Genomic DNA, 53087 nt, shown 5'->3' on the forward strand with positions numbered 1-53087 from the left:
GTTGTCATATAACTACCTAGACACATATGACTACCTCGACATAAATCACTGTCACATGAGGGGACTAGCTTTTGTTCTCAGCACACTCACACTGTGACACTTGTTTCTAAAAAAAAATAGCCATAAATTCCACCATTGCCTCAGTGACGGGGTTTACCGACTTTGTTTGGCGCCACTTTTCGAATCAGAACGTTAAATTTAATGAAAGAGGTAATGAATGTAGTCGACGGAAAGAGAATTTGCATGTGGCTGTTATCCTGAAAATACATGTCCACCGATATCTTTGGTTTTGACAAATCAGTCCAAAGCTGGCAAAAGAAATGAGTAAGTGTGACGTTGTTTCTGTTCCAATCTCTTGTTTTGAGATCGCTTGTATTCTATGCTGTGTTTCATACCAATGCAGGGGAAAATACTGACTGTTCGTGTTGATTTTAAATTGATATTTTTGTCCAATGACGATGCAACTGTCATATTGTAATTTATGACACTTCCAACACACACACTATATGAAAAGTCATACTTGACCACGTCTTTCCACCTGGGTAAATCGTGGGCAGAGGATGTGTAAATGTGGTGAGTATGTATGAGACGAAGTCCCACCTTTGACTCAATTTACCTCCGGTGATCTCTCACCTGGTGGTTGTAGACAGTCAAAAGTGGTGCTGCGACTCGTACTACCCGGGACAGAGATGGTGGTTAGGTGGGTCACAGGTAGGGTAAAGGTGGGTAAATTTGAGTTTTCGTATAGTGACATTAAAAGATTAAGAGTCGAATTATTGTTAAAAGTCGTTTACTGCTCCCATAATTGTAGATTAGTTTAACCGTGTGTATCGACACGAGATATGGGTACACTGTATTTATTACATGTCAGATATTTCAAACCATGACAAGTCCGATACAGCGTAGAACGTCTCGATAGTAGACTTGATTGGTATTGTTTAGCTCTCAGCCATGCAATTTGGGATATGATCCTCCAGAATGACTTCAATAGCTGGGGCGTACGGTGGCCCCCTAGGCGACAAACTAAGACTTGGACGTTTCAAATCAAAGCTCTATTTGTCAACGTAAGTTAGTCTGGCATAATTACACTTACACTTACAGTTAATTGCATTGACCCTCCCCGGTACAATATTTTGCATAAATTTCACCAGTGGAGTCTGTCAGTAGGGTTTCAAAGATAGCTGCACTGCAGTAAATTAAAACACTTCCCTGTGCTGTACCCTAACAAAGAGTCATTGATACTGTTTCAACTTCCATGTTTATTTCCTCCACCAACTTTAACAGATGAAGAGTCTGTGTAAAAACTGTTCTGGATTTGTACATTGTACATGTTGATTTTGAAGTTCTGGTTTTGGTCTTAGTTTTAAACTGTCGGGAGTGTCTCATAATTCTTGCTGAACCATTGCTGGTTATAGCCTACGTTTTACGTATTAGTGACTGTAGTTGAACTTGAAGTGTGCCCTGCATGTACTGGGTGTCTGTTGTTGCCATTACCGAGTTCCCTCATGCATGACAGTATGCGTACTGGATTTCTGCATAAATCATTGTCAGTTGTGAACGTGTGTGCTTTTGTCAAGAGATGAACTTTATACTATATTACAATAAGTCAAGGTTCTAGTGGTTCAGCTGTGTTTTCGTTGTTACCTTTATTTCAAGTATTGAAGTTTGTTGTTTAGGATTTTGAAAATAGTACATGATTATCGGAACAGTTGTAATATCATTCAGGACAAGTTCTTACACGTAATTCTCATGTGGAATTTTGATATTAAAGATTGTTACATAATGCATGTATAAGGAGGATGTGATGTGTGTTGGTAGCCTCTGTTTGCTTTCATTATGAGTTCCTAACATGTACAATTCTCAGACGGTTTCATTGTCAAGTACGTTTACAGAAATTGTAGTAACTCAACACAGAAGGCGTACTCATATGCTTAACACACACACACACACACACACACACACACACAGATATACATACATTATTTGGTGAACAATATAACATAAATCGGACGAGATCGGCTAATTAGTGATGTGGGCATTATGCTGGAGCATTAATTAATTAATGTATGAGTTCATTAGTATTTTACACACACAATTAGTGTTATGTGATGTATAGAGATATTCCACATCAGCACACGTCTACATTCAGTAAACAGAAGCTCACTCACATTATGGGTTAATATTACTTTATTTGTCAAATTAAAAACACACATTATACTGTATATATAACAGCACCTCATCCGAACTAATTTAAATTTAGTCACGTCAATACTACTGGTAGTTGATTGGAAATGACATACGGGAAATGTTATGATAACAAGATTAATTTAACGCAAATAATATATATTTTGTAATGTACGAATTCTTTCTCATTAGAAAAAATAGGCCAATAAAGCACAATTGTAATATTTACCTTAGCTGAAATACGCAAGGCAGAAACAAGCAAACCCATGCAAAAATATCATGAAAACGTTAAAATGTAAAATCACGAATAACAATGAAGGCATTGAGACTAAGGAAGGTTGGGACATTATCGTAAATATTGTGAAATGTTTTCAAATGTTTGCAAATACATATGTTTTGATTTCACCTTCTTGAGTATATGTCATTGTTATGCTTACGTTAAATCTATATAACCAACTGCGTTAAATTCATATAACCAAATGGATTAATGTGAAGCAATTTGATGTATTGCAATTTGCTGTGTTATTTAAGAGATATCATTGTTCTTTTTAATGTGTCACGTAGCAAACCTCTGTCTTCATCCTTTGTATACAGGATAATATAATAATAAGCATGTACAAGACAGACATGTGGTGATCTAGTACAGTGTACGTAATGCCTTTAATGTTGTCTTTGCTGTGTGCATTTGCCACTTTTTGTACCTTACTTTGAATGTAATGTGTGTCGATATTTTTTTGCGAGTCTGTGTAACCAAGACAAATTTCCATTGAGTTGGACAATAAATTATTATTATTATTATTATTATTAATATAATATATCTTCTTGCTCACAGTGTAATGAATAGAATGCAGAAAAGGTTACTTTTATGTTAACTATTACAAAAACAATGTGTACAGTTTTCCAAATAAATGATAACCGAGTCTTGAGTAAAAAATATATATATATCTTTTATAAGTAAATATAACTACATGTAAATTGAGTGTCTAATCAAAAAATGATTTGTATGATGAGTTATCGGTGCATGTCTGTTTCGAGTTGATTGTTTTAATACGATCCTAAATATGAATATATTCTGAATATTATATCAAACATATCTGTTTGAATGGTACATTATAATACATCACTTAATAAGCTATAATCGATATCATGACGTGCTTGCTCATAGCCAGGCAATATCTCAGTAAACTAAAAAAATGTGACATGTTTGTCATGTTTTTCGTAGTTTTTACCACAATATATAGATGTTATTCCCCTATATTTTTCTTTGTTCAGCCAATGAAAAAACGAGTAATCTAACGGGGTTTATGGCCACTACGAGTCGCTAGACTAAATGAAGAAAGATATTGTCGAGTAACATAATTAGACTATCACCAGCAATATCAGAGAAAATTCGGTGAAAGTGGTGACAATTTTGATCTTTTTGACTGATATTTCACACGCAGGAGAACCAGTGACATGTAGACACTCGATGTCGTAACATAGACGCATGTTGTAATGAACGAGTACATGTTCCATATTTTTGTCTTATGCATGGTTCGATACACTATATACCTGGTTGGTAATTTTGTTTAGTATACTCACGTTTCAATTTCTTACAGTGGCTAAATTGCCTTTGTTAATAAACAACACAGCTATATTATTTTATATGGCTTGGCTAATACAATGTGGGAGTACATATAAACACATTCAAAGTGTCATCAAAGTGGAATGCAAATGTACAATTTGTTAGAGTTCAATATAAAGATATATGAATGACTCATTTTAATGAATCACGAGTAGTGAATCAATCATAATGTCATACATAGTGTTGCACTTATCGAAATAGTTTTCATTTCTCATTTTCTTAATATATCAGACCATCATTGATGTATAAATAAACACCCTGGTTCTGTCTATACCATATTTATGTTGTGTTTGATATTTACCGGTAGGTAGTATTCACAATTAGATCTGTACATTATCTGCTACGGTGAGGTTGTATGTTAATTGTGTGCCAGATGTCAGCATAATTGATCTATCTTTCTTCCTTTCTGCTAGAGAGAGAGAGAGAGAGAGAGAGAGAGAGAGAGAGAGAGAGAGAGAGAGAGAGAGAGAGAGAGAGAGAGAGAGAGAGAGAGAGAGAGAGAGAGAGAGAGAGAGATTAATATTAGAACATATAGTGTTGGTACTTGCAAGGAATACAATACAATACAACATACTGCATTGCAATACCGAACAATGAAATACACAAGAAAACAAATACAGAGCAGTCAGTATAAAATAAAACAATACCATGCCATACAATGTATAGCGTTATGATACTGTGACAAGTAATGTATTAAAATACATTTGAAAAGTTTGTAATACACACCAAGTAAAACAAAATGTCCTTACCTCGGTCGCACGTAGCTCGTTATTCAAAGTTTGCATATGTTGCAAACGAGTCCAGATAGGCAAGAAGAGCGTCGTAGATATATTGATACTGGGCCTGTAAAGGAAAAGTTTTCTTAGTGGCAGAGTTACTGATAAAAGTCAAAGATCACTCGTGTCGATTATAATCCATCATTTTAGACTACGTATTGCCTGACTATAAGACCTTATGTAGCAGCTATTTCCGTGAAAATAGCTGCTAATTACTATCCCTATATCCAAACCTTAGTTTGGATATAGGGACACTATAGCTATAGTTGCGTTTTTCTCCAAGGGCAAAATTCAAGAAGCAAACACGTCATCTGAGCTTTGCTTCCTTTATAAAATAAATAAATCATATATACCCATGTGCTGTTATATAGCAACTAATCCGCTTGGCTTGCAACATACGGGCAATAGTTACTACATTACATCCCTCATGGAAATTGGCATCTAGTAGACTAAGTGGCCTCATAGCCATGTAATAAGTGTATAGTAGCACATCACATTCCCACGATGTATTGTTGCCATATATAGGATCCCAGCGAAACATTAATAGTGTCGTGGGAGATATGAATCGTGCCCTTTTTATGCAAATTGTGGTCACGGTGGTAACAGGACAAATGCCCCCCCCCCCCCCCGGACAAACGCCCCCCCCCCCCCCCCGGACAAATACCCCTGTAGGACAAATGGCCCACCGAACAAATGCCTACGGTAGGACCATGGCTCAAGATTCAACCAAGGAAGGCATGTTTTTAGGGTTACTTAGCATATTTCTATGATAGTGTGATTGAAAGACGTGATTTCCGGCGGTGTACTTAAAATTAAAAATACGACATAGGTACAACACCTGATATCACTTTATAAGCACGCTTTTGGTAATAATACAATAAAAGTGTTAAAACCAAATCATGCCCTATTTGGTCAAATTCAACATTTTATGAACCTCTTCTGTCTATTCATCTGTTATACATTAAAAGTGATAAAACCATATTTTAAGTGTACTTCCAAAATCTCTTTGGATCTCTATCCGTAGGCAATGACAGTCCTACGGGGGGGGGGCGTCTGTCGGGGGGGGGGGGGCATTTGTCCTACGGGGGCGTTTGTCTGAGGGGCATTTGTCTGGGGGGGGGGTGTCCGGGGGGGGGGGTGTTTGTCCGGGGGGTATTTGTCCTAGAACCGTCACGGTGAGTCACTGGGTCATACCATGTTACATGATCTAATTATATTATACCAGTATATTGATGGCGCAAATCGAGAGATCTGATTGGTCTAGACATCGAACTAGCGCGTCTAAAATGAGCGATAATGCACGGTTGGCACGCGTCCAAATTTTGTTTGTCTACGCTAAAGGAGCGTTGAGTTGTAGTCCGCCATGATACTGATAGTGAACTCTGCGAATTGTCAGAGGAGAATTTTCTCTCAATGAGACAATATTTTATGAGAAATTATGAAGGAAATTTCGAAAGCAACCAAGTCATCGCGTGTTTGTACAAATCATCGCCTACTACATGTACTAAGGTCAAGGTATGCACGAGATCGATCCTAGCCTCAGCGCAGCTTGAGTGGAAACATTGGTGCTGTCCTGTCATAAAATGAAGCAAGTGTAGGAGCTAACACTGACCGACTTACCATTAATCTAAATATAAATTTGTCTGGGATCCTGTCCTAGAGTATCAGTCATCAATATAATCCGAGAGGGAAATCCTCAAACCCGAAAATCTACTGACGTAACTTCCAGTAATATAAATACATCGTAATTAATCAACCTGCCGCCATGTCTATGTCTCACTTTACCGAGTCGCGAATTCGGCCGGGAACGATCGAAGCACGCTGTTTTCAATAAACTACTTCAAGTTTATACCTTGAGTCAAACAGGTTGTTTATCCATCACTGTGCACTTTTAATGAGCCGATCAATGTACAGATTATCCCTAGAAACGACTAGCAGATAAAATAAATCCAGTCGCTGCCAAGATCAGCGATCTGTCTTGAAAGCAGCGTTATTGTTATGCTAAATTAGTCACAGAGGCACATATGAAACGAGAAAACGTTAGTTCTTATCTTGTTTCCTATATTTTCAATATACTAGTATAATATAATAGCGATAAACCACCCCCTGGGGAAGGTATACCACTCGGTTTTGACCAGTGAACTCAATATATGCACTCGCTTTCGCTCGTGCATATATTTCGTTCACTGGTCAAAACCTCTTGGTATACCATCCCCAGCGGGTGGTTTATTGCTTAATTAATGAATATTTTCTGGTAATGATCTGTTAACTGACCCGAACACCATCGCCCATTTCCGTGTCCACCGTGAATGTGTATTTCATAATACTGTTAAGTGATTTAATTTTTTAGGATATCTTGATCACTCCATCAACATTAGTTTTATGAAAATGACAATTTCGAAAACTTACTACAGTCTCCACCATTTGAGGTCTGTTTTCTCTTATTGTCTTGACTGCTTGGAATACATTCACGATTTGTTCCATCTTAACCTGTTCATAGACAGCGAAAAAAGCACAGAAGACACCACTGCGTCCAAGACCATTTCTGTTGAAAATAAATACGAGTTTTAGAACTTGAATTTTCATCTCCTTGTCGATATAGTTGATATGTATGACACTGAAGTAAAGTTTTGAGTGACTTGTTAGATGTATATACTAATAAACACACGCACGGAGATCTTTAAAATCACAACATTTACAGTCACGTACATAGTATCCATGGATACACCATACTCCAATTTCAAAACAACCCGAGATCATCTGGCCGTGCAACGATGGACGTTGCCTTTGAAAATGTTGAGCCTTGATGCCGAGACCTCCTCCTTTGAACAACTATCCCTACTTAAGTTTTCGAGTATATTGATTATGAATTTAGTATGTGTAAACATTTCTGCGTATTTCGCTATCAATTATCTAATTACCCTTTAGTGAGTTATTGTATTCTTATACATTCGATCCACTACTTGTTTGTGAATGACATCAAGAAGCAATGTCTTATTAGTCTTCACGCCACCATGTGTCCGACAAGATTATAATCTGGTCAAGTTACAAAACAAAACAGTTGGACTGAAATTGCCATGGAAATTCACCAATGTTATATCTTCTGCTAATAGTGAAATGTGTCCACCATAGCTAGTTCTTACAATGCCCATTATACGTATTGGCACTTACAGAGTTTCCATGGTTACAGCATATTTCAACTTCAAAACAGCACGAGATCATCTCTCAGTGCAACAATGGACGTTGCTTTAGCAACTTTGAGCTTGGATACTGAGACCTACTTTGAAAAGCTATCCCTAATTGAGCTTTAGTGTATTGTGAGTTTTACTCAGTATAAACATTTCTGCTTATTTCGCTATTAATTACCTAATTTTTAGCAGATTTAATTATTGTATTGTTATACTTTCGAATCACTGCTTTTTTTGTGAATGGCGTGTAGAACCAGCGTCTTATTAGTCCTCACGCCGCGATGTGTCTGATAAGAATAATATAATGTGGTCCAATTACAGAACAATTGGACGGAAATTGCTATGGACATTCCCTAATGATATATCTTTAATTATTCCAATGCCCATTACATGTTGATATATACGACGTAAATATACACGAACCTGCAGTGAACTGTTATACGATTGTCACCTGTCTGCTGCTGAGCTTTCTCAACCAATGTCAACATTTCAGACATTACGGATGGAGAATAAGGTATTTCTTTGTTAGCTGGCCATGTCGTTAGTTGTAAATGTGTAATGGTACGTTTGACAGCGGTTTGATGTCGCTAGTAACAGGGAAATTTGTATGAAAGAAAAAATAGTTGACATTAAGGAACAATATGTTATGTAAGTTAATAGTCACCATATGTTTTGGCTCGTATATTTTGAAAAACACATATTTAGCCCATTATCGTCATTTCTGGTTACAAGTCAGTGACAGTTCCACAAATATATATATATATATATATATATATATATATGGTACACATGTGTGGCATCTGATAATATGAATATATAGATGGAAGGCAAAGGAAATGCATTCTAAAACATGATTGTTAACACTCGCAAGTAAAGTGATGTATATTAACATGAATCTACCTTGTTGAACAAATCAAAACTTCTTTGTACAAATGTGGTAACCTTAAAATGTTCACCTTGCTAGAATGGTTGGTCAAAGTAATACTTCTCTCAATGATGTCATCATTATCTTGAATTTGTGTAACTTCTACTTCAAATGGACCATATCTCACACTTTCCTCGTCACACCAGTATTGTCCACTTATCTATTCAGACAACGAAAATATATTTGAAGAATGGTTGATGTCATTAGTGTTTGAGATTATATCAACATAGCTGTCTTTATTTGTATGTATGTATGTATGTATGTATGTATGTATGTATGTATGTATGTATGTATGTATGTATGTATGTATGTATGTATGAATGTCTGTCTGTCTGTCTGTCTGTCTGTCTGTCTGTCTGCCTGCCTTCCTACCTATCTACCTATCTACCTATCTATCTATCTATCTATCTATCTATCTATCTATCTATCTATTTATGTATGCACCTTGTATGCATATATATATATATATATATATATATATATATATATATATATATATATATATATATATATATATATATATATATATATATATCTTTCCAAGTATAACTTACCATATCTTCACTATCCATATCATTTAGCATAACAATGGTATTTGTCTTGTAATCGTACACCATTCTCCAGAAATCAACAACAGTATGTGACATCGGCATTTGTGTGGCCAGGAAGGCATCTTTACGTGTGTATGCCTAAAATTGATAAATTTAATAGAAGATACAATAAATCCACTTTTAAATACCAGACGAAAATTAGGTCATATACCCCCTCATAGACTAGTTCAATTTTAGATATGATTATATAACTTTAACTGGTGTTCATAAAGTTCAAGCTTGTTATTAACATCGCTGCCAGACCTCATGGCATCTGTCTCTGAAGATAGAGGGCACTTTAACGTTCTTTACAGCGGTATGTACTTGCTGAGTTTGGAAATAACCTATATATATATATATATATATATTAGCAAAATTTACCATGTAATTACAAGTTACTAAAACGTTATCTTACTAGAACAGTTAGAAAATCACTTACGGTGAGAAAGCTGGCATTGATATAGTCAGTGGAACCCTCGATGTCTACGGGTGTTGTCAGGAGTGGTCTACATCGATCAACTGTGGGTAAACAATTTGAGATAAAAACGCTAAAACTGAATATCGTAATATTCTGCTTCACACCGATCTCAACTGATGCATTGTTGCTCGTAATGTAATTGTCATCTTGATTTGTTCGAGTTAGTTTTGTCTAGGTTGAATATAAACAATCCTCTGAGAGTAGCTGATAAGTCAATATAAATTTTATTTTTCCTTCACGGTTAACATATTGCTCTATGGAATGTACATACTCAAGTGATATTTTATGTATGGGTGTACTTACTTGGTATCACATCTGTGTATCTATTTTTATTCTTATTTTTAGTTCTCCTCCCGTCAGAACATTCACTGTCATTTGGTAGACAGCATACCTCATTAAGGACCTTATTAAAGTGAGACAAAAATAGAGAATTATTCCAAGCATTGTTATGTGTCTGCTTATGCAACAGTGTGTCTAACTATTAAAGAGAGAGAGAGAGAGAGAGAGAGAGAGAGAGAGAGAGAGAGAGAGAGAGAGAGAGAGAGAGAGAGAGAGAGAGAGAGAGAGAGAGAGAGAGAGAGAGAGAGAGAGAGAGAGGGGGGGGGGAGAGAGAGAGAGGGGGGGAACTGGCTGCCTGATTGCATACATACATACATACATACATACATACATACATACATACATACATACATACATACATATATACATAGACATACAAATGTGTACATATATGTTACAGGGAGAGGGGTATGTAGGCAAGCACATAGACATACTTTTAAGCGAGGAACCACACGTGATTTAGTTATATACAGGATTTACTTACTCGGAATTCTTTATCTAAAGCAGACAATTTTGTCCCTTTATCCTTTATCTTTAATACAGTTAGCTTCATTCTCAAATCTGCTGTCGGTATTTCCATGTTTCCAAAAAGAGTTGCCTCTAATACTGCTTTGTAGGTAAATTCATATTGGTCCTATATATGAACGATGAAGAGGAAACGGGTATATATGCATCTAATATTGACACAAACAATTCAACGATAATCATAACGAAAATTCGTATAGTATAAATAGTCCATTGGTATTTCGATTGTGTACTACCTTTGTTCAATTAATGTAAACGAGATTATTTAATTATTATTTTGTCCCATATAAAACCTTCTTTGATAAACCAGTTACTTCAGTCTATAAATAGACTGTTATTATACAATGAACATTAAGTTAAAAAGAGGGTTTTTTTTGTCCTTAGGTACAATTTTACGTACAAGTGTCTGCACAAAATTCATCCGGTCTTGCCTGGCTTGATATACGAAATTGAAAATGTCGATTTTTCCTTCTGCCTCAGCCATCTCTAACATGGAATCGATTGTAATAAATGTCCCAGTACGCCCAACACCAGCACTAGGTAAAGATGTGAGACCAGCATGCATTAGAATTATATTTAGCGAATATAGAATCATAAAATTAATTGTAAGATTGACCGGATGTCATTTGTGTCCGCCATCACAACATTCGTAGGGGGCAACAAACTAAATGCCTTCCATAAAGATGCAAATGTCACTGTTAAAATTTTAACGCTACTAAGTAAACGTGTCTTTTTCTAGAACTTAATCATGTAATATATGTGTGTGTGAGTTGTAATCTTGCTGTACCTCGTGTAAAGTCAACAAGGCGCAAAGTTTGTTATCGTAATTTCAAGAGCATCGACATGGCAGAAATGCGCAAAGACATCCAAGCATCACCTCTTGTCACAAGCCACACTTCCGATCTGACTACTATCATAAATCAATACAACACAACCTTGCACCAATATATTAACCACCATGCCCCAGAGAAGACTCGCACCATCACTTTAAGACCACATGTACATGCACCTTGGTACTCTGATGTAATTCATGCCGCCAAGCTAAAGAAGAGACAACATGAAAGGAAATGGATGTCATCTGGACTTGAGATTGACAAACAGATCTTCAAAGAAGAATGTAAGGCATACCATCATATGATTGAGAGTGCTAAATCTACTTACCACTCGGACAGAATTGCTAACTGTGATCAGAAAAATCTTTTCAAGATTATTGACAAGATGCTGACTCCAGAAGATGACAATACATTACCAGCTTCCGATTGCCCTGAAAAACTGGCAAACAAATTTGCTAACTACTTCGACAGTAAAATCAACAGTCTTAGAGAGGACCTTGATGAATTAGTAGTACCAACAGTGAACACTGTCAACTCCCGTACACCTATTGCCAAGAGACTCAGCGAATTCTCACCTGTGTCATCAGAGCTGGTCCGTAAGATAATTATGGATTCACCAAATAAACACTGTCAACTGGACCCTCTACCAACCTGGATGCTGAAGGAATGTATAGATGAACTTTTACCATCGATTACGGAAATCATCAATGCTTCATTGGCAAGTGGATGTGCTCCCAACTCATTCAAGACAGCCTTAATTACACCCATCATCAAAAACCTGAAAAATGACCCCAATGACCTCAAGAATTACAGACCATTATCAAACTTACCGTTCCTGTCAAAAGTTCTGGAGAAAGTAGTGGCACATGAACTTCATCATCACCTACAAAGCAATGACCTATATGCAAAGATGCAGTCTGCATACCGTAAACGCCACAGTACAGAAACCGCTATCATTCGTGTTTATAATGATATTCTTCATGCTATTGATGGACACCAAGATGTTATACTTGTCCTATTAGATCTGTCTGCAGCATTTGACACGATTGACCATCAAATCTTAATAGACAGAATGCATAAGCGGTTTGGGATAGATGGCACAGTACTCTCCTGGTTTAGGTCATACCTCCAGCATCGAACACAACATGTAACAGTAAACAATGCAAAGTCTGCCTGTCACAGCCTAAACTTTGGAGTCCCACAGGGATCAGTTCTAGGTCCAATACTCTTTACCATGTATGTCGCACCCTTAGAGGATCTGATTTCACAACATAATCTAAACAGTATGATGTATGCTGATGACTCTCAACTTTACCAGATGATGAAACGATCACAACACATGAACACAGTCTCGCGTATTGAAGCATGCATTGCTGATATACGAACTTGGTATGCATCGAATAAATTAAAGCTTAATGACAGTAAAACAGAGATAATCCACTTCTCATCTCGATTCAGTAAAACCAATCCTGTACCATGTATCACAATTTGGGACAGCACTGTCAACACATCATCCACAACACGTGACCTTGGTGTTATACTTGACTCGGAACTTAGAATGACTTGTCATGTAAATAACATCTGCAGAGCAGCATCCCTAGCCACTCGAAAGATCGGCCAAATTAGAAAGTACCTCGACAATACCAGTACCGAAAGACTAATCCATGCATTTGTTACCTCTAGGCTGGATTATTGTAATTCCATCCTCTATGGATTACCAGACAAAGAGATCAACAAACTTAAACGTGTGCAGAACACAGCTGTTAGACTTGTTGCCAAACTACGCAAATATGATCATGTCTCACCAGTAGTATTACATAATCTTCATTGGTTACCTGTACGTCAACGTATTGCATACAAAATCTTGCTCGTCACCTACAAGGCTGTCAAAAAACTGTCACCATCCTACATCATTGAACTAATACCCATACACAAGCCAACGCGTGCCCTACGTTCTAGTACTCATCTTACACTTGCCATTCCACGTGTTGCAACTACCACTTACGGAGATCGTGCATTCACTGTTTCCGGTCCTAAGTTATGGAACTCTCTCCCAATTCACATTAGGAGAGCAGTATCGATCGAAACATTCAAGTCCCAACTAAAGACATACTTGTTTACAAACTTTTAGAACATACTATACTTTTTTATGCAGTAGTCAATAAGTTGTTTTTTTTAGTGAATTTCAAGTTGTCTTTTTTTTTTTTTTTTTTTTTTTTTTGCAAATTAAGTTTGTGCCATACTCTTGTCTACAAACGTTCAGGACATATTGTACTTTAAATAATAATCAATAGTGAACGTCAAGTTTTTGGTTTTGGTTTTGATTTCTATGCAAATCAAGTTTGTGCTTCTTTTTTTTCAGTATTGTAAAGCGCATTGAGGCTGTTGCGTAATGCGCTGATAAGAATTTATTATTATTATTATTATTATTATTATTATTATTATTATTATTATTATTATTATTATTATTATTATTATCTGTATAGAAACCATGCTGATGAACATGCTTTAAAGACCATGTATACGCCTTGACACTATTTATGTATCAATTGTATTATATTGAATGTGCAAATTCTTTACGTTGAATTTGGTAAATTCAACAATGATAACTCGTGTCTCCATTATATCATATTTATCGATGTGGTCTTTCACTTCCACTAGTCATATGTGTACTTAATGTCACCTAACAATATATTTTTTACATACTTTGATTCCAAAATTAACATAGACAATTATAAATAACATTTCAGTATTTTTGTGAATACTCACCTGCAGTGAACTACTAATGGACCAGCATTAGATGGATTGTAGGCTCTGATACGCCGAAGAAATGACAACACAGCAGACGGATATTGTGGAACACCCATGTCAGGCCACACGGTGAAATGAAATTGCTTTATTTCACGAACTTTCGTTTGGTCCACCTAACGAAGCACACAGGAAAATATTTATATATTTTAGTCATACACAGGAAACGGGTGCATGCTTAGAAATAAGTCTCCTTTCCTTTGCCAAGTCTGTATTTTGTTAAAGAATGCTAGAGACAGAAATACAGAAAAAATGTTTGCTGTAAAAAATCAATGCGTTGATTAATGACATAAAAGTAAATACACAATTAGATACCACAACTAATAATACAAATCTAGCGTGCCATTTCATAGACTAATTTTGACGTGTACCTAGAGGTTTGGCGATCACTATACACCAAATGTATCATTACTACTAATGATAGACGTGATGAAATATAATTAATCTCTCTGATATGAATCAGTGTCGCCGTGCTATAGAGTAAACCAATTTGACTCAGTCATATATAATTCATAGCTTACCTTTTTCACATGCAGAGTTCGGATCATGGAATCTACAAACACTTCTTCACGGACATTCTTTACTGATATATCTCCATACAGTTTATCACCTTCAGGTTGGTCTGGCCAGTACTTAACACATTTCTCCTGAAAGTAAAAAGGATTTCATTTCTAATAACATAACCCGAACTTCATTGACCAGCGCATCCTCCTCCACAAACTCTCCATCATTTAAAAATATTTATCTGTTAGTTGGGTTTGGCTTTAGACATGTAACGAACTACATTTAGCTTAAAATAAATGTAGATAGTTTATACCATTATGAACATTCGATATAATTATATTTCACCTCTCCCTCACCTTGTTACTTTCCCTTAAATTTGTAGCCATCAGTATGCAAGCACTCTTTTCCTGCCATACCATTCTCCATAAATCAGCCACTGTCGATGTTTTCGGACCTACATTTCAACAATACGAAAAAGCGCACACTGTTAAATCTCAGTTTAAAATTAATACTTATAATTAATTAATTAATTAATTATTTATTTATTTATTTATTTATTTTTGGGTTTTTTTTTCACTGTGACAAAGTCGGGCAGTCCACACACGTAACGAAAACGTATAAGTGTGGACCACAAAAACACTTTTACATAGATATAAATGACAATAGTGAACAAGTAGCACTACACAATTAAATGAAAACACCTAAAATTACAATATAGACCACACTCAGTACAACGACAAACTGACACTTAGGTACATAACAGGGATTGTTATGATAAAACGTGTTCACGAGTAGCTCATAATAATAGTTTGGAGTATTTAAATTCTTCAAATGCTTGTTTTTAAGAAAACAAAAGATTGGAAGGAAAACAAAAAATGAATAAAACGTAGCTCAGAAAATGCAAGCTGAGTAAATAATATTTGTTTAAGATATGTACCTCAACATACATGCGACTTTACAATCAAGAAAGTTTTTCTTTAGTTACACGATAGATACTTACCCTGAGTAGCTATGTAAGCCTTTTTTTTCTTGTAGCCCTGTAAAATGTGTAAACGATAAATGTAAACATTATAGAAAATATATTACGCACACTGATAAAACCACAACATGTATATTATTGAAAATATTTTGCCATATACTTAAATATCATTGCAAATCATATATTTCTATCAAACGTGACCCTAAACAAGATAATTTACAAAATAGTATAAATGCCAGGATTCATATGTTACTAAGATTAAGAGATACAGATGATAGCCTACATTGATATACGATGCATTAATGTAGTCAGACGTCAGTTCTTCACTTTCATTATCCAGTATAACCCTTGAATGATCATCTGCAAATAGAGATGCAGACATTCTAAAGTACATATAGATAGTAACATATATCTTATAGCTAAACATGGCTTCTACCACATGTTGAGAAAGTAAATAACAGTACTTGTTAAATATGCATTTATGAAATATCCAAATGACAATCTAATTATAGGTTAAGCACAAGTTTACTGTTATCAGATTAAGATCACTTTACAGCTTTTTACATCGCTATAACATAATCTGTACCAAACATTTACTAACTCTTTGTCAAATCAAGCAATTATTTACATATTTGGTATTGTTAGATTAGGACAGGAAAATTTAGAAACATGGTATACTATGCTGCAGTCTGGTAATATGTTACATTTTCAATCCTGTATTGTGTCATTAGTGCATTTCACCAGTTAGTTATACGGAGACCCTATACAGACCAACACAACTTAAAGTATCTGTTTATATTAAAAACTAAAAAGTATATGGAAAGTTAACTTACATGCCATTATATTCCTGAAACGGTTCTTTGGTTTATTTACATCTGTCACCGCAAATGTATATGGCGCAATATCATCTGACGGCAACAACTTTAATTTTATATTTAAAAAAAAAACATTTAAAACATGAACAAAATTCATATATAATGATCGTAAATTACCAACTTCCTACCGAATCCCTACGAAATAAACAAATATATGCATTTGTAATAACTACATGTACCAGGAAACAACACTAGGTAATAATTGACAAATCTATAAAAAATTACGATACAAGAACCAACAATGGCATTGTTTCTCTCTAGAAAATGATTCATCTTAAAGATCTCAGTACATGTATTAACTACTAGTAAATTTTAGGTGTAATTATAAGAAAGTTGGTGTTTTTGTGTAGACGTCTATACCTCAAATTTGCATATTATTATGTTGTCGTTCTTAAAATCACGTAAACAGGGTATCCTTTCGATCACATGCCTCTTGTGTACTCTGTTGTGTCTGTGAAACAAATAAACTTCACCTTGTGGTCAAGTTGAAGATGTATGATAACACTGTTAAAAAGACTAGGTATGTTGAAAAAAGTGCCCAATGTCTTCTTGCGCCTTGGATTAAAATTTGTAAATACATAACAATATTGTATGTGTGTATTAAGCATATATATATATATATATATATATATATATATATATATATATATATATATATATATATATATATATATATATATATATATATATAATATATATATATGGTGCAAAGGTATGCCTTAAAGTATTATATACCACATAGTCACAATGTACAAATGGGGAATTTGCCTGACATCTCAAGCATTGCGATTACATCAATCGTCGGCAATGTTGTTGTTGTGACAAAGGTTAAGGTGAATGGCAAGATTTGTATGTATTTTTGAAAGCTTCCACCTGGTTAAAATTAAGGTAGACACTTTAATGGAGCATCGTTTGAGTTATTGCATTTAATATTGATGTTTCGCCACACATGCTACAGACATTCGGTCAGATTTTATATTTGATTCGAAGTAGTGTCAATGACATACTCGGTAGGCTAGTTTGAATGAAATCGGCTATTGTCTATATCGCGTGGATGGGAATATACAGACAAGCGAAGCTTAAGGTGTCTGTAACAGCCACAATATGTGCCTGGAACCCGGGTAGGGGTGGAACATTTACTGGAAAAATTATTTACCTTATATTCCGCTTTAAATCCGTCAGTATCACTTGCTTTCTTTCTTTTTATGTATGATGCTAGATCTTTTATCTTGATTTGTTTTATACACATTCCCCGTGCTGCAACACCTTCAGTATTATCCATGACTGTAGTATCCTGTTTTGGGGGTAGTACAGGTTTAGGCTTAGGTGTTGGTTTTACCCGCTGCACAACTTCTACTTCGTCATGCATTGCAACCTCCTGTTCAACTGTTCTTACATTCGCATATGGATTCTCGACAGGAACAATTGGCATGAAATCTGTAAAATATATTTAACTCATTATGAATGTAGGGAGGAGTGGTATTCTGGGTTATATGAGGAGTGTCATATAAATAACCCATTTATCAAACAATAGTAGACAAACAGAAAGAGAGTACTATGTTTCTTTTCCAGAATGAAATGTACTAAATAATAAATGTACTAAGTATAAGGAAAACATAGTAAGGAATACATTATATTATAGCAATTACCGTGCGTTTCTTGTGTAGTACATTCGTCATTCTCTTTCCTTTTTTTCAATCTGAAGACATCACCCAATGACTTACCAGTTCTAAAAAGAACACATAGATTATAAAGGATGTTTTTTGACCTCGTATAAGAATAAGCTTGATCTATTACGAAACTAATATGTTTAATTTCCCATTCCACGGCTAACATGACTTAAGTCTGTAAGATCAACAGATACACAAATCGACAATTCTAAAAAGCTATCAATTACTCAAAGAGGAAGCCTCTCAATCAATAAATCAATGAATGGACAATCCATTCCTCTCTCTCTCTCCCTCTCCCTCTCCCTCCCCCCCCTCTCTCTCTCTCTCTCTCTCTCTCTCTCTCTCTCTCTCTCTCTCTCTCTCTCTCTCTCTCTCTCTCTCTCTCTCTCTCTCTCTCTCTCTCTCTCTCTCTCTCTCTCTCTCTCTCTCTCTCTCTCTCTCTCTCTCTCTCTCTCTCTGAAATATAATGACATCGCTTTCACCAGTTATGACATTGAATATTTAAGCTCGTCAGCATTTGAAAAGTGTGTTGGTTTGTGAGTGAGTGGGTGGGTGAGTGAGTGAGTGAGTGATTGGGATTCACTCACTCACTCACTCACTCACTCACTCACTCACTCACTCACAAACCTACGTACCTTTCACTGGATAACGCATTTAAACATGCAATGTCATAACAGGGTAAAGTTATGCTTAGTTACTTCAACACAATATAAATGTGTAACAAGTTGATGTCATTATATTTCAACATTGCAGTAGTATTCAATACATATTTGGCATTTTATTTCCAATTAAGACAACAATGCGTTTCGGCGTCGACGTGAAATATAAATTATTTTACCGTCTTAAGTAGAGAAAGCCAAGTAATAACAACACCAGGAGGACGACGACCAGTCCACCTACAACCCCAGATACCATCATTGCAACAAGTGAACTTGTAGGACTTGATATGGCTGAAAAGGAAATGTGAGTAGAGAGAATATTAACCACAAACCATATTCTTAGTGTGCAATATAGCTTTTTTACATAAATTTGAAGACAAAAACATGTGGATACCGTTGGTTAGAAACTAGTTTTGTTAAGGGCACTCATTAAACCATTCTAAAATGGGAGCGTGTAGTTCAGAAGGTTGCTACAAATCAAGATTTTCTAAAGTGGTATGCTCTGATCTCTGCATTGCCAGCTGCCTGGAAACAAAATGTTGATATGTTAACATTTACAGTTGGTCAGGACGAGGGTATGCTCGGCATTTTATTCAAAGAATATGACAGAAACACTTAGTATCATATTAAAGTGGCCATATGGATGAGAATTGGTATTTATTTTGGATTTTTATTTGATAAAACAGCTCCACTATGTTTTTATACTGGAAAGAATAATGCGAAAGAGCATATACCAAGTCTATGTTTACAACTCAATAAACTACAAAACATTAAACAATGTGTAAAATGTTTATTGTACGTACAATAACAAACTTTTTACACTTTTTCCATCTTTTTGCAATGTATTGAGTTATGAACATAGACTTGGTATATGCTCTTTCGCATTATTTTTTCAAGTATAAAAACATAGTGGAGCTGTTTTATCAAATAAAAATCCAAAACAAATACCAAATTCTCATCCATATGGCCACTTTAACCAATGCACGACAAAGCGTATCACAGCTGGTATTGTTAAGCATTATTTTTTTTTCTCCTCGATCAGAAATATTTTTCATAACCACGTTGAACAGTCTTATTCAGGAGTGGGAATATATTTACCAGTCACCTTTTCAGTTAACCTTAGATACAAAAATATGTGAATTCCAGTGGAAGCTGACACATAACATCTTAGTAACAAATGTTACCCTTTATAAAATAACACCATCTAGAGTTCCCTCAAGTGCTTGCACGTTTTGTGCAGACAATGAGGAAACTCTTCTTCATCTCCTTTTTCACTGTAACCATGTCAGCCAATTTTGGAGAATTTTTATTGATACATTCGGAAGAGGCCTGGGCTTCCAGACTCCGCTGAATCCAGAGGCTGTTTTGCTTGGAAATTCACAGTTCCCAAAAATTGTCAACTTCCTACTACTAGTTGCAAAGAGATATATTTATATTGTGAGATGTAATAAAAAGGAGCTTCACTTTGCAAACTTTATAAGCTATGTCAAGCATGTGCAGAAGACAGAATTCTTCATTGCCAACAGGAAAATCAAACTTGATAACCACATAAAAAATGGGGAAAATATGTACAACTAACTGGTCCACAACCATGACTTATATTCAATAATACATTGATCATATTGTAATGTTTCTTTGTTGATTTTTCTGACAGTTGTGTAATGTAACCTTTTCTTCTCCTTTTTGGGACTCGAATAAAAAGTTTATAAACACACACAAATAAAGAGCACTCGTTAATGGCCGGCAGTCCATAACATCACGGCACGAAATAATTGCTTCTCGAACTGTTATAATTATCGAGGACATCAAGCCGTTGGTGTAATTTATGAGGTGTTAATGTTTGCAGGTATGTGTGCTAACGCCACACCAACGAATATAAGGTTATATGTATGCTACATAAACAAAATCGAATGTATATATTGTAATTCAAATTTTATGACCCAACTTTGTGTTGGATAAAGGTGCTTCCTCTTGGATACCAAAGTAATTTAGATATCCAAATATTACTCGTTAATAAGACTCTATATACAGAAAAATATACTAGAATGTTACGATACAATAATCACTTACGTTTTGTACCGGCAGTTGCTGCGCTACTTCTATTGCTGGTACAACAACTATTTTCAGCTGTAACCTAATAGATAAACACGAGTCATGGTATCATATGTAGGTAATATATATTTCACAATGACCCAAAATGATTCAGCAAACGTGATGAAGACAAGGAATCTAGGTGTGAAGGTATTACTGTGATCATACCTGTACTGTGTAATTAGTGTCCGGATTCAGGCCATCAATCACATCTGACACATATTTACTACCATCACTCTCGATACCGAAATCCACATTGTATGTCCGTTGTTTACCAGTAGTTTTGTCCTTGAGTGTTTCCCAATAAAATAACACGTATGTCTTTATAATACCATTTGGACACTGTGGGGAATACCATGTTGCTTGTACTTCTGTGGCTGATACACCAACTGTTTGAAGGTTTAATGGCTGAGAAGGAACTGCAATATAAAACACACGGTGCATTAATCATTCCGTCATTGGATTGCATATTGTATATTACAGTAAGCCATTACATTTAATTAGGCATAAACCAATTGTATACAAACATAAATCAACAAATGACATGGAATTTATTTTTTTTTCTTTTAAAAAGACAATTATATAATTATATTGTACATATGTTTAGGTATAGGCTAACCATGTGCAAATATATCTCAATCAACGACAAATCACATAATGTTGGTATCATAAATCAAACACATGTATCCGCTACAATTCCAGGCATACTTGTTACTAGTTCAATAAACAACGCGTGGCATTATATTCACATATCATTATGTAAATGACCAACTGCATTGACATATCAGGATAACAAACTCACTCGTTTCACTGGTTGTTTTTGTAGCCACACTGGGTGTTCCTATAACACTGCTGGTAAATGCTGAGACTGTAACTGAATATTCAGTGTTGGCATAAAGGTCGTTAACAGTGTGTTCATAGGTGTCGGGGTTGAGAACATGAGAGGTAAACTTCTTCGTTGGGCCACAATTATACTCTGATATCTGTTCGTATACCAATTCATATCTTTCCAATGGACAATCTGGATTGATGTTTTCAGGATGAGACCATGTCGATCGAATAATAGAGGATGACACAACAGTACCTGTAAGGTCTTTAACTTTTGGTGCTGTTGTAAACAATCAAGATACAACATTAGTTCGATTGAGTGCTAATGTTCGACTATTAAACAAAGCTGATGACAAAAATTTATATTGTTATTCCTAAGATTATGGTTAAGGGTTTAAATGGCATTATGTACGTCTGGAGTAGTCATGCGCTGCGCCCCACCTAATACAATGCAATATGACATAACCCGTATGACGCGCATGTATAAAGCAGGCGTACTCTGGTTATTATTTGGACGAGTGCTTGCAATGAAGCTAGTTCCTATACAGCATCGTTACCATTTACTCATGCACTCACAGTATAGTCAATGTAGTTACTCTAGAAGTCCTGATATGCATGAGACGAAATTTAAAATCCATCCACAGCTACATACACAGTCACTAACATCATGCCTTTGTTAATCAGTCACAAAATTCTAACCAATAACACAGTCCCTAATAAAGTTAGTGTTTATTGAAGTAGTTATGTCCAAACATGGTATATCTATCAGCTCAGGATGCTACTTATACACTATTTATGTCGCTATAACAGTTGGGGTTCACTGATTGGATGAATAACTTCTTGTGGTGATTAAGTAACCATAACCAGACTGTGTACACTGAACGCACGAGTACAAATACCACTGCATACCCACTCTTGCACTCACGCAACATGGTGTTCTTTTTATCCGAAGGAGCCCATTTCCATACAAATATTGCACTGCAGTGCAAATGCCATTAGTATGCGTGCGCACCGGTGTAAGTAATCACTGGTGCATGTAATAATTCGCAATACTCCGTGCTCGTCGTTAGTATCGTTTAATTGAGTCATAGTATTTTTTCCAGATGTAAAATTATTTCATTAATTAACAGTAAGGAGAAATAAGATATGGACAATATGTTTGTAATGGCAACTGTTAACCCATGTCAAGGTACAAACGACTGATATACTTACGTGCAGGTAATGTTTTGTTGATTACTTGGTTACTATAAGGACCACCTCCTGCCATATTATCCATGGTCACTGTTACTTCATAACTTGTACAAGGATTGAGTTGTGTGATTATCACACTGGTGACGTCAGAATCAGCCGTTATTGTTGTGTACTCTGCATTACTTCCATTCACTCTGTAGTAGACTGTATATGACGTCACTTCACCGCATCGAAGCCTGTGGGGTTCTAATTCAACCTCGTTTAACTGAAAACAATAGATAGCATATTACATGTCAACTATTGTCCGAAAACAGGTTTTATGATTTGTCAATAAGAAAACACTAAATGTTCACACATTAAACATAAAAGCCAAGGCATATACAATACATACATCCTGTGATATATGTGCATGGTACATTGATCATAATTAACCTTTTGATAACAAACTCAATATTATCTCTGTGAAAAAATACACTTCCATTCAGAAAGTGAAAACGAGATGTTACCATCAGGGCGGCCTTTTATTTTTATTTCTCATCTCCTGAGGAATGTTCAGGTGGGGCGGGCGGTCGGGAAAAAAGGTTAAAAATAAATATCATGTCTTTTAAATTCTTTTTCCTCTTTGTCCTGTCACTCTTTACTTTGTTATTTCTAATGTTGGATTCCCAAAACCGCCAATAAAATATCTCCTCAAACTATTAGATGTGATCCGAACACATAACACGTTTGACTTTAATGGGGATTACTAAAAACAAATTTATGAGTGCAGTATGGGCTCACCAGCGACTCCAGAAATAGCTGACATTCCACAAGCTTGATTGTCACATTATTGGATGCAATATCACTTTGGACACATTTCAAAGATGATATATTCATACTATTCCGTGGCAAACAAACTGAACTTAATATTCTGAGTGAAAAGATAACTGAAATGCACTCAACATTAAAATTTTTGTTGGTACACCTTGTGATTTACAAAGTTCATAGGTTCAAACAAACCAAAACCTTGAATATCAAGACTCGCACCAAACCGACTGACACTTTTCAGTACCTTCACAGACAATCATGTCACCCAAATTCGGTCTTTAATGGTTTTATTGAAGGCGATACAATGAGGTACATACGAACGTGCAGTAGGGCAGAAGATTTCCGAAATTCTTTATAAACAAATTGACACAGAGGATACAAAGAATCAGAAGTGATTCGCTCGTTAAAGGGGGTCCGTCGTGATAATTTATTTCATTTATTTAAAAAAAAAACATAACAAATAAATTAACAGAATATTCAATCAAATACATCAGTAATGACATGGACCTGGTGGAGGTTGTAGAAATAGTTCTACAGAACTAGTCTAGCCCACAACGCTTACAGAAAGGGTTAAGTCGAAAATACAGGGTGATACTCGGGTAGCGGAAACATAAACAAAATGTGATAAGAATAATTGGTAAAATTTTGCTTTGCATGAACGAATTATAATAGGGGAGACTTATATCCAAAATCGGACAACTACTCAAGAGATTCCTCTAGTCTTCAAAACAACATATAGTCCAAACGTCAAAGTGTCTAAAACATTAACAAAACATAGGAAATAATGCAACCTTGAACCAACTCTATTCGACCAAATCAATTATAGCACAGAAAAGAAACAGAAAATCTTAAAAACATAGTTGTCACAACTAATCTGAAGTCCTCTAAAAGTAGTATAAGGCTGACAAAGGCCCTGTTGATCACAATCTGATTGAAATACTTGCACTTTTGCTTGATAATTAAAGTTTAAGCCAAACGAATGCGGGAACACTGTCTCGTTAGACAGAACAGCGACTGTTGAAGGACCAAACCAGCCGGCCCGAAACGTCTTAAAAGAAGGGTCAAAAAAGTATCGACTCGGGGACGTATCACCAATGTCGACGTCTTCCCTGCTAACCTACCCTGATACCAGGGTCAATAACCTTGATAAACCGGTCACATGGCTGGCTGACCTTTAAACAAATTTATTAACACCAAACAAAATAATCAAGTTTGAACTAGCCTTGGATAATGCTTTCACTTATTAACAAACTTGATCTAGCAACCCATAGTTTGTTATAATGTAAACGCAATGTCATACACGTTTTTAACATTGATGGAGTCCCCTTCCCCTTTTTTGCCATAATGAATGTCAGATGTTCACACAATCTTGCCATCGAATTGAAGGCGTTGTTGTTGGGATAATAGTGGGTCGGACTAAAATTTAACAAAAGAAGTGGGGTTTTTTTTGTTTGTTTGTTTGTTGTTTTTTTTTGGGGGGGTGTCAGTGCTAAAAATTAGGGTTGGTTGGGAGATAAGAAGCAGAAAAAAAGGGCAACCCTAATAGTATGATTGGTGAATATTACACGCTTAACTTCCAAGTAAACACAAGTAGTATCTATCACATTACAAAATTGACAGATTACGAATATAAATACTTACTTCCCAGATAACTTGTACCTCTGAATAAGTAGGTGCAGTAGCTTCAATGAGTATTGGTGAACCTAATGGGTCTGTGAATTAAATAACAAACACTTATCAAACATCACACACGTCAAACATCAGGTGCTTATATAACATTAGTTAATGTTTTTGGTTTTTTTACACAAAAAGGTTACTTTGCATGAAATACCATGTCATCTGTTTGGAAGGAAAGGAACATAAGGTGCTTAAATAACATTAGTTATTGTTTCATCTTCTTTTAACAAACGTTGCTTTGCAAAAAAATATCATGTCATCTGTTTGGAAGGAAGGTTTGTCAATTGCCTGTGAAAACCTATATTATCATAATGCACTGCTACATTTGCAAAGTAGAATTCAGTGATTAAATTAGATAAGTCGCCTCTATTTAGCAAATGTGTTGTAAACCTACTGTCACATGATGTTCTCCCTGTTATAGTTGGACTTAAATCACCGCCACCGCCTACACCAGGTCTGTAGGTCTTTACAGCAAACGTGTAGTTGGTGTAGGGTAATAAACCGTTCACTACTAAAGAGGTTTGATTTGGATTTACATCTTGGGGATATAAGGTAAAGCTGCTGTCACTGGGCTTCGTGTACCATACTTTGTATTTTTCGATTACACCATCACCAATATCAACACCGTTTTGCCAGGCCTTCCAATTCACGGTAACTTGCATTTTGTTGTCATAAGTTATCCATGGTCTAGTTGTTAATTGCGGTTGTACTGGGGGGGGGGGGAGAAGGTCATGTCAGTATATATTTAACCAAGGTAAATAAATGTTATCGTCGGATATTTATTTATTATTTAGGGATATGCCAGCTAGCTATTCGTGTGTTAATGTGTTTTGAAATTGTATGTGAAATAATAATATTTCTCATTAACAATTAAACCCCTGGCTCTTATCCTAGAAGGGATATGTAGTGGCTGTTGACAAAACTTTGTGCTTTTTCGATTTTTGGTCGTTCCAAATATCGATTGTATTCGAAGCTATGGGATCTCTATAATATTTCTAAAGACGTCTTTTAAAAAATCACATTATAAAATGTTAAGTGTAAGAAAAGGTCCATTCTATGTATCCTGTTTTCGATGTTGATGTATTGGCCTGAGGGCTCTCGTATAGTTTAAGCATGTAATGATTACTGCATAACAAGTCGTCATTATTCAATTCAAACTGATCAGTTATAGACAACACTTGTATTTATTGTAACTGGACAAGTTTGTTTACATAATTACTGTTGGATAAACTCCCATGTTTGACGAGTCAGATCACTTAGCTAATATTTTCAAATCAGAACCATCATAAATCGAATATACGACAGCTATCCCAACATTATCGAAATCAGGCTACGCTGTTGCAAGTTACGACATTTCTAGACGAAGTATCTACAGTATATACATATATATATATATATATATATATATATATATATATATATATATATATATATATATAAACACACACACAAACAGACAATCACACACACACACACACACACACACACACACACACACACACACACACACACAATAGCAGTCTGGGATTTTATCAACTCACCAAATGCCACGGCACCAATTACTTTAATATTTGGTGTCCCACCACTATATGTAGCCTTGCATGTCACGTTTTCACCTTTAGTTACAGACACGTCATTAAAAGTATATGTGTGAACATAGTTAGGATGCACACCGCCTGTAGTTGATGTAGGAGTATATGAATTTGATTCTGTTTCTATAGTGACATGTACAGTTTCCTGTACATTGGCTTGTACTGAACATGTGAAAGTAGTCGGTTGACCGGAATTGGCTGTAACGTTTTGAGTTATTGTGGATATAGAGGGAAGACCATCTACAACAAATATACAACAATGAGTAAGTTAATACAATTGGATTGAGTCAACATGCATAGTCGGGATAAAAGATTTGATACCAGAATACAGTTGTCGAATGTAGCTGTATTATATACGCGTCTTATAAAATTACAGATGTACTTGCTGTGTTTTCTTCTTTAAGCTGTTTTGTTAGAAATAGTAATAATATCGATACCTCTGCACAGCATTGGCACCTAAATACATTTATTTGTGTAGCAGTACACGTGGTGGTGAAATGGTACGTCACTAACGACGGCCAAGTGAAATCCTACTTCCTATGTGGAGATGAAATTATTCGTTTTCTTACGTAATTTTAAATTAGGAATGCGTATCAAGCAGTCAATTTGGTGTGGTTTTGAAAGTTGGTGTGGGAATGTTGATATCGAATTTCGAACATTCAGGTATTTTTAAACTCGAATCAAACATCAAACTACGAACAACGTTTCACAGTACTGGCAAGGTTAAAAATTGGGGTTGAAAAGTAATTTACATAGTTAATGGTTTCCGGTAATTAGGCTGTATCTTAAGAATGCGTAGGTATTTGGTAGTATGGCGCCACCAACGTTCGTCTTGGTTTTAGCTTTTGGATTGACATGTGATGTGCTTAGTTGTTGTTGTTAAAGAATGGCGGAATCTGAGTGTGCATACTCATCTAAATATCATGGACCCGATCACTTATCTTTAATGAAGAGACTGAATAGTGTTCCTGCTACTGAATTTAGGATCAAAAAAGCTGATCTTTGAAAGCAAAAGGAGTCGATCGAGAATATTGAGTGTTATCTAGGATAGAAATCACTATCTTGTATGACCAGTTTATTTACTAGTAAGCTATATACCTGGTACAAGACATTGATATCTTCTGTAGATATAATACAGATGTCATGTAGAAATATAACTCTGATCTTACCCGTTTGGCAGTTCTGTCCGATATACCCAGGAGCACAATTATATATATATATATATATATATATATATATATATATATATATATATATATATATATATATATATATATATATATATATATATATATATATATATATATATAAACTATTGCACTCTGTCACTGCGGTATAGAGCACTTTCGTAGCAGATTGATACTCACCGAGTGTATATATATATATATGTGTGTGTGTGTGTGTGTGTGTGTGTGTGTGTGTGTGTGTGTGTGTGAGAGAGAGATAGACAATATGGTATTAAAGTTAATCATGCTAATTATCAAAACCTCATTTTATTCAGGTATGTGTTGTTGAATTGTCGTTTTTAAAATAGAGAATGTTCTCTTGAACTGTATATGTCACTTAGTTAGAGTTTAACACAGGCAAGTTATAGCCTATGACATGAAATGTTGAAAGTTTTGGAAAATAAATAATGTATACCTACAAGGGAAAAAGCAGTATCGCGTATTCCATGGACTGCTATGGAACCAACAGAAACCCATGGCTAAACAGTCATCGGCCCATACTTTGGGGTTTGCAATAAGACTTTCACTGTTCCGATCAGTCTCTTCAATCGAGCATCTCTCTTTTTAAAAAAAACAGTCAAAAACAATAAAAACATATTGCTACAACGGATCTGATATACTCACAATACACAAACAAGGCATCGTGTATTCCCGATATTATAATTTCGGCATGCATATTACGAGCAACGAAAGATTAAGATAACCCTTGTATTGTTTGCAAGATTGTTACCTTATTCATTTCACAGATAAATTTCTCACTTTTCGTCATGTTGAGATTTGAGATAAAGACAATCACAAAAACATGTTGTTAACTACCCAGTGTATGTATGACTTAAATCCATACATTGTTTTGTTTTACGGTAAGCCACATTTACATTATAAAGAATGTTTTGTAAATTATGGCAAGACTAAATGGAAATTCATCTGTATTGGTAAACTATAGTATTGAAGTTAACATTTGTTCCAAACACAACTCTGTTAATGCAATGTTCGACTGCACGTACATACACTTCATCCTTTGTCAACAGATGCAAAGTTTGTCTCAATGTTGGATTGCAAGACAGAGCATTTACAGAATTTGTTTCTCTTGGAGATCCTGAAATTATATAAAAATTCTTTAAACTTTAAAACAATTTTGGCAATAAAGAGTACTGAGAAATAAATTACTGATTGACATGTTAAATTAAAGATATTTGTTAAATATACAACAATAAAATAAACATTTAGTGACATATCCTTACTTGGAAAGCTGCAATGTGGTACAGCACTGTTGTCATAACAACAGTTCATACTAAGACACCCTGTTTCTGAGTCATCTGTTCCATAACAAAGAAGTCGATTTTCTGGTGGTTCTACTATGTCACAAATCTGTCCTATACACGTTCAAAATATTAAATATATACAGGTTATGAAATTGTCGTGGGGGTTCTAATACGAGACAACTCTCCTCCCTCCCAGCGAGAATCTCTGGAAACATAATCCGGAGTCGTGCACAAGATCTCACTCCCCGTGCAGTGTATACTATGGAATTATTGACGTCAACAATTGCATGCTGAACGATGCTGGTTCATTCATGAAAGGTTTGCATATACCAAACGATCAGTAAATCTAATTTATGAAAACGAGGAATGAGCTCACTCCTCTTTATTTTACTTGGTAGACATATACTATGATCATGACTTCAGGTTGGGATTCGGTTTCCCCAGACTCTTGTCTGGATGTCTCGCAGTATAGCCTTCATCGGTGGGAATTAGAAAAACCAACACATACAGACAGATATACATATAGAAGAACAGACAGACAGACAGACAGATATGTAGTATTTGGACTCATCCATCGCTAGATATTTTTGAATCATGATCATTTAATGGAAAGTAAAACTTTTCATCACCCAAAACAACTTGCAATGTATATTTATAAGGCATTTACATGAACACTTTACATTATTGAGTTATGTATATAGAGGTGCATGCGTGTGTGTGTGTGTGTGTGTATGTGTACTTTTGATTTACTTTTCTTGTGCGTCCCATTATCGATTTGAAATGTAGAAAAATGTACGGGCCATGGACAAGACTAGTTCCACTGAACTATTTCCATGGTCCACATCAGATAAAAATTGTCTATTTATTTTGTATTCATTTTGTATATTTGTATCATATGTTTCTTAGAAAGTGTAACTTATTTTTGTTATGTGGCGAAATAAATTTCATTCATTCATTCATCCATTCATTCATTCATTCATTCATTCATTCATTCATTCATTCATCCATCCATCCATCCATTCATTCATTCATCATTCATTCATTCATTCATTCATTCATTCATTCATTCATTCATTCATTCATTCATTCATTCATTCATTCATTCATTCATCATTTAGATTGAAAGAAAACTTTTCCATTTCATAAGTTATGTATATTCCTGACACGTTTTCAGTTGTATATTTTCGTTCCATGTACTCATGCAATCATACTTTTTGTCTTGCTTTATTTGTGCATATATATTTTTTGGATCGATGACCTCTAAATGCGAAAATAACTATTTACTATAATGACAGACAGATATATTATAATCATGTACATTTGTGTCATCAAAGTGTGACAAACAAATAAACTTACCATTGATAAACACATTTGAAACACCATGCAACATCAGGATAGCTGCATATACAGAGCTTGTCATTCCTATTAAATACGTCATGCTTCGCCGTATCTGTGATGTCACTGACAAGTTCTGTTGTCGTTTATCCCCAAACTACCTACATGATAAAAGTATAGTTATTTCTCTATACCGGCTAACTCTGTATTTTGTGGTTATGGAGCCTTCAGTAACTACATTGGGAACAAGGGAAATTTATGAAATATTTCATAGAACTGTATGGCAATCAGTGTACATAATAACAATTTATGAATGCACAAACTAAAACAACCATCACTACAAGCATTTGATAACAATATCAGTGTTTCTGAGGTGTGCAAAAAATCACATTTGAAAAGGAAATGGCTTTTGTCCTCGAATTCATTTACATAGCAAAATACACAAACACGTTCAGCTATATCAATACCCTGTCTTCTTCCTGTCTCAATATACAATGAGACAAACATCTAAAGCATGATAGCATCTTCCTATGACCAGCAAATCTTACAGCTGTAGTTTGTTCTTTGGAAAATAAAAGTTTCATATGAAATATTAAGTTAACTCTCGAAACATAAAAGTCTCCTTTCAATGATAACAAGTTTATACTTGGAAAATAAAAGTTTCATACAAAGTATAAAAACCTTAGTCTCGAAAATAAAAGGTTTTTTTTTTTCAAAGCAACGTACTTTGTGGTGTCACTTATGGCCCACCGTAGAGTACGTCTCGATTGGTATATTTGCATGTCTTTCCTCGTACATGCTCGATCGTACGTTGTCGGTTTTTTGTTCTGTTAATGCATGACCGCCGCCTTCCCTTAGACAATCATTAAAACTAAAAGCTAGATCAACAAGTTTTTCTGGATATTCCCTATCTTATGTGCCAACTTATTTTGCATTTGAAGTGTGCATTCTTAAGTTGTAGCCTAATTACTGAAAACCGTTAATTATGCAAATTGCATTAAAACTACAAGCTATATTACCAAACTTTATAGGACACATTCACTTTGTTATCATCTTTGTATACATGTACCAAATTATATTGAAAAGTTTGTTCTTAAGATGTAAGGTAATTAACGAAGTATGTAAGTAGCCCAACGATATTCGTGGCGTGTTTACCAAAACCTAATCAGTTCACCCATTATCCTCCAAAATATGTGCACCAAATTGAATAAATGTACCAAATTTCGCTTGAGTTGAGACAGCCGTTGTTGAGAAGGCGATGACACAGACAGACACACAGACTTTTCATCCATAATATATAACCTTCTTTGTGGAAGATATAAAAGACAAAATGTGGAGCTACAATCGAGCAAAAATTTGCACTATCATAAATATGTCAAGCTTTTTAGATTATTACAAAGTATTTCTTCATATATTGGTAAAATATTTGTGTACGATTTTAATCACCAGTGTACCATAGTCGACCAAGCTGTATAAATGGAATCCTAGTAGGACAAAGGTAACATACATATTCGTGAAAATAAAGTGAGTACATGCTAGCAGCCATGAAATGTGTGACTATACAAAAAATGATTGTATTAACACACATTTTTAATCAACACTCTGTTAATGCAACGGTCAGTTTCGATCGCTTATTGTTTCTGAATGTGACAATGTGAGTTCCAACCGAAGCTTTTAATAACTTTTAATTTTCAAGTCATTTACTTGTTTAGTGTTTATGTTTAAGATATACACAAACTAAAAAACCCACTGTGACATGTTGACAGTAATATATTAGTGCACACAGTTATTAATACACTAACAGTGGAATCGGCTAGTCATGGAAATACCCATTCAGTATTTTATTTGTATATGTATATTCACATTCATGTCCCGTAATGATGCACTTACGAGGACAATATAGACTGGTTAAATCGCCAACACTGATTCTCCGATATCACCCTTTTGCGCTAGCTGCCTCATGTCACATGCATGCGGGTTCAGGTTAAATAGTGGTACCATAGTCCTATTTACACAAACAGATTTCGGATGTGTGTATACTTCCTCTTTATATTTACGAATGCGTTCAACATCTCGCCATTTGCCACACCTGCTTTTGTATACTGATCTATCAATGCATTTTCAGAATAAAAGAAATCATATCAATCACGTGTACGTACAATAAAATCCGATGTTGGTCCCCCTATTATCCAAGCTTTGGTTTATCAGTAATATCCATTTCTCCAAAGTTTAATTGAAAACTATACCTGTGTTCCAATTTAAAGCACGAAGACGGCTCGTGTAGTTTATGTGGATATTTGAATAGAGCTCAACTGTAGTTGAAGACCTACACTCATGGCAAGCAGACATGTTTTCCTGTTTTGTTGGTTTAACTTAAATAGTGACTTACCTGATATGCAGTAGACCGTCTTCAGTGGATTAAATAATGTTAAGTATATGACACATAGATCGATAACTTGACGTTGCTTCTAATGAATGAATGAAGGCGAGGCGGTAAATCATGTGTATCAAATACGGGCAGAGTAGAAGTCGGTCAAATTGATAGCGTGCTATATGATTTGCATATCAATATACGCTTGAGTACAAGTAATATGGTTTGTCCACTTTGTCTCTAAGGTCACACATATGTTACACAATAGCATGAGGTCAGGTCCACATTTGGTCTGCTTAGCAAATACATAACATCGATGTCCATGCAAAATTCAATAGTTTATATCCTGTCGCTGTGCAGCTTTACAGATAGCACAGTAATAATATGCTGGGTCATTGCATTGTGTTATGCTATAAATAACCAAATAAATGAAAGGGAAATGGGTATTCAGAGTATTGTGTGCAAGGGGCTGTAGTACAATGTAGTAACTGTGTTGTGCCTTGATTAACGACTTACCTTCGGCAATCAGCAAAGAGGAACCGTAACACAGATAACATAACTCACATCGGTATAAAATAGGGCGTGTGAAAACTCCAAAAATCTTATATTAAGTTTTTGATGTGTGATATTAGTCTCTAATTTCAAAGAAGTCGAATGTAGAAACCAGAAATATCGGAAACTTTGGTTCGGATTTAGCATGATAGTTTACCTCGGCAGTTGTCGCGAACATCAAAGGTCACTTCAAGAATACAATGTTCTCATAAATATCAGCAATAATTTACATACATATACCGTACATATCAATCGACACAACCGTATAACCCCCATTAATTTCTTGTATTAATCTCTAGCTTATTTAAGTTAATTATCCTTAGGAAATAAAGCCATTCCGTTTTAGCAATACTACGAGCGACTCTGTGCTACATGTATCAAAACGAAATGTGTCAATGTTAACACCCCCACTCTCTCTCTCTCTCTCTCTCTCTCTCTCTCTCTCTCTCTCTCTCTCTCTCTCTCTCTCTCTCTCTCTCTCTCTCTCTCTCTCTCTCTCTCTCTCTCTCTCTCTCTCTCTCTCTCTCTCTCTCTCTCTCTCAATCGATCGATCGATTGAACGATCATTACCTACCATCTACCCCACACTAACCCAACCTGCCTACTAATGTGCCTATCCACAACAGTTGTGATCGAACGATTTTCACTGAAAACGTCAATCTGCCTGAACTAAAGTACGTGTGAACACAATACGTATCCGGGTGTAAGCGGAGGTGAATAATCCATTGCATTTACCATATTCACTGTTCGATCAGCTGTACAGAGGCTATTTTTCAATACTCAGTGAGACCTTATTTTAACGCAGTACTAAATGTTAATTAGTGTAGTGAATTGAAATCTTAATGTATAACAGCGGTAAAAAGTAATAACTCCAGATCTGTAGACTTATTGTCGAACTATGTGACTGGTTGGCTATTCACTAAATCGTCACTGTCAACTTTTACTAGTCCTGACAGACCGTATTCCATACTACGTTATCTTAATGATATATGTGTAGTCAATCTCTTTACTCAAGCCGTTAATTTTGTTGCAACCCCATGTTGAAAATGCATGTGTCAGTAGTAATCATCACAAATTGACAGGCTGTTGTCATCGATCATTAATATTCATTTTGTACAGCAGTTTCAGTGTTGACAATTATATGCAAATATTCAGCCGAGACGCCACCTCCATTCTGTTTAAACTAAAATCAGGTGGGGACGCAACAATGTCATCATGTTTATATGAAAGGTGTAGGGGAGCAAAGAATTATGTGCGAGAGTGACGGGACTGACTAGACGGAATAGCATGAAGATAACGTAGAACATAATACGGTCGATCAAAAACTAGACTAATCTTACACTTCCTCATAACTGCCATTTAACAGACATTGGTCGACATTGTTTTCGTGTAACATAAAGCTTACGCTGTTGTCAAAAACGTCCCCAGGTAGAGATGAAACAGACCAATGGTCAGTATGGACTGCAGTTATACATAGATTGCTACATTTCTTAGTCCAAGATATTGTGCTACTGCTGCCAGGCTTTATCTACATCAAAAACCTCATTGTGTGATCGTAATAATTATACAATGATGTGATCACCTGTGATCCGAAATGTGTCAGTGTGTAACAGATGTGTTTCGAGCTTGATGATACCCAATTGTAGGTTTAAAACATGTTTGATGTGTGTTTGGTTTATATATAATGTCGGTTTGGAAAGTTAAAGCATTAGTTTTCGTGAATGACATAGGGTTAGGTAATGTATTGTAGAGATGTGACCACTCAAGACTATTATTTTGGATATCTAGAATGCCCGGTTAAGTATATTATAAATGTAATTGATGAAATCGACGTGGGAATATAAAACAAGGTCATTGGTCTGTATTTTACATGACCTATAATCGACAATAAGCACCGTCATAGCATATTCACAAAAGTTACAATATATTGATCTTACAACAGTCAACTGAAGGTTGGCATTTAGAACGGACGAACATTTACGTCAGTGTCAGTATGTATCCGTTATACTAATTCTGGGTATACCCACCTAACATATTCCTACCAATTCCATGGCCTTTGACCATATGATTGTGGAGAAAATGATGACACAGAGAGAACACCCCCCCCCCCACACACACACACACACAAAGGTAAAAAATTGACCATCTCCATGAACAATACACTATATAATTATGTTTATGTGTGCAACTGCCATTTTAACTTCATAAAAATTAAAATGAGCAAATATATATATACAATGATATCGCAATTACAACAATATACATATATAATTGAAAATAAAGTTTAGAATGCAATACTCCTTATTTTTACAAATGTACCACTGAGTACATTGATGCCCAGTCAGAAATAAAACCGGTATTTTCACTGCTGGCTATGCAAATGAGATAACTTGAGGTAAAATAGATCCTAAAGCAAAGTCATTTCCTGGTGAAAATAAGCAAATGAATGTATTTTTGTTGTAATGCACATACGCGTCTTTCCTGTTGTTACAAACTTTTTAAACATTTTTTGTTGGTTCATCAAGTATTTCACTACTTTTCTGGACCATCACATTCTGAGGTATCAAATATCTATGCAAATTAGTTAGTTATTTTCACTGCACACAAGTAAACAACGCTTAAACCACGTTCTAGTGTAGATCCAGCCAACTCCATGATACACTTTACCCGGACTTTGCCTACAGAACGTGAATATATACTACAAATACCCCAGAAAAATGCTTTATGAATGATATCTCTAAACTGGAGCGTTTTGAGCTTTTAGAATGGTTAATGTGCATAATTAATTACTTTTTGATAATTAGATAATATGTTCACTATGCAGGCTTCAAATTTCTTACAGTTTCTAATGAGTAATTTTCCAATTAAGAGGTACAACGTGTGTAATAGCTATAGTTCAAAATTTTGCATATCATCAGTGTGTGTGTAGGATACAAAATGTGCTGTTGCTCTTATACGGGAGGTATTTAGTTTAAATCTAGTTATATATTTATTTTAGAGAGGTTGTATAATCCAGCGTTGGTAATCTTAGATCTTAGATCCCTAAAAATACAGTAATATAGCCAATATAACAAAAGCGTCGACTTAGTTTATCTACAAATATTTGGGTATTGTTTTGCATGAATTTCTTGACTTTTCTATTACCGCTAATGCGCTTGCTGAGTCGGCTGGTAGAGCTTTAGGTGCAGTCTGTTCCAAATTCAGGTCACTGAATAATATGGGTTTTAATACATTCACTAAATTGTTCAATGCATCTGTGGTACCAATTCTTGAATATTGCTCGGGTATCTGGGGTTTTCAAAACTTCTCGTCTTGTGATTTAATTCAGAATCGGGCAATAAGGTTTTATTTAGGTGTTAATGGAGACACTGGTTGAGATTCGTGTATTGCGAGTAGGTGGGGTAATATGGCCCGGTATTGGACAAGACTTTGTAACCTTGACAGTGATAGGTTAACTAGTAAGATTTTCTTTTGGGACCATGCGCTGTGTGTCGGCAATTGGTCTTCTGAAATGTATGACATATTTGAAAGTCTAGATATTGATGAGTTGATTCCATGTAATATTGGGATTGTCAGGTTACGTAAACATTCGAATTGTACTGAAAACTGGTATATGCATGTTCGTAACAAACCGAAATTACGCACGTACAGTATCTTTAAAAGAACATATCGCCGTGAAAATTATTTAGATTTAGATCTCTCGAGAGCTGAACGTTCTCTTTTTGTTCAGTTACGAATAGGAATACTTCCACTCAGGATTGGAACAGGTCGTTTTAGGGGCGAGGTGTTACATGCTCGCCTCTGTGTGTTATGTAATGCAGATTCAATTGAGGATGAATCTCACTTTTTATTTCACTGTTCATTCTATCAGGATTTAAGAACACATTTTTACAATATTATACTTGAGTCTAATCCAAATTTTGTAAACTTTAATGAGACTGAGAAATGGAACTTTATAATGATCAATATGCCTAGAGCAACTTGTAAATTTATTCACAAAGCTTACACCAGAAGGTGTAATCATCTTTATATAACAATGTAGTATGTTACTTTTCTTTACTTGTTATGACTGTCCTCTTTGCACCCCTTATTTTTAAGTGCTTTATACGAGCAATTCAGTTTTGTAGTGACTAATAAGCCCGGTGGGCTGGGTGATGTGTTTGCTTTCTGATATTGTTATTGCCAATTTGTAAAATGTTTATCACATGTCACTATAATAAACAACCTTTACTACTATCTTAAACGTAGAATCTAATATACGTATGTAATTACATTGCTTTTCAAGTATGGTGTATTATTGATATATGATTAGAAATAAAAAGAAAGTAGACATTTGGAGTGTCAATGCTCCCTTCCTACTGCCCACACTGTATGAATGAACTGTTCCACGCCAATGTTTTTATTGTTGTTTTTTCATACATTGATGAGGGCTCAATACACATCACTATGGCGTGGCAGTAAATCATGTGTATCGAATACGGACAGAGTAGAAATCAGTCAGGTAGAGTGCTATATGATTTGAATACCAATATATACGTTTGAGTACAGGTAGATTAGTGTATCCACTTTGTCTCTAAGGTCAGTCACACAAAGGTCACACAATAGCATGACGTCAGGCCTACTTCTGCTCTGTAGTTTATTTTGTGGCGTCTCTCGCGATGCAGCTATTCAAATAGCATAGTAATATGTCATTGCATTGTGTTATGCTATAACTAAACCAATGGGAATGTGTGTTAGGGGCTGTATTGGGTGTTAGTGGCTGTAGTCATGGTGTTGTGCCATGATTAACTACTTATTAACTTTGGCATTCGGAAAGAAGGAACACTGATAACATAACTTACATTGGTATAAAATAGAGTGTGATAAAACTATAATTATATTATATCATGCTACTATGCGCCACTCTGATTGGATAATAACTGTGGTAAAATCCCATTTTACCACGGCTGGCAGTGGTAAAATGGGCCCCTAAACTAGCATATGAATAGTACATACAAGCTGAATGTGTTCGTTCTTATACCAATAAGTTAACATTTCCCCACAGTAAAGGTGTGTCAGGTATCCTGTACAATAGTTTGGGTTACAGTAGTCCAAATAATTCCACTGATGACCTTGCGATCGAAAGCAACGATCGATCAGTGGCTTCAACATCACTGATAAGGTACAAGTTCTCCCCATGCAACGAGCCGTCTCAGCGTCCTACTCTCGTTACGCGTTGAATCAAGCAACACCGATTTAACTTTTAACCATCAGTCAAGGTGCGTCAGGATTATTTCAAAACTGTACATTTTCAGGTTCGGTCAATGCTCAATTTGTTAACCATTAAATTAAAGTAGACTGTGTAACGTCGCGTCTCTGATTTACTGTCTCGCGCTTTCTCCGATTCAACGCCGAGACATCTATTTTTAGCAGTGTACAAGATTTTATTGTTCTTATGTAAATATCCAAACAAAATTGTTACTTTCTTTGACCTCTTGCCCCGTTTTCTTTGTTGCTAGTTTTCAACGCGTTTTCGTTATGCATTATATGATGTAAATAAAGTAATTTATCAATGCAATGCATTGCAATGCAGTGTATGGTTTGTGTTCATGCAGTGTGTGTGGGGGCTACATGAACGTATCCACTCATTAAAATATGCTCGTTCCCGACGATGTATTACCGACGATCTTTTTCTGTACGTGCGAATTCGCCTTTTCGGGCATATAAATAACCACAGAATCACATTTAGAAGAAATAGACACACATTTTGATATAATATAATAGCAATAACTCCCGCCGAAGGCGGGTATACACTCGAATTTGGTACAATTCGCTCCATATAGCACTCGCCATTCGGCTCGTGCTATATGTCGCGAATTGTACCAAAATCTCGTGTATACCCGCCTTCGGCGGGGTTATTGCTTAAATAAATTTCCGATGGGTGCTATATTAGTCTCTACTTTCAAATCAATTGAATTTGGAAACAAGAAATATCGGAGATTTTAATGTATTCGGATTTAGCACGATGGCAGTTTACCTAGGTAGTCGTCGTCAACGGTCACTTCAAGAATGTTCTCATAAATATCAGTAATACTTTACATGTTCTTAAACATAGGTATCAATCGACACAAGAGTACATCCATTATACCAATATCAAGTGTTACTTACTTCATGTAATCTCTAGCTGTTAGGTCATTATCATTTGGAAATAAAGTCATTATGTTTCTAGCAACACTACGAGCGACACTACGAGCGACACACACACACACACACACATACACACATACACATACACACGCACGCACGCACGCACACACACACACACACACACACACACACACACACTCTCTCTCTCTCTCTCTCTCTCTCTCTCTCTCTCTCTCTCTCTCTCTCTCTCTCTCTCTCTCTCTCTCTCTCTCTCTCTCTCTCTCTCTCTAAAGAACGTGTGAACCACAGAACATATCCGGGTGTGTGCGGATGTGAACGATTCATAGTATTTACCATGATATACGTTGCTCGATCAACTATAAGCTATTGTCAATACTCAACGAGACCTCATTCCAACGCAGTACTGAGTGTTAGCGTTGTGAATTGAAATGTTAATGTCTAGCGGTGGTTAAAAAAATATGTAGACTCATTGTCGAACTGTATGACTGGTTGGTTATTAACTCCATCGTCACTGTCAACTGTGAGTGCACCCTACACTAGTCTAGTTCCTCATGACGGACCGTATGTATTCCATACTGCCATATGTTCACACTGTTCTGTCGAGTAAACCCCTTCATTCAAGCCGTTAACTGTGGTTCAATCCCTTGGTGGACAAAGCACAAACAGCACATGTCTATTGATGTGAATTCCACTAAATACATTACACACCTTTATCTTTAACCTTGCTAAATATAGAACAATTTCGTATCCTAGTATAAACAAACGAGACAATAATGACAAATTCATCGTTTTGTATCGCACATCCTCAAAACTAACAGACGTTCGATTTTGGTCAGTGAACCACATTTTTGACATGAAACCAACAAGTTTCTATGATTGAACCCACCTAAACATAAACATTTGAAATACTTGTTGTGGTATAAATGATAAAACATCGTGCCCGGGCTTCGATCGTCCAAAGTCTCTAGTAGAGCTGCAGTATTTCCTTGGCTATTCATATAGTGACGTACACATTCAAAGTTCATCGTCTACATATATATGTGACATTGAACTGACCACATACGCTAGTTCGCCTAGCCTAGGTCCCAGCATGCAGTGTGTTTTAGGTAATGTAACGATAATGTTTGCTGAATAAAGAGAACGTGACGCCTAGACAAATTCGTTTATCGTTGTCTCGTTCATCGTACTAAAGCACATCTTGATCATGATCTCGCTAATGATGCTTTCTAAAATACTGGGTACTAGATTATATTGAGCACTGTGATTTTTTTTTCTAATGAGTAGTTACTAGGTTCTTAAAGATTGCAAAGGGAGGGACATTGTAAAGTTTTACCATTGTCATCTAGGATGAATTGGCTGCGACCTTACCTTTAAATGATCAGAGCTTCACTTTTGTTGCACAAAATATGAGAGTTCAGATTGGTTCAATTGTGGTGAACGTATTCCCTCTTGGCTGTTATTACCCCTAAGAATGGAGGGAGAGAAGAACGGAGTGATGACGATGTAGTGTCAAGTCCAACAAGTACATGGTATAGGTCATATAACTACATAGATATAAATCCCTGTCATGTGAGGACTAGATTTTGTTCTCACCACAATCACACTGTGACACTTGTTAAACAAACATAAATTTCATCATTGCTCCGTTGACGGGGTTTACCAACTAAGCTTGGCTCTACTTTTATAATCATGACGTCAAGTGAAACCAGTAATCAATGTAGTCGGTAGGATATAATTTTGCATGTGACTGTTTTCCTGCAAATATCTGCCCACCGAAATCTTTGCATATCTGGTTTGCAGTTTTGTCAGTCCAAAGCTGACAAAAGACCGGAGTTCGAGTTGTTTCTGTTTCAGTCACTTGTTTTTGTTTTTTCTTAGATAACTAGCATGTTTAGCTGTGTTTCAGATAAGGACATACTAACAGAAGGGAAATAATGAGTTAGTTTAAGTGTTAAATTAATATTCCAATGATAGTAAACTATCACGTTTATACTGTAATTTATGACACTCCAACACACTAAATGCTTAAGATTTTAATTATTGTTAAAAGTGGGTTGCTTTTCCCGTAATTTAGTTTAGTTTAAATTGCTGTTATTCATTCAGCATGTGTATCGATACGAAATAAGGGTACACGTTATGTATTACACGTGTCACATATAACTATTTCAAACCATAACAAGTCAGATACAATGTACAACGTCTCATCTGGGACTTATATTCAAGAAATAGACATTATGACGTGTATTAATGGTATATTCAAAACAGTAATATTGATTGGTATTGTTTATCACTCAGCCATATCCGGGAATTGGAATTAGTAATATGACCTTGAAAAATGGCTTCAGTGGCCGGGGCGCTTACTCCCACGGACACTGCAGATGAAAACCACATGTGCACTTTATACTTACTGGGTGTTTTTTTAATGTGTACTGTAGACGGACAGTTACTGCTGTCTTTGGTACACCTGTATCGATTGCAGCTATCAACTAACAAATAGCTTGAGTGTTAAAATATCACCTTGGTAACTTACTCAACTTTGGAATATCGTAGCAAGTGCACTAACATGATTGTATTCTGCCATTTTGAAGATGACATGCAAGTATAAAAAAACGGATACCTCTGACGGGACTTTACCATTAGTTAAAGAAATAATTTAGATGTTTAAGTTTGTTTTAGGATTCGTGTAGGATACATAGAATATAGAATATACACGATCGCAATGACAACATACATAAATAATTGAAAATAAAGTATAAATATTTGAATGCAGTGATCCGGTTACAGTTGTTATCGTTACTCGAAATATTTTTTAAACATGTATTTATATGATATACAAACCAAATTATGCTGAAGAGATGTGACACCTTACTTCCCGGTTCAAAGGTTATAGATGTAATTGTGCACACAATAACTGACTGGAATTATTTCACAGGGCAGAGGATCTAATACATACATGACATGGTATCGTCAAGTGTTATCAGATCGGTGTCGTTTCAGACAGACTCGACCGGTCAGTTGCTCCAGCCTGGGGGATAGGGGATAGGGGTGTCAGTGTTATTTTCCATTGGGTCAACAAAAAGTCACTGACCACAGTGAATAAAGTTTCATAGCATATTGACAGTAAGCTGTAGAGGGAAGAGCTTTGAGACTGGGATATGTCCACCTCTTGTGTGAGTGTGTGTATTTTTAGGCTATCCACAGACACTTTCAGACAATAATTTCCAAGCTTTACAAGACAGCTCTAACATGTAAGAAGCAACTGCATAAGGTTGAAACATTTTTAAAATAAAGTTTCATAGCACATTGACAGTAAGGGGTAGAAGAAATTGAAATTTGATTTGAGAAAGGTACATGTCTACCTCTTATGGGGGTCCTAGGGGTTTTTCCCCCTAGAAGCTTTTGAAGTTTTGTTACCAATTTTGGTGAATGTTATTTTTGGTTTAACGAATGAGTGGCCTCTGGGGTGAGGGAGTCCAAGGGGTTTCCCCCTGGAAGATCTGGGTTTTTTGGTACTATTTAGGCAATTTTTAGGTTATTCATAGCCTCTGAGGTAATATTGCCAAGCTTCGAAAAGCTAAAGTAAATTAAACTTTAAAAAAAATAAGTTTTCCATGTTATAAATGTGGGCCTGTAACATTGGTATAGGGCCATTGATATTGCATGTATATTAAAGTCACTGGTATGTTAGAGCACTTTAGGAGGTCATACCTAGTGTACAATAGAAACTTGAATTTGATCTGTAGTATACATACATTTAGTGTTCGGAATAGGAAGCATATCCATCCCTTCTGACATATTCTTACTGAAGAGATTAAATCTAAATTGTTCTAGTCTTTTAAGTGCTTTTATAAACTATATAATAGTATGAAGATTACCATTACAAAACCTTCAAGTTCACAGTGAAGCACTGATTGTGAAACTGCCAAACATTTACATGGCATGTTATGTAACTAGTGTGGTAGCTAGGTATGCATGTATATGTATAATTTTATGTATAGTTATGTTTGAACCCTTACATGAAGTAATATTTTAAAAAAAATATGAAAGAAACAGAGCCAAGAACAAATATATATATATATATATATATATATATATATATATATATATATATATATATATATATATATATATATATATATATATATATATATATATATATATACCACAGGCCAACGAAAGTGACTGGTCCCTGATATGTCTTTGAAAATGTATGTCATGATCTGACAAGTATCCTGGTTGGAGAGGTACTAGCAGGTTGAACACACACTCGAACTTGTGCATCATTTCCCTGCCAAGACAGTTTTCTTCTAGCAGCAGTGATCCATCTTTTTTTCATCACCCACTCATATCCGGATTTTATTTTTAATGCAACTCCATTTGGGAACTTTTCCCCCCGAAATCTTCCAAGCCCCCCCCCCCCCCCCCCCCATGATACCAAATGGTCCACCCCTAAAAGCTTGTATTGGGAAAGAGTATACCGCATCGACCCATCCATTCTGTGTTTTTTCATGTTTTTCTTTGTGTTTACTTCCTATTTTCGAAAGATGGCGTTACATGTTGAGTGCGCTTTACAAAGTATTAGCTTAATTTCAGGTCAAAGGTTACAAGTCAACTTCGAATAGGCTGCGTCTATTTTAGGTCACGGCAAAGAGCTACTTCAATTCGCTCCTTCCAAAGTTAACAAACGCAAAAAAAGGGTCAGATAACTTGTATAGTAATGAGTCGTAGATCCTGACGTAATGATTTACAACTCGAAATGTTTACGACTTGTATTTGTGTCATAGTAGGGAGTGGTAATAAGTCAAGGGTCATAAACAGCATAAGAACAGAACAGAAATGTCATAATTAGACTAACGTGAGTATCGATGTGCGTTGGTTTCCGTGTATATTGCCCACTGTCTGTATGTTGGTGTAAGTTCTACTGAATGTATGCATACATTTAAATTTCCGAATAAAAAACTATTTTTTACAATATTATAAAGGTAAAAAAAGCCTACGAAACGAAACAATGACGACAAATACATTTGTACTGCGCGTTGTCAAACTTACAGACATCCGATTTTCATCGGTGAACCGCTTTTTGAGGTGAAACCAGAGAGTTTATAGTATTGAGAATAGTGTTTCTACCTAGAACTTGACATTTGAAATGTTTGTGGTACAACAGATACAATGTCATGATCCGTGCTTCGATCATCCAAAATATCTAGTGGAGCTACAATATTCCTTTGTAGACTATTAATAGGCTCGGCTTATAATGCATTGTACAATAAACGGTCTTCTTTTGAATACAATCAAGTATGGTTGAGTTGACCACATATACTCTATAGCTCGCCTAGCCTTAGTCTAGTTCCTGATGACAGTGTTCCGAGTTTTCACTACGTTATCTTGACACATTACATCTAGTAAACGTCGTTACACTTGCACAAAATTCTGTGCTCCTCCCTACAGCGTTCATATCAAGTGACCATGTCGCACGCTCATGATCAGGTGATTTCAGTTTCAGCAGTCTGGGGTGAAATTTGTTTTTTTTACGGTTTTTTTTACGGTTCACAGTAAACTGTTGATCATACTATCGGTACCAAGATCATTTCACTACTTCGTTCCCAGTATATATCATTCCAACTGTTTTGATAAACATTAAACTAAACAAAACTACAACTAAAACAATGCAAGATCAAGGGGAACAAAAGATAGTGGTATACACACTGATGTTGCACATGGTTGGAAAACGACAAAAACAACAACCAGAACTCATCACATTTTATGAATCAACAGTTTACAGTTTTTTGTCTACCTAAGTACGGCTATTACTATAATGGAATGTGAAAGTTGTTTTCCCCTCCAAAATCAACAAAACCAAACATTCTGTGATGATGAGAGCACTTCTAGCAGATTATTCCAGTGCAAACATGAATCACAATTTGTTATTACATGCTAAATTCCCACGATAGTCAAAACAGCTGTACCAAATGAATATAATCAGCGATAACGACAGCCTGTCAATTTGTAATGGATTACTATTGACATGCGCCACCAGCACTTCACACAGCATGGGTTTTAACCAGATTGTAATGTATGAGGATAGGGTAGTGTAAAATCGGAATACGATCGGCAGGAACTAGACTACCCTAGCCTAATCCCAGCAGTATGTTTTAGGTAAAGTATCGATAATGTTTGCAGAATAAACAGAACGAGAACAAGTCGTATATCGTTGCCGTCTAGTTTATCGTATTAAAGCACTACTTGAGCTGGTCCATGACCCTTTCTAAAATAATGGGTGCTCACCCGCATAAGCACGGTGATTTCTTTGTAGTGAACTGTATTGGGTAGTTACCTATAGGTTATTAAAGAATGCAAAGGGTGTGACATTGTAATGTGTTACCACTGTCATCGAGTAGAAAATGGCACGATTTAAGAACATTATCACTGCGAAGACCTTACCTTTAATTTTTTAGAGCTTCACTTTCGTTGATATTACTTCAGATTGCTTCATTGGTGGTGAATGGCAAAGAATGAAGGGAGACATGAACGGAGAGTTAACGTTGTAGAGTCAAGTCAAGCAATTTGTCATATGACTACCTAGACACATATGACTATCTCGACATAAATCACTGTCATATGAGAGGACTAGCTTTTGTTCTCAGCACACTCACACTGTGACACTTGTTTATAAAAAAAACAGCCATAAATTCCACCATTGCCTCGGTGACGGGGTTTACCGACATTGTGTGGCGCCACTTTTCGAATCAGAACGTTTAATTTAAAGTGGTATTGAATGTAGTCGACGGAAAGAGAATTTGCATGAGACTGTTATCCTGAAAATATATGTCCACCGATATCTTTGGTTTTGACAAATCAGTCCAAAGCTGGCAAACAAATGAGTGAGTTTAATGTTGTTTCTGTTCCAATCTCTTGTTTTGAGATCGCTTGTATTCTATGCTGTGTTTCATATGAGGAAATACCAATGCAGGGGAAAAACTGACCTTTAGTGTTGATTTTAAATTGATATCTTTGTCGAATCACGGTGCAACTGTCATATTGTAATTTATAACACTTCCAACACACACTATACGAAAAGTCACATTTGACCACGTCTTACCAACGGGGTAAATCGTGGGCAGAGGATGTGTAAATGTGGTGAGTATGAGACGTAGTTCCACCTTTGACTTAATTTACCTCCGGTGATCTCTCACCTGGTGGTTGTAGACAGTCAAAAGTGGTAATGCGAGTCGTACTACCCTGGATAGAGATAGTGGTTAGGTGGGTCACAGGTAGGGTAAAGGTTGGGTAAAGGCTGATACATTTGACTTTTCGTTTAGTGACATTAAATGGCTAAGAGTCGAATTATAGTTAAAAATAGTTAACTGCTCCCATAATTATAGCTTAGTTTAACCGTATGTATCGACACGATATACGGGTACACGGTATTTATTACATGTGTCAGATATTTCAAACCATGACAAGTCGGACACAACGTAGAACGTCTCTTCCGGGACTGATAGGTTTAAAGGTCAAGTTATTTGACTGGATATTCAAACATTAGACATTATTTAAAGTGGTGGTATATTCACAATAGTAGACTTGATTGGCATTGTTTAGCTCTCAGCCATGCAATTTGGGATATGATCCTCCAGAATGACTTCAATAGCTGGGGCGTACGGTAGCCCCCTAGGCGACAAACTAAAACTTGAACGTTTCAAATCAAAGCTCTACTTGTCAACGTAAGTTAGTCTGGCATAATTACACTTACAATTACAATTAATTGCATTGACCCTCCTCGGTACAGGGAACTGTGCCCTTGGCCCTTGACAATAATATTTTGCATAAATTTCACCAGTGGGGTGTGTCATCAGTAGGGTTTAAAAGATAGCTGCACTGCAGTGAATCAAAACACTTCTCTGTTCTGTACCATAACAGTCATTGATACTGTTTCAACGTCCATGTTTATATTATCCACCAACTTTAACAGATGAAGAGTCTGTGTAAAAAAAACTCTTCTGGATTTACACATTGTACATGTTGATTTTGAAGTTCTGGTTTTGGTCTTAGTTTTAAACTGTTGGGAGTGTCTCATAATTCTTGCTGAACCATTGCTGGTTATAGCCTACGTTTTACGTATTAGTGACTGTAGTTGAACTTGAAGTGTGCCCTGAATGTAGTGGGTATATGTTGTTGCCATTACCGAGTTCCTTCGTGCATGGCAGTATGCGTATTGGATTTTTTTAATTAATCATTGACAGTTGTGAACTTGTATGCTTTTGTCAAGAGATGCACTTTATACTATATTACGATAAGTCAATAAGCTGTGTGTTCGTTGTTCCTTTTTTTCAAGTATTGAAGTTTGTTGTTTAGGATTTTGAAAACAGTAAATGATTCTCGGAACAGTTGTAATATCATTCAGGACAAGTTTTTACACGTATTTCTCATGTGGAAGTTTGATATGAAAGATTGTTACATAATGCATGTATAAGGAGGATGTGATGTGTGTTGGTAGCCTGTGTTTGTTTGATTATGAGTTCCTGACATGTGCAATACTCAGACGGTATCATTGTCATGTACGTTTACAGAAATTGTAGTAACTCAACACAGAAGGCGTACTCATATGCTTATCACACACACACACACACACACACACACACACACATACACAGATATGCATACATTATTTGGTGAACAATAAAATATAAATCGGACAAGATCGGCTAATTAGTGATGTTGGCATTATGCTGGAACATTAATTACTTAATGTATGAGTTCATTAGTTTTTTTTTACACACACAATTAGTGTTCTGTGATGTATAGAGATATTCCACATCAGCATACGTCTACATTCAGTAAACAGAAACTCACTCACATTATGGGTTAATATTATTTTATTTGTCAAATTAAAAACACACATTATACTGTATATATAACAGCACCTCATCAGAACTAATTTAAATTTGGTCATGTCAATAGTACTGGTAGTTGAATGGAAATGACATACGGGAAATGTTAGGACAACAAGATTAATTTAACGCAAATAATTATATTGAGTAAGTAACGAATTCTTTCTCATTAGAAAAAAAGCCAATAAAGCACATTTGTAACATGTAATTTAGCTGGAATACGCAAGGCAGTGCTAAACAAGCCTACCCTTGCAGAAATATCATGAAAAGGTTAATATGTAAAATCACGAATAAGAATAAAGGCATTGAGACTAAGCAATATTAGGTCATGTCGTAAAGATTGTGAAATGTTTTCAAATGTTTGCAAAGACATATGTTTTGATTCCATCTTCTTGAGTATATGTCGTTGTTATGATTGCATTAAATCTATATAACCAAATGAAGTAATGTGAGGCAATTTGATGTATTGCAATTTGCTGTGTTACTTCAGTGATATCATTGTTCTTTTTAGTGTCACATAGCAAACCTCTGTCTTAATGCTTTGTATTCAGGATAATATAATACTTCTTTTTGCTCACAGTGTAATGAGTAGAATGAAGAAAAAAAAGTTACTTTTATGATAACTATTACAAAAACAGTGTGTACAGTTTTCCAAATAAATGATAACTGAGTCTCGAGTAAATAATATATAGTTTATAAGTAGATATAACTACATGTAAATTGAGTGTCTAATCTTAATAATGAATTCCATGATGAGTTATCAGTGCATGTCTGTTTCGAGTTGATTGCTTTAATACGATCCTAAATATGAATATGTTCTGAATATTACATCAAACATATCTGTTTGAATGGTAAATTATAATGCATCACTTAATAAGCTATAATCGATATCATGACATGTTTGCTCATAGCCAGGCAATATCTCAGTAAACTATACAAAAAAATGTGACATGTTTGTCATGTTTTTCGTAGTTTTTACCACAATATTTAGATGTTATTCCCCTATATTTTTCTTTGTTCAGCCACTGAAAATACGAGTAATCTAACGGGGCCTATGGTCACTACGAGTCGCTAGACTGAATGAAGAAAGATATTGTCGAGTAACATAATTATACTATCACCAGCAATATCAGAGAAAATTCGGTGAAAGTAGTGGCAATTTTGAACTTTTTGACTGATATTTCACACGCAGGAGAACCAGTGACATGTAGACACTCGATGTCGTAACATAGACGCATGTTGTAATGAACGAGTACATATTCAATATTTTTGTCTTATGCATGGTTCAATACAATATATACCTGGTTTGTAATTTTGTTTAGTATACTCACGTTTCAATTTCTTACAGTGGCTAAATAGCCTTTGTTAATAAACAACACAGCTATATTATTTTTATATGGCTTGGCTAATACAATGTGGGAGTACATATAAACACATTCAAAGTGTCATCAAAGTGGAATGCAAATGTACAATTTGTTAGAGTTCAATATCAAGATATATGAATGACTCATTTTAATGAATCACGAGTAGTGAATCAATCATAATGTCATACATAGTGTTGCACTTATCGAAATAGTTTTCATTTCTCAATTTCTTAATATATCAGACCACCATTGATGTATAAATAAACACCCTGGTTCTGTCTATACCATATTTATGTTGTGTTTGATATTTACCGGTAGGTAGTATTCACAATTAGATCTGTACATTATCTGCTACGGTGAGGTTGTATGTTAATTGTATGCCAGATGTCAGCATAGTTGATCTATCTTTCTTCCTTTCTGCTATTGAGAGAGAGAGAGAGAGAGAGAGAGAGAGAGAGAGAGAGAGAGAGAGAGAGAGAGAGAGAGAGAGAGAGAGAGAGAGAGAGAGAGAGAGAGAGAGAGAGAGAGAGAGAGAGAGAGAGAGATTAATATTAGCACATATAGTGTTGGTACATCCAAGGAATACAATACAATACAACATACTGCATTGCAATACCGAACAATGCAATACACAAGAAAACAAATACAGAGCAGTCAGTATAAAATAAAACAATACCATACCATACAATGTATAGCGTTATGATACTGTGACAAGTAATGTATTAAAATACATTTGAAAAGTTTGTAATACACACCAAGTAAAAGAAAATGTCCTTACCTAGGTCGCACGTAGGTCGTTATTCAAAGTTTGCATATGTTGCAAACGAGTCCAGATAGGCAAGAATAGCGTCGTAGATATATTGATACTGGGCCTGTAGAGGAAAAGTTTCCTTAGTGGCAGAGTTACTGGTAAAAGTCAAAGATCACTCGTGTCAATTATAATCCATCATTTTAGACTACGTATTGCCTGACTATAAGACCTTATGTAACAGCTATTTCCGTGAAAATAGCTGCTAATTACTATCACGAGAGGTGTGTAACATCTAATATTGTTCGAATAAGTAACCTCAGTTTGGATATAGGGACACTGTAGCTATAGTTGCGTTTTTTGCCCAAGGGCAAAATTCAAGAAGCAAACACGTCATCTGAGCTTTGCTTCCTTTATAAAATAAATAAATCATATATACCCCTGTGCTGTTATATAGCAACTAATCCGCTTGGCTTGCAACATACGGGCAATAGTTACTACATTGAATCTCTCATGGAAATTGGCATCTAGTAGACTAAGTGGCCTCATAGCCATGTAATAAGTGTATAATAGCACATCACATTCCCACGATGTATTGTTGCCATATATAGGAACCCAGCGAAACATTAATAGTGTCGTGGGAGATATGAATCGTGCCCTTGTTATGCAAATTGTGGTCACGGTGGTAACAGGACAAACGCCCCCCCCCCCCCGGACAAATACCCCCATAGGAGAAATGGCCCCCCGAACAAATGCCCCCGAACAAATGCCTATGGTAGGACTATGGCTCAAGATTCAACCAAGGAAGGCATGATTTTAGGGTTACTTAGCATATTTCTATGATAGTGTGATTGAAAGACGTGATTTCAGGCGGTGTACTTAAAATTAAAAATACGACATTGGTACACCACCTGATATCACTTTATAAGCACGATTTTGGTAATAATACAATAAAAGTGATAAAACCAAATCATGCCCTATTTGGTCGAATTCAACATTTTATGAACCTCTTCTGTCTATTCATCCGTTATACATTAAAAGTGATAAAACCATATTTTAAGTGTACTTCCAAAATCTGGATTTTTTGGATCTCTATCCGTAGGCAATGACAGTCCTACGGGGAGGGGGCGTTTGTCGGGGGGGCATTTGTCTGAGGGGCATTTGTCTGGGGGGTGTCCGGGGGGGGGGGGTGTTTCTCCGGGAGGTATTTATCCTAGAAACGTCACGGTGAGTCACTGGGTCATACCATGTTACATGATCTAGTTATATTATACCAGTATATTGATGGCGCAAATCGAGAGATCTGATTGGTCTAGACATCGAACTAGCGCGTCTAAAATGAGCGATAATGCACAGTTGGCACGCGTCCAAATTGTGTGCGTCTACGCTATACGAGCGTTGAGTTGTAGTCCGCCATGATACTGATAGTGAACTCTGCGAATTGTCAGAGGAGAATTTTCTCTCAATGAGACAATATTTTATGAGAAATTATGAAGGAAATTTCGAAAGCAACCAAGTCATCGCGTGTTTGTACAAATCATCGCCTACTACATGTACTAATAAGGTCAAGGCATGCACGAGATCGATCCTAGGCTCAGCGCAGCTTAATGAGTGGAAACATTGGTGCTGTCCTGTCATAAAATGAAGCAAGTGTAGGAGCTTACACTGACCGACTTACCATTAATCTAAATAGAAATTTGTCTGGGATCCTGTCCTAGAGTATCAGTCATCAATATAATCCGAGAGGGAAATCCTCAAACCCGAAAATCTACTGACGTAACTTCCAGTAATATAAATACATCGTAATTAATCAACCTGCCGCCATGTCCGATGTCTCACTTTACCGAGTCGCGAATTCGGCCGGGAACGATCGAAGCACGCTGTTTTCAATAAACCACTTCAAGTTTATACCTTGAGTCAAACAGGTTGTTTATTCATCACTGTGCACTTTTAATGAGCCGATCAATGTACAGATTATCCCTAGAAACGACTAGCAGATAAAATAAATCCAGTCGCTGCACGACGTTCACGTCATTGTTGATGCCAAGATC

General features: G+C 35.9%; 2 protein-coding genes across 3 annotated transcripts in view; both read right to left on the reverse strand.

The window, feature by feature from the left end:
* Positions 1-4070: 4070 nt before the first annotated feature.
* LOC144436612 (receptor-type tyrosine-protein phosphatase epsilon-like) lies at positions 4071-23190 on the reverse strand. The gene is made up of 23 exons (XM_078125436.1): positions 23089-23190; positions 21851-22156; positions 21217-21467; positions 21028-21091; positions 19137-19248; positions 18278-18357; positions 17785-18065; positions 16587-16674; positions 16037-16113; positions 15775-15811; positions 15131-15228; positions 14792-14917; positions 14232-14386; positions 11030-11165; positions 10589-10738; positions 10069-10168; positions 9727-9806; positions 9252-9386; positions 8729-8857; positions 8196-8359; positions 6994-7129; positions 4558-4651; positions 4071-4214 (listed from the first exon to the last, which is right to left on the reverse strand). The coding sequence occupies exons 1-22, from the start codon at positions 23150-23152 to the stop codon at positions 4577-4579; spliced, it is 2844 nt and encodes a 947-aa protein (XP_077981562.1). The 5' UTR covers positions 23153-23190; the 3' UTR covers positions 4071-4214; positions 4558-4576.
* Positions 23191-48988: 25798 nt separating this feature from the next.
* Positions 48989-53087, reverse strand: part of LOC144436340 (receptor-type tyrosine-protein phosphatase epsilon-like) — a 21732-nt gene continuing 17633 nt past the window's right edge. For both annotated transcript variants that reach the window (XM_078125114.1, XM_078125113.1), the window contains 2 exons: positions 51067-51160; positions 48989-50708 (listed from right to left, as the gene is read on the reverse strand). In XM_078125114.1, the coding sequence (XP_077981240.1) occupies positions 51086-51160 (75 nt within the window). In that variant the 3' untranslated portion in view covers positions 48989-50708; positions 51067-51085. The remainder of the gene's footprint in view (positions 50709-51066; positions 51161-53087) is intronic.

Source organism: Glandiceps talaboti, chromosome 6 (assembly GCF_964340395.1).
Source record: "Glandiceps talaboti chromosome 6, keGlaTala1.1, whole genome shotgun sequence".
Classification (NCBI taxonomy): domain Eukaryota; kingdom Metazoa; phylum Hemichordata; class Enteropneusta; family Spengelidae; genus Glandiceps; species Glandiceps talaboti.

Bases quoted from the DNA above. Each gene is read 5' to 3' on its own strand.
- LOC144436612 (XM_078125436.1), bottom strand. From the start codon at position 23,152: ATGGATAATATGGCAGGAGGTGGTCCTTATAGTAACCAAGTAATCAAC. The intron at 19,249-21,027 runs GTAAGTGATTAT...TTTCCTTTTCAG, and splicing joins AGCAACTGCCGGTACAAAAC to CCATATCAAGTCCTACAAGT. The intron at 14,918-15,130 runs GTGAGGGAGAGG...TTTTACTTTCAG, and splicing joins ATTTAAGGGAAAGTAACAAG to GAGAAATGTGTTAAGTACTG.